A 71,130-nucleotide genomic window follows, 5' to 3' on the forward strand; every position below is an offset into this window, starting at 1 on the left:
TGTTTATTAGCTGGTTTTACTATAAGAAATGTAAATTTTATCATGGAATCAGAGGTCCCCTTTTTCACATGGCACCTCTGCCATTTAGTTTTAAAAGCCATTAAAAGTCAATGTGAGTGGCAAGAGGAAGCCATAAGACTACCATAAAAAGGCAATAATTTTGATCAGTATTATGCATATTCAAGTAAAATAAAGAAAAATGGCAAGTACAGCGCAGTTCAGGTTGCAGGCATAACTACAGAATAGTTTTTATAATGACAAGAAAATCAATTTGATCAGCATAGATGATACAAAAAGATAATATAAAAAGCAAAAGAGGACAGAGATAAACCCTCAAGATAAATACACCAGCAGTGCAATCCTATATATGCCTCCTCAGAAGTAAGTCCTGTGGGACGCCATCTTAAGTGGGCAAAAGACCGCAGCCAGAGCTGTAATTTGGTCTTTGTACACCAATCTAATTTAAATGGGTTTATCGTGCTGGAAACAGCTCTATCATCACTGAAGGATAAGGCAAATCCATCTACTAAGTGGCATGTTTTGTTTATTGTCAGTTGGCAAGAAGTCCATCATTTGTGTAAGCAGCAAAACAAAATCTGAGCATGAATGATTCCTATGCAAAACCACTGGAAGCAGCAGCCTCTACACAGTGACTGTTACACTCCTTAATCAAACATACAGAACGTGCTCCATGAAAACATTACTACCCAAAATACATGGATTAAATACTGGGGGAAAGTTTACATTTTTATTATAATTTATTTTATTTAACAATCTAAGAAGTTTGCAGCCATCAGTAATTCCAGTGCAATTTCAGGTGCAATTGGAAATTCAGGAATCTCTGTGGAGCTGTTTGTGTAGCGAACCTTGTAGGTAAAATACATGCACACTTTGGATAGGACATGGGAAGGAATCTCTCTAAAATTCACTTCATTTGTTTCATTTTCAGCAAACTGCCCTATGTACAAAAAAAGAGAAAAGACAGAAAATGAATGAATACAGAAATCCTCTAGTAAGTAAATAGTTAAACAGAACTATATACAGTGGTGCCCCGCATAGCGACGTTAATCCGTTCCGGATTAATCGTTGCTATGCAAAAACATCGCTAAATGGAACCGAAAAAGCCATAGGGACGCATTAAACTTTGTTTAACGCATTCCTATGGCTCCCAAACTCACCGTTGAGCGAAGTTCCTCCATAGCGCCGCCATTTTCGCGCCCTCGGTAAGCGAGGGCAGGGCATGAAAACACTTGCGGTGGCCATTTTAGGCACCCGGCGGCTATTTTGGAACCGCCAATCAGCTGTTTAAAAAACATCGCAATGCAAAGATCAGTAAGCGAAACGCTTACCGATCATCGCAATGCAATGTTTTACCCATTAAAACATCGCAATGCGACCGCATTAGCGATCTAAAAAATTAGATCGCTATGCGGATTCGTCGTTAAACAGTGCACTCGTTATGCAAGACATCACTGTATAGGGTTCAACAGAGTCCCTTGTTGCTTGAACCTGAGTACAGTATTCTGTATTGTCACTGCTACACATTAGAAATTCTGGTTAAGCACAATAGGAGTATTTTCTCATTTGTTAATATCCTTCCTTGAAATATTCTATTTTTACAATTATCTTGCCAAATAGGCTCTCATGATAGCTATTTAAAATAGTAACTTTACTATCAGAGTAAAATTGGGTTGAATTTTAAACATAAGGTAAAGGTTAATTTGACATGGTTCCTTGAGTGGTCATAAGACCAGACAGGTGGGATATAAATAAAATAAATAAAATAGAATAAATAAATAGTCCACTCGTGTCCAACTCTAGGGCCTGGTGCTGATCCCCGTCTCCAAGCCAGTCCGAAGACTTTTCCGTGGTCACATGACCAGCACAACTAGACATGGAACGCCGTTACCTTCCCACCGAGGTGGTATCTATTTATTTACTCGTATTTGCATGCTTTCAAACTGCTAGGTTGGCAGGAGTTGGGACAAGCAACGGGAGCTCACTCCGTCGCGTGGTTCAATCTTACGACTGCTGGTTTTCTGTTCCTGCAGCACAGAGGCTTCTGCGGTTTAACCCGCAGCACCACCACATCCCCACTAAACATAAGGTAGCTGTAAATACAAGCTAAAGTGTTAGTGTCATTTTCAGCTATAGTATATGTAGTTCATGTTTCAAACAATGACATTATTTTTCAAGGTGCCTATAGGAGATTTACATTGTTTTCCTTATATGGCAGCAATACACCTAGATCAGATTCTCAGGGGGCAAAAAGAAAGGGAAGCCTATGCATGTGTAATTGAATGGAACCAAATACCATATACTAATATATTAGTTTGGGAATCAAATTCACAAACACTGAATTCTTACCAAAATGATATCACAGATCTGTATCTTTATAAAGATATATTCTAGTTTGTAGCTATGCTAGCAGACAAACAGGATGTTTACATTCAAGATTCTCAAAGAAAACAGTCTGGAACCATTTCCATTAAGCTCTTTCTTGAAACAAGTTCTGCTTCGTCTAAAAGATATTTTATTAACTAGTTTGAATGTGGAATAAACATTGCAGCTGTTTTTTTTTTAGTTGAACATGCCATTATTGAAGAAAGTAAGGAGAGGCGGGAAAGCCACTCTGCGCCCACTCGGCTTTGGGCTTTCAGGCACTGGGCACTGGGGACAGGAGACAAGTGGCCAGTGGGTCCAGTTTTCTAAACCCTGAAAGCCCAAAGCCGACCGGGCGCAGAGCGGCTTTCCCACCTCCCCTCACTCGCAGCTCGGCTTTGTAAGCTGAAAACCGTTCTGCACCTGTTGTTGGCTTTGGGCTTTCAGGGCTTGTGTGTGTGTGGGGTGGGGGTGGGGGTGGGGTTCTTGGGCTGGGTACAGATTAATTGATTTTCAATGCATTCCTATGGGGAATGCATTTTCGACCTACGGACTCCGTTCCAATACGGATTAATTCCGTAGGTCGAGACCTCACTGTATTAGTTTAAAAGGTCATGTAATGTATACTTCTACATACTTCTTTCCTTGTATATCAGCCAGTATGAAGGATGCTATCCGATATGTATGCTTTTACACAACTTCCAAAGAATTCATTTTGTTCTTATGTATCTCCATGCACTCAATATCTTAGCTAGACAAGATGCTGGCCAAAATCTGGTTTGGTGTAGTATATCATTCTGGACTAGACCCACTGAATCAATGGGGAGTTGGTGAGTCAGCTCCTCCGTACATTCCCCTAATTCAAATGGCTCACTCTAGTTGCGACCTACTTTAGCATAGTAAATTGTAACAAGATTAGGCCTATTTGAATCAATAGAATTTACAGAGGCGTTGACTCACCAAAACCCCATTGATTCAATGCACCTACTATATTAAGTTATGGGGATTCAGCCACTGCATTTTTGATGAAAGGGGAAATGAAAAAATCTGCAAAGGCAGATTGTTCAATAAAGAAGCTAAAAAACAGATTTAGTACATCCTTATAGCACTCAGATTGCAAAGGCATAAGAAAGTAAGTTCAAAACAGATTAACATTTTTGCAATTGATTTATTGCACCTACCTGGACCACTCAACATTGCTTTTATTGTTCCTGATGTGAGCGCATGCTCTCGTTTAACGATGAACTCATGGCCATCAGAGGATATTAATTTCACATACATGGCATCAGGGCCTTCACACCCACCATATGTTTTCTCTTCTCCATCTACAATACACAATTGTTGTGCTCCTTCAATTTATGTGTATTAAAAATCTTAAGAACAAAAAAACCCAAAGTTTAACACTACAACAGTGAATCAAGAAATGGAAGACGGCTTTCAAAAAGAGGAAGTAGATCCTCAAGGAGCTCAGGGAAGTTGTTATCTCCAAACTGTTCAGAGACTTCAAACATCATATGAGTGCTAATCCAAATGGGAAACAAATGGGAAAATATTTCATTAACTTTCAGTTAGCCTCCCAGCATATGAATGTAAACATTCAGCACTAACAACCTCACTTAAAACAGTGCTCTTTTTTGTATATATATAAAGAAGACAAAAATATTGTAGTATCTTAGAGATTAACTGCTACATATTAATGTCAATTTTTGTGGACAGGTACACTTCCCCAGGCAACAGTATAACATTTCATGTGACAGTATAACAAATATGCACATGCAAAATATTTTATAGCTGACAGCCAGTTTTTGAGGAAGCAACAAATTAAACACATGTACAATTTCAGCAATTAATCAGTCAATGGGAAATAGGTTTTAATCTGTTTCCTCCCTAACTCTCAGTATCCTTTAAACAAATGTTCAAGAATATTTCTAGATGAGGGCTGCTTGAAACAGAGTGGGAGAACACCTCCCTCTGAAATATTAAAGTGAGGCACCTCTCCATCTGTAAGCTGTCCCACTTACAGAGTGTACATTTACTCTTATTCAAATTTTGATTTTATGCAAAAGGATTTCTAGCAAAATGCAGCATCCCAAACAGTGTGAGATTACAGGAGTACCATGTAGTTTTATAAAGCAAGAAAATTGAATTCTGAAAAATATTCTATGAAAAGCCATTACATGTATAACCATTATAGAAAATCTCCCCTTTAATTTCATAACCACTTTACTGAAAACTTCATCAAAATTAAAATCAGCCTTTGGGATATGCAGAGGATGCTCACAAACAAAAGGTACTTATGAAATGCTACTTTTAACAGTGCACTTACCCATTGTACCTTATCAACTGGTTTGTTCTTGGCTGCTATGTCTTTCTCAAAGATCTGAAAACAAAATGGAAAAGTACATATAAGTTCAAGTTCATTCTTGAAAGCAAAGTGCTGTTTGGTGACAACAAAAGGTCACCAACTGCTGCCTTTTCTTTAACTGCTACTGAAGTTAAATAAAAACCTAATGTAGCTGTGTTTACCATACCACATTACAAAGTCAAAGGCATATAGTATTTTCATTATTCACTTCTTTCTAGTCTGCAACCAAGGTTATAAAGGAAACTTTACTGCACAAGAAGCAAAAGATAGGACTATTTCTAGGTACTAAGTCCGTCTAGGGATTCTGTGGACCAGAAAAGCTAATAGCCTCCAACTACATTCTGATCCTACATCTAAGTGGATGAACCTATTTTTGAGGCCTCGGGTTTTGCCTAACATTGGTAATTTTGCCTTACTGGGAATAATTTTTCTTTGGATTCATCTGAAATAAGATTCTGTCCCAAATCCTCTTACATAGTTATACTGTGCAATGTGGACAGAAACATTTTGGGGGGCAAATTGCTTCAAATAAAGAAATCACCGTAGACAACTTCTATTACATACTGAGTCACATACCTCAGTGCACAACAGATGTCTATAGTGATTTTTGAGGCAATTTGCCTCCAGAATTAGATAGTCAGGACTGCACCTGAGTAAATATGCAAGGGAATGTTAGCATCTTACACAAAAATGGGTACATTAAAGTAGATTTTAAAGATCTGACCACTTTGCTAACCTCAAATCTAGATTAGCATGATGTGACATGTTTTATGAGGAGCTGTACTTCCAAACAGTTCAGAAATTTCAGATTGTTCAGCGTGAGGCTTTCTAGCAGTAAGCCAATGAAACCTGGAAACCTTCAAATAGTTCCAGACCAGAAACACCTCAAACTCCTCAAGGAGTGACTCCTTCTGCATATTTCCACTCATTCCTGTAAATCATATCGGAGCATATTAATTCCTAGTTTCATTTGTGCATCTTTTTTGTTCTTCACAGCTACACTGCAGAATCACTCTGCATTCCTATGAGCCTCATCTGAACAGATACTGTATATCATTTGTTACTGATATACAGAAACAATATTTTTGTTTCTTTTTCTTTTCTTTGCCAACATGATGAGACAGATTAACAGAGCTACTTCTTTGAGGATTGTATTGATCACAGTAATGGCAATCAATAGTTGCATGCTGTGCTTTGGTCCAATTAAGGGGGGGGGGAAGAGAACCCTATCAAATCTGAAAATAAATGCTGAGAAATAAAAAGGTTGTCAGGATGGCCCTGTGGCAAGGATTTGTGGAATTACATATAGTATTTGTAGAACTAGAAGGGAACTGTTGTGCTCAAGACCCGGGCCTTGCGCGGAAATTTCCTAACTTAAGGCAAGGAAGGGGTTTACTACCAGAACCCTTGCCCCAGGGCAGTAACGGCCGCGTATATGACCCATTAGAATGGATTGTGTCAGTGTACCCCCGGAATTTCCTTGGTGGCCGGAAGGTGATCAGACCAGGCCCCGAGTTCCAGCAGAAGCCTCTGGAGGGAGACTGGGCCCGCCACCCTTGTTGCGGGACTGTGTGTGCAGTAAGGAGCACCCCGCTACGGCCGATGACAGATCGGGAGCGCTTTGGCCCGGCCCCCTGGTAAACATCGATGGGAATGGAGAAACGCGGCGCCCCAAAAGATACCATTTGTTATTGGACGATGTTTTAAGGGATCCGTTTGATCCAGTTGAGTTAAATACTTATTCAAATAAACTTGTTGATTTTGAAGAAGATTTGCCTCCTCATCTCTTTCCCGCCTTTACTACTCAACCCCCCCGGCTGCCGTACCCACTTGTCACACCACCACAGCCAAGATCCCACTAGTCCTGTCAATGGTGCCTGGAGCTCCACTGTCTTCCTGCATGGCTGGATACTCCAGGCAGGAGGATGAGTCTCCCTGCACAACTGCTGAGTGGCCAGCCAAGCAGGAAGAGTGGAGCTCCGAGCACCATTAGCAAGACAAGTGAGACCTTAGCCACAGCAGGATTCGTGCAAATGTCCAGTCGGACCCTCATTAGGTCCAGTTGGGATGGAGATATTCATATTCATATACAAATTTCCCAATTTCTAATACTGACTCAATTTGCATTAGGGATATTGTTGTTGTTTTTTGCCATTGCATTACACTGTTGACTCATGTCTGGCTTGTGGTCTACTATGACTCCTAGATTTTTCAGTATACGCTAATTGAAAACCTGCTCTATCCTCCCAAATACAGAGCTTTACCATATTTCCCTCTTGAAATTCATTCTGTTTTGACTTTTTTCTCCAAACTATTAAGGTCATGTTGAATCTCCCTTCTGAAGTTATCACATACCCCTCTCAATTTAGTGTCATTTTAAAATTTGATTAACAGCTTTTCTACTTATTTATCACATGTCATTTCAAGAAAAAAAATAGCACTCTTTTACTAAGGAAGAGTTATTCCTGAATGTGCCAAATTGGCATCCAACATATCATAATGTATACCAAGCCTTCTTGAAACATATGAATGAAAGCTTTTCCATACTGCCTAACAACATAGCTCTGTGGTTTGGGTACCTGGTTGCACAGAATTTAAGCCCCCACTATGCCTCCTTGATGAGGATGGACTCAATGATTCACAGTATCCCTTCCAGCTCTGCAGTTCTAACATTATATTTGTATCTTCAGTCTACTAATATTCTTTCCAAATGTCGCTGCAAGTAGATCTAGTATCAGCTTTTCTGTTTAGCTATCAGAAGACTAGAGGATGCCAATAGTCTAGCAAAGTAGGTGCTGAAAGCTCTGAACATTATCTAGGAGAGGTTGTAGTCAATTAGCTTTGTTGACTGAGGGACATAGGGATCTGCAGCTGTTACCACAACAACTTTGTGCAGGGAAAGAGGATGTGTGTACTTTAAGTAGAGAACTGAAGCCAATTTCTGCTTCCAGTTCCCGAATCACAATGCTTACTTCCTCACTGGAAACAAAGGTGTTCTCTTCAAGAAGCCATTATGAATAAATTCTAATCAATGAAAAACATACCATTTAATTTTTTTATAATAAAGAATAACTGATATTCTTCCTTGCAAAAAGTACCACTTCAAATAAAGCTTAGAAAATAAGGAACTTGAATTTGATCATAGTTGCAATCCAGTGTTATCTGTGTGTCACTTCCAATTTTATGTCCAGGTTCAAAAGAATAAGCTGCTCCCACATCAAATTAATTCTTGTATTAGGTATTAACTCGATGTCCCCTGCAAGATGGTGATCTATGGATAAATAACTGTTCTCACTGGAAATTACTTTGCCTATAAATAACTGAAACTGGGCCAAGCCCAAACCTCAAAACATACTTTTACAAACTTTTAGGGTAATGAAACACACCTAAAAGTGCCCAAGCATTACTTTTTAAATTTATCCTGAACTGTGTGAAAAGACAACAAAAGCTACTTGTAAGGAAAACATATTTAATTATTTTAAAATATGTATGTACTTTTTCACATAAAGGGCTCTGTTAATTCCCAACACTGATTATAAAATGTGCTCCATTTTAAAATGATGATGAAAAAGTATTGAATTAAAAAAATAAATAGAAAAAGCCAATCAGAATCTACAAACCTAGTAAAAGTGAGCTCATACAGCACTAAGATCCTATCTTCATCAGCTTCTTGGAAGTTGACAGGGAATATATTTATTGGCATAAATCACAATATGAAATTGCTGCTAGATGAAAAGTTTGCTGTTTGTATGTACTGTCACACTGCAGTCAGGTGACTTGGTGTACAACAGCAAATGCAAATATGATTTCTTAACTAGCAATAATTTTCATTGATGGATATATGACAGCGTAATTATTCAATCAGATTCTGGCTGAAAGTTCACATGGCAGTGTAGCCGATTTACTCAGTGAGCAGGAGCATGAAGGAGCTTTTTCAAATATTGAAAAAAAGGTGTTCATTATTCTTTCTAGAAAAAGGTCAAAAATAGCTTAAAGCTTAACCAAAACAAGAATGCAAAAATATGCATTCAAGAGAAAGAAGTTATTTTCATATTACAATCTCAGTTCCCATACTTACTAATAACACTATTTAAAAGATAGCTTAGAAGTGGCTTTTTTCTAAATAGACCACATTTTGTTTTAGATATAACTTGTCCCACTTTTCTTTATTTTAAATACTATGATATGCATTATCTTCCAGCCCAGTTTCAAATGTATGATCTGTTATGGTATATTAAAGTTAAGATTTAAATTATTCACATTATACAGTAATCTATATGATCTTTAAAAAAAGTAGTATTAATGATTCACATAGCAATATCAAGTGCTGAAAATAAGGTTCCAGAATGCATCTACACATACAGTACAACTCAAGTATCCTTCCAGAAAAACCAAGGTCTTTACCAGTGATAAGCAGTGACTGGAAAAAAAGGGCTCACTTTTAAACAGCAAGGGGGGGGGGAATACCAGCTGAAGGTTAGTAAAAACAGTGCACTCACAGCACCTAAGATAGTCTTCATTCAGGAGGGTGAATTCTTTCTCCGGAAAAAAGAAAGTAAACAGCTAAGTGATTTACAGGTTTTGTTTATAATGAAAACATACACAGAGAGAAACCATATCGTAGGAAAAAAAAATGCTTTTCCTTTAAGTTAGGTTAATTCATGCAAAGCTGAAACCGAAGAAACCATGATACTGTATAGCTGAACACAGAGCACCACCTCTTCAGTGTAATAATAGGGTTTACAGAATACCTGATCACTGTCAAATAGCAGATGGTACATGTTGAGCTGTTAATGGACCAGTGCTCCAGTAGAAGCACTTATTCAGCTATGCCAGTGAAAATCCGCTAAAAGATCCTGCCCTTTTTGCATCAGGCCAAGCGATTACTTCTTGGTGTCTGCATCTTTAGAGGGGCGGTGACCCAAAGCAGGACTGTCGTCTTAACCTTATTTTTCTGTTGCTCATTCGTTTTAAGCACCAGTTGTTTTTTGTTGGACTGGGAGGAGATAACGGAAGGGTCTTGCTATGCTTGAACCTGCTACGATTATACAGTATTATAATGTTTTTAATTCGTTTATAACAGCCACTCAATTACAATAAAAAGGCACTCGGAAAGGCACCTCAAAAGACACCGTTTATGAGCTGAAAGACTGCCAAAGCTAGTCGTCTGAATTCCCATCTAAGGGGAACACAACGAAGCCAAGGCTTCCTACGCTCGTTTCTACAAAGCGGAGCAAACTCTTGCGTAAATCAGGAAAGGCCGCTCTCCCCCCCCCCCCCCGCGAATGGGGTTGGCAAGAGGCGTTGGTGGGCTTTAACGTTGCGGCAGAGAAAGAAAACCAGCCCTCGCACAGGGCTTTTGGCTGGCGGATGCCTCATCCCCATCTGCGGCCACCCCATAGCTTTCCATCCGACGGCGACCACAGCCTCCTGCCCAGGACCCCAAGCCCCCATGACGCTGAGAGGCCGTCCTTCGTGGCGTTCAAACCACGCAGGGCTAAAAAAAAAAAAAAAAGAGGAACGAGGGTCTTGCTCCCGAACTTACCCCTGGCCTGCCTGAGCCCGCGGGTGTCGACGGGCTACCTTCGCAGACCCCGCACGGTTTTATTCGGGACAACTGCTTGCTTCGAAATCACTTCCGGTAGGTCATAGAGCCGTTTCCTGTCTTCGAGGACAAACGTATGGGGAGAAAAACCATAGAGAGGGAGTAACACATGTTTTCTGCTCCGTTTCCTGTTCGTTGGGAAAACGAGCTGCTTTCCGGAAAACTGAAGCCGGATTCCAAGAGAGGAGCCGTTATAATTATATGGCAACATTTTGAAGTGTCCCTAATTTATACATTCAAAGGGCAACATCAGTATATTAGTTGTTAGTAAGCCCCGGACAACACTGGATTTCTTTGCAGTCGTGTTGTAAGTTAGGCTTTTCCCGCTTACAAAATATGAAGTAAACACTGGCAAAAGCGTCCACCACACGCAAGTCCTTTTCCTGCATATGCAATAAGACCAAACTTATATACCTCAATACCCTAGGCTGCCAGAAAGACAAAACAAGTGGGCCTTAGATCAAATCAAGCCGAAACTTTCTCTGGAGGGAAAAATAACAAAACTGAGGTTGCCCTACTTTGGGCACATCATAAGACGGCAATATTCAGTGGGGGGAAAAATAATGCTGCGAAAAGTTAAGGGCAGTAGGAAGAGAGGAAGACCAAATACGAGATGGGTTGAGTCCCTAAGGAAACACGACCTTGAGCTTGCAACAGCTGAGCAGGGTTGTTGAGGCAGGAAGTTTTGGAGACTGCCTGTTCATAAGGATGTCAAATTGGAAGTGACTTGATGGTATCTAGCAACAACGGCAGTTTCAAAGATCCACAGTACTTTACCCGCCCCCCGCCCCCGCATGGGGGGGGCGAGGAAAGGAAATGAGAAAATGGGCAGCAAAACTGACTAGTAGGCTGTAGAAGAGAATTGTCGATATAATAGGCTGCTGGAATTTTTCACATTTACGTGGATACGTAAAAACATGGAAGTTAAGAACCCTGTATTTAGGTGTAGTGATGGTTCGTCGCATTCTAGTCAAAAGATCCCCTCCGGGATTTCCTTATTCAGTTTCCATGCAAACAAAGAGTGGACGACTTTAGGCTTCGGGACATTCACGCCCGAACTGTAACGAGGACCTAGTAAACTGTATCTAACAGCACTACATAGGATGTTTAATACGTTTTCCCCCCACCTTTTCACTTGCCTTTTTTTTGTTGTTGTTTGTTTGACTGAGAAGCCCCAGCCAAGAGTCTGGTAACAGAAGCATGAAGTGGAACATAGTTCTTAGAACAAGAGTTCTCAAATCTGTTATCTTAAAAGGTCAGCGGAATTTTGGTTTTGTTACAAATGCGAAACAGAAGTTGCTTCCTAGAAGGGGCGAACTAAGAGAATTAATCTGATTGATGTTACAGTATTTCATCCCATCAAAGAAGGGATTCATTCTTCGATAATACTACGCTCTTTTGGCCCCAGGAGAACAAGGGTTAATATACACGGGCATATTAGTCTTTTGAAAATATGCATCTGGTTTGACAGTGGGTGATTTCATTACTGCTTCAGTTTCTTTCTTCTTTCAACACGGCTCTGAAACATTAGGTAAGATTAAGGGCAGTATGAAAAGCTTTACATTTAAATAATATGAAAAAGTTCCCGGAACCAAATAACTCGTGGTTTGCAGGAATCAGTCGGTTTGGTTACTCGCACGGACCTATCATCGCGAGACTTTAGGGCTTTGAAGGTGAAAGTTTGAATCTTTAGCTCGCGCCCGCCTGTCCTAACGGGATTTCCAGGGAGGCTCTTTGGAGCACAGACGGTTCCCTTTCAGCCCCACAGGCGGCTGCCTCATTTATTTATTTGTTTAATGTACACATTTAGAATCTTAGACCTGCAGAGCTGGAAGGGACCTTCTGTATTATCGGATCGTCTTTGTTTTGCTAAAGCTCGCACAGTTCAGTGGAGTAAGGAGCGAGAGAAGTAACCAGAGGCGTTGGTCTGTTTCTGCAAGCAGTGACAGAAAGCAACTTGTAGCCTTTGGGAAGAGTAACAGATCTACAGTTCGATCTTACGCATGTCCTTTTAGATGTAATGCCTATTGAGTTTAGTAGGATTTACTTCCAGGTAAGGTACAGCTAAATCTAGTTGTGACGTGAAAGGTGGCAAGGCTTTTTTTTGTTGCTAAGGAAGTAAACTGTGTTAACTGTTCTCTCTGGCTTTACTTACTCTGTGGACTCCTCAATATACATTGCTATTCTTATTAGACTGAGAACCTGATGCAACTGCTGTATTATTTTACTACTAAGTGTTGTTTGTTATCTCTATGCAAACTTTAAAATGATCAGTCTAGCAAATACAGATCTTGTTCCAGTGTTTCTGTGTTCCTTTTTTGCTTGAAAGTTTATGTGAAGTTAATCATTTTGTACTTTGTGACAGATCTTGCTGAAGCCTACTAGAAAAACATCCAAGATTGACTGCTCAACTTCAGTGTCATGGATTGTGGAACTCAGTTTATTGAAACTCTGAAGAGGGTAGGATATTCAAAGGCATATTTGCTGAATGGAGAAGACTTTGACTGGTTGTTTGAAACTTCAGAAGATAAATCATTTTTGGAGTGGTTTTGTACAAATGTGAATGAGCAGCATGTATTATCTGAAGATGAGCTGCAGTCATTCAATATTCTTCTGAAGACATCAAAGCCTGTCTTAGAAGAAGGGGCTGTAGATGAGGTTCTCAAGACTTGCAAGTCTCTGGAGTTGAACACCAATATTTGTGAAGAAAACGAAGAAGAAAAACTTAAAACTTTAGAAGATGAGCTTCAGGCCCTTCAGAAGATGAAGCAGTTAAAGATTTGTCGCCGCAACAAACTTCAAATGGTGGCCTCAGCGAATAGTCTGATATCCCTAAAGCTCAAAGAAGGAGCAGAGGAACCGCCTAAAAATCTGAAAGAGGGCCAGGGACTTTTCACTGCTATGAATACAAAGATGAACAATGAGCTGCAATCTCTTAATGAAGGAGTTGAGAAGCTGATCTCTTTCTTTAGGGCACCTGAACAACAAGAATCAGATCCACACTCTGTGCTGCTGGTCCAGCATGTTTTAGATAAATATTTGTGTCAAGAAGAACAGAGCACTGCTGCTCTTACTTCCTATACAAAAAAGCAGTTTTTCCAAGGTATAGCTGAATTGGTTGAAAGTTCCAAAGAAGAACATTTCCAGCTAGTAGATATGAAGAATTCTTCCATTAGTGAAGAGAGCAATGAGGCATGTGAAGAAAGGCTAGAGCTGACTAGGTTGCAGATGGCATACGTCTGTGCTCAGCACCAACTGATTCAACAGAAGGCCAAGAATCGAAGTATGAGAGAAGGTCTTCAGTGGGCAGAGGAAAATATTTCTTCTTTGAAGCAGGTAAAACTATTATTATCCCACACGCAGGCATTGTGCCATTTTGCAGATATAAAGAACCTACAGAGAGCAATCTGAATAGTTAAAAGTACATTGTTTGGTTGACCTACCATGACAAAGTTTTATGTAAGGAAGGAGACAATTTCTGATCACTCATTAGTCTGACACCCTTGGTTTTATGTAAGCTTCGATGTGGCAGAGAAGTGATAGGCCCCGATGAAGAGACATAATTTGTAATAGTTGTACAGATGTCCTAAGGGTCAATGCTTAGGTTTTCAAGACTTCTTGGTAAATCACCATTTATGTAACTTCTGTTCTATTCCTTTGGTACTTTAATAATCCTAAAACTGCTGAGCTGGAAGGGACCCCATGGATCATCAAATCCAGACCTTGTTAAGGAGGCCCAGTGGGGAACTGAACTCCCAATCTCTGGCTCTGCACCCAGAGATCTAAACCACAGAGCTTTAAGTCTGCGGCTGCAGAGCCAGACGCTGGGAGTTCAATTCCCCACTGGGCCTCCTTGACAGGGTCTGGACTTGATGATCCATAGGGTCTCTTCCAGCTCTAAAATTCATAGTGGTTTTAAACCATTCCTTGCAAACACTTTTGGTTTTCCTCATGCCATAGTATTTCCTAGATTTGGACAGCTTCTGTGGGTTTTTCCCCTGTTCTTACTCTATCTCAATTTAGAAGCAGATTATGAATCCTCTAAATAATATAACTATTTATGTCCTCCAGGCAACTTATTTTCAGGCAAAGGAAAACCTGGCAAAACAGTAACAGTTTCACATGCATTATCCTTCCTCTGCTGAAGTAATTAGGCCATGCTGTCTAACGTATGGTGATTTTTAATACAGTGGTGTCTTGCTTTACGATTGCCCCGCATTACGACGAAACCGTATTACGACGATCTTTTTGCAATTGCGATTGCAAAATGATGGTCTGAATGGGTTTTTTTTTCGCTTTGCAATGATTGGTTCTCTGCTTCGGGAACTGATTCTTCACAAAACGACGATTTTCCTCCAGCTGATCGGTGGTTTCATAATGACCGCCTGGTAAATAAAATGGCTCCTTGCTGTTTTCTGGGACGGATTCATCACTGCACAGGCACCGAAAATGGCTGCCCTATTCAGGATCTTCGCTGGACGGTGAGTTTCCAGCCCATTGGAACGTATTGAAGGGGTTTTAATATGTTTCAATGGGCTTTTTATTTTCGCATTACAACGTTTTCGTTCTACAACGATTTCGCTGGAACGAATTAACGTAATGCGAGGCACCACTGTATGCAGCAATTGTATAGTATGTAATGACTTAACCATAACTGGAAAAAGCTATTACTTGGACTACAATTCCCAAAACCTGTGAACTCACACAGCCATGGGTTATGGTGACTGGAGGATTTTGACAGTTGTAATCCAGAAACCCCACCTCATCTGTTCTTCAGATCTGGTTTTAGTATTATTTTATTGCTATTTTTATGTGCTTGTGGTATGTTTAAAAATTATATGTTGATTTCTGGAACAGCATCTTGGTGACTTTTGAACAATGGCATAAAACGATAACAGATGGATAAGAGCTGCAGCCATGTTGTATATACAAAGCATCTGAAGTTTTAAATGTTCAAACAAACTTAATGGATAGGCCTGTGACAACAAGAAGTTAGACACTATTAAGAATAAGTAAAGACACAGAGGGAGGTAGCTCTAAGCTTGTGCCTCCAGGTGATGAAACTCCAACTTTCTTCCTGTGCAGGCTTTCTTTGCTTCAGAATAGAGTTCTGGCAACCCCTTGTCAGAGGAGACTGGGCAGATCATACACCTCCTGCCCAAAGGTACAATTTCACTCTTAAATCCCCTTATGCTTTTTCTTCTCTTACCATACAGAGGGTGGATTGCTAACCTGGAAAGGAAAGTGATGATGATTTTCACTTAGGTCGTCACCTTCCAAAACTCTTTATCCCAAACACAGATTGGCCATTCTTGGACATTCATCCCCTCCACCCCCACCCCATGCAGGGCATTCTTAGACATTCATCTGACATCCATTCATATATGGAAGCATATCAGCATATCATTCAAGCTGGTAGAGCAGAGCAGTCTTTTGCGAAGCCAATTCTTACAAAAAGCTTGTTTATTAAAATTTATTTTTTCCAATCTAATACACAGGATCTATAGTAAAAAACCAAATCTGGGAGACCAAAACCCGCCCTTTGCTTGGCATCTTGCATTGCTTTAATTTTAATTGTTTTTTTTACCTTGCCAGACAAATCTCATAATTATCTTGTTAAGTTCTTGAAAAAAAAACTGTTTTAATATTATGGGAATTGTCTGAAATAAAAATAGAATTTTAGGTAGAACATTCATTTTAGCGGTTGCTATTCTTCCGATCAGCGATAGCTCTAATTTGTACCATCTCTCCAAGCTATTCTGTATCTCTTTCATCAACTTCATATAATTATCCTTAAATAATGTGCTCATTTATTGTGACTTGGATCCCTAAGTATCTAACTCTTTTTTCTTCTTGAAAATTAGTTTTTTCTATTAACTTATGTCGTTCTTGTTCTCTCATATTTTTGACCAGTATTTTTGTGTGGGTTTTTTTGGTTTATTTTTATTCCTGCCATATCACCAAAATTTTTCAACATCTCCTTCAGATCAATTTAGTCAATTGGATCTTCCAATATACAGTAATAACTAGATCATCTGCAAAAGCTTGGAGCTTATAGGTATGACCTCTTACTTTCAGTCCTTTTATTTCCTTTTTACCTCTAATTTGCTCAGTTAATATTTCTAGAGTAAGAATAAATAGTAGTGGAGAAAGAGGGCACCCCGTCTAGTACAGTGGTGCCTCGCTTAGCGAGTGCTCTGTTTAGCGATGAAATTGCATAGCAATGAACTTTTTGCGATTGCTTTGCGATGTTCCCTATGGGAGAATTTCGCTTTGTGATGATCGGTTCCCTGCACAGCTGATTGGCGGTTTCAAAATGGCCGCCGGGGAAAAAATGGCCGCCCCTGTTTTCTGGGACGGGTTCCTCACTTAAGAGGCACCAGAAATGGCCGCGCTATGGAGGATATTCGCTGAACGGTGAGTTTTGAGCCCATAGGAACACATTAATCACGTTTTTATGCGTTTCTGTGGGCTTTTTTATTGCGCCGTTTTCTAGTTGCCAACATGGTTGCATATATTTTATAGTCCATGTTCAGTAATGAGATTGGTCTGTAGTTTTGAATTTCTTTACCCACCGTGTTTTCCTTATGTATAAGAGAAATTATTGCTTCGGACCACGTTGGTGGCAGTTCTCCCTTTTCTACAAATTCCAAGAGTTTCTTATATGGTTTGAGCAATACATTTTCTAGTTCTTTATAATATTCCGCTAGCCAAACATCTGGACCTGGATCTTTCTTTCAGTTCTGTATTTGTTGAGTTTTGTTTCAACTGTAGTTCTTCTGAGGCTAGTCTATTTTCCAAAATCTTGTATTGTTTTGTGAGCAGAAGATCCGAAGTGTGCCGTCCTCAGTAGAACATCCTGTGGAAGAGAATGAAGGCTGTGTAGTGGTTGAGTTAATTAAGTTAGATGATTAGACCCTAGGGTGTGTTCCATAAGATGGACCTCTCCATAAGGCTCACCAAATTTTAGGAGAAGAAAGCAGATAATTTGTTTCCTGTGTTCTTCTCCTAAAAATTTGGTGCGTCTTATGGAAAGGTGTGTCTTATGGAGCGAAAAATACGGTAATAAAGGATGTCCAGTAGATGGCAGCAGGGGCACATGCACAGATGTACCCTGAATGAACCAAACTCTTTATACTGTATATTTTTTTTATTTACAGTTCTTCTTTTTTCCTTTCTCCCTGTATTTTCAGATCTTTCTCATATTTTTCTATAAAGTCTTCTGCTTTCATTGGTGATGTTATATTATATCTGTGTGTGTCAGTTCGAAAAAATAGACCTTCTGGTGTCAGCCATCTATATGAAATTCCATTTTGTTGCAGCAACAATGCAAGGGGGGGAATATTGCTTCCTTCTTTGCCTCATTTGCCAGGGAATTTGTTTTAAGACATTTATTTTCTTCTATTATCAACTGTTTATCTTATGTGGCTCTTAAAACCTTGTCTCTAAATAATTTCTTTGTAAATCTCACATGAATTTCTCTAGGTAGCTTATTCCTTCTGATGTATGCTGTGTTCACCCTGAAAGTTGTTTCCAAAAAGTGATGGAAGGGCTGCTTCCATCCCTATTTCTGCAGCCAAGGCTTTACTCATTAACATCTCTAAGTCCTCCCCTTTCTTTTCTGGCACATTTTGAAATCTGAGCATTTCCGATGCTCTCTCCATCTCTAGCATTATTAATCTGTCATCATTTTGTTTTTGATTATTCTGTATTGCCTCTAGGGTTTCTTCAGTTTGGTTCACTAGAGTATCTGTACCTCTCTCTTTTTCCTCAAGATCTTGTGTTTTTGATTTCACTTCAGTTTTGTCTTGTTTGGCTTCTGATAACTCAGTTTTCATCTCTTTCATCTGATCTGCTATTTGACTGAGACATTCATTTACTTGTTAAAATCATGTTTTTAGTAAATTTTGCATGGTATTTTGCCATTCTTTGTCTGGTTTTTGTGCCACTAGTTTTCCCAGACTTTGAGACTGGGCGGGAGAGGTTCCGGGCGTTTGGGGCTTTGGTTTTTTTGGAGGCCATTTCAGTCTTTTCCATAACAATATCTCAATATTCTTAGAGGTTGTGTGAATTTTACTATACCCTTTACCGAAAAAACAAACAAAAACCAAGGCTTAAATATACCACTTACTCGTTCAGAAATTTCCCCTATTTAACCCATAAACAAAACCCACAACCAACCACCTCTCCTAAGATCTTCTTCCAATCTTTACCCAGATATTTTAGTATATAAATCAGCCTTTAGCCCAGCAATTTAAAAAACAACCATATAACAAATGTTCCTTCTTCTCAAAAATCCTAGCAATGATGTTATATCTCTCAACCTCTGTTACTAGAGTCCCATGCAATTCAACGAAGAAAATCCAAGCTGACAACAATTACAGGATTTCAAACCTCAATATCTGTACAGTTCCAGCCTGAATGCGATTTTCCAGAGTCTCAAACAACGTTCCAGATGTCAAGATGAAGCTAGGAAAAATCTCTGGTTATCCCACCTCAGTATTTGTACAGTTCCAATCTCAGTACGATATTCCAAAGTCCCAAAGGCTTCCCACATATCAAATCCAATATAATATAGGAGGTGTATTGAGATTGTCACTCATCTTTCCTCCAGAAGGTGTCCTTATACTCCACTGTATGCTCCTTCCACCATAAATCCAACTGACAACTCCAGTCCTGGTTTTCCCAGTTCCACAATCCTCAGTGACTGTATCTTCCCAGTATCTTCTCACAGTATATAAAATAGCCCTTTACAGCCGTAGCCTCTGGGGGGGGGTGAGGTCTCCCACGGCTTCCCCACTCCCGAGATATTTATACAGTTCCCAAGCTTTGATAGCACTGTTGAGAAGTCTAGTAGCATAGCATTATTATTACTTTTTCAGTTTGTTTTTCTTACTGATAAGTTTTAAGTCCTGTCGTTATTTAATTCACGCTGGGATTTTTTCAGGATCAGATTTTTTCTTCTCTCACTCTCTCATTTTTCGCCTTGACCGGCCTACATTCTAAAGATAGTTTGCTTTTGAGGCAGCAGGCTGGTAAGCAAGCTCGCTGCTTCTCCCTTCCTTTCAGCCAAATATTTTCACTCTAGTTTCTCTTTCCATTATTAGGGCTATTAACAGGTCAAAGGCTTTAACTTACTTTATTGTTGTAAATTTTCAACGCTGTATTTGTTTGTTCTCCTCTCCTCCGGAGGGGGTGGGTTACTCATAGCTCACTGCCAAAGATGGCTCCTGCATCCAATCTGTGCTTGGGTGGTCTCTTCAGAGGGAAGAAATACCAGGTTGCTGCCCAGCTTCCTTTCCCTCTGTTGCTCACCAGCTTCAGGGAGACTTCTCCTAGCATGGGTAAAAGAATGGATAACCTTAGAAAATAATAGATTACTCAGTTTGGAAGGACATGATTTTGCAGTTCAGCTAACATGCTTTTCTATGGTACAAAAATGATAAAGAGCAGAAACAGTTCAACCTGCATATGATAAGAAGAGCTCTACTAGGGACTTGGAAAAAGATCATCCAACAGATCTACCAAAAAAGCACCAGTCTGGGTATCACCAATAGTGGCTTTTACACAACCTAATCTTATGACTAAAGCAAAACTTCTAAAATACTAAGATATATTTAAAAGGGATTGTGAGTTAGCACAAAAATGGTCTGAAGCTCTCCTCTGTCACCCTCATTAAGAGGTTTTTTAATTCCTCCTCACTTTCTGCTATCAGACCGTATCCTAAATTGTTAATTAAACATATTTTTTTCATCCAAAATAGGTTATTATGGGACTGTGGAATTTGTTAGTGGTATGATTACAGACTAAGTAGAAACAAATAATTTACAAATAAATCTGTTTATTTTTCAGACTCCTGGAAAAGAAAAATTTGAAGCTAGAATTTCTAGCCTGAATAATGATATCTCAAAAATAAAAAAACATTTGGCTCAGCTAAACCATGAAACCATACCTTTCCTGGCAAAGGAAGATGCAGAACTACTGAACATGCCTGTGGTCGGAGGTGATTTTGATCTACAGATTGCACGGCAGGAATACTACATAGCAAGACAGGATCACATTTGTAATCAGTTGATGAAACAGAAGGCATCATTTGAGCTTCTGCAACTGGCTTATGAAATTGAGTTGAGAAAACTTAGGGATAATAGCCGTTTGCTAGAAAATCTGATTCAGGATCTAAAACAGAGCAACATCACTTTTGCGGAAACCTTAGAAACAATGACTGAGCCATCTATATCTCATCATAAACTACCAAGAAGTACTATTGACTCAAAGGATAATGCCACACAAAGGTAAGCTGCTGATTGGCTGTCTGACAAAATTATTAATAAATAATTAATGCATTGAGTGCAAAGTCTGTCGTGGGAAAACTAACATCTCAAATCAAAATGTGGGAGTATGTTCCATTCCTTTTGATGGATCTTTCTTCTAGATAATTGCTCCGAATCAGCATTTGTATGGACTTGTGGTGGTACTTTTAATTCTTATATGAAAATGTTCCCTACCAAGCACTGTTTTAAATGGCTCCTTAGATGTATATCCACGTTATCAACATTTAAGGTCATTTAAGCTGACTGCCAAGTTAGTGCATGCTCTCCAGTTTATATATATGTATATATATATGTGTGTGTGTGTGTGTATAAACACACACATGGAGTGAAAGAAGGCAGGAGAGGAGATACAGTACATTATATTTTGAAGAATAATTTTTGTTCAATATGGCTTCCAAGTTTGGATGTTTTCAATCTGGGGTGAGGTCGGCAGGTGCGGGAATCTGATAGACAAGCAAGACCCGGTATGTGAATGGTGGAGTGCTCATTGCTCACCTCTGCTGCATACAAATACCTGTTGAAAACAGTAGATGGCCAAAATTCTCTTGAGTAAATAAGGTCCACAGAATGGTGATTATATTACTACATCAGGTAAATGAAGCCATCCCCTTTCTCTCCTATAGCTTCTCTAAATCAGTGGTTCTTAACGTGGGCGATAATGCCCCCCAGGGGGCGATTTCATTTTTCAGGGGGGTGGTAGAACGAAAAGGGGCGGCGTGGGGGCGCTGGAGCAGAAAGGGGGCGGTAGGGGGGTGCTGGAGCAAGCCAAACCTGTGAAGATGGCTGCAGCCTTTTTACAGTGAGCATGAATATATATTTTCCTCCAATTTTAATTTAGTTTCAGACTTTTTGTCTTGAAATTTTTAGTTCCTGCATTTGTTTTTATGCCCTTTTTATATTTCTTTTTGCGTCTTAAAATTCACTTGCAACTAAACAATTAAATGTTACTTTTGGGGCGGCATTTCATTTTCTTGGAATTTAATTTTGTTTTCAGGGGTCATTGGATTTAAGTGTCTTAATAAATAAATAAATAAAAGATATCATCACCACGGGGAGGGGGGGCGATGATAACTTCCTCAATGGCTCAAGGGGGCGTTTCTTTCAAAAAGGTTAAGAACCACTGCTCTAAATCACTGTTAATCCATTTCATCTGTGGGAATTGGAGGAAGGGAGGTAGAAGTCTTTGATTATCAAAATCTCAACCTGCTGGTAATGTAATCTCGCAGTGGTGATTTTCAGGAATCAAATACTTCCTCCTGCCATACCATAGCTCTCATCCATAGCTTCTATCCAATAAAATGGATTACTTATGCATCATATAAGCTGCAGGAAAGAAGGGGAATGTAACCGCGTGGAGGAGACTTAAAATGTTGAGGATTTGGGCCAACCCATATTCACTTACATCTTCTATGGAAGGGACTGATAATTCCTTAAAATGCAGCAGTTTGGGCTGAATTCTTTGGGGGATAAGCAGTATAATTTACTTGGTTTCTCTCTTATATAGAAGCTGACTGTAAACTAGGTAGGTGGATAATACTTATTAAATTCCTTGTTACTGGTGATTTAGGGTGTTTTAACATAATGAAATATCTTGATGAACATGTTCACACCTCACAAGATTCTTCACATCCAGAACAAGACCAAAAGAATAATAGTACTTTTATTTTTTTTAAAGTACACAGACCAGGGTAGCAATTACTGTAGTTTTACACAGTTTGTTTATGTAATAATCATTCCTGCAAATGTCAGAAGTCTCCACAAGATGAGCAGAAAAATCAGGTCAGAGAAATTTTGTGAATTCTCATGGAAATGAAAGTGACAAGCAGGGATTTACATTTCTATCCAGAACTGGCTTGTCTTGTCTTTTTGTCCAAGGTGAGACAGACAGTGAGTGGTGTGATGCTGTTGACAGCAATGCAATGGAAAATGGTACTTCTCATCCTGCCTTTTGTAGGTGGCAGGGAGCTTAGACCATTACTAGTTCCCTCGCAGCTTTCCGGAAGCTAATAAAAACATGGCTTTTTAGAAAAAGCTTTTTGGGTTCTCCTCCTCTTACAATTGTGCAAATTTACATGTGCCTTGATTCTGTTAAGTGACCATTATCGCCATCAGGGCTCTTTTTTCTGCCCAGAGTAGCAGCATGCAACTAGATGGCTGGTATAAACATTTAATAAATAAATAATAGTTTCTGTTTGTTTTGAATAACAAACCATCTTACACAAAGGAAATAAAAATGGTACATGTAACTTTTGTACCAGATTTAGCGTTGAATGCCAAAGCAACTATTACACTCCCATTACTGAAATGACAGTTTGTTTTCGCAAATAAGTTTTATTGAAGTAACTGACTGTTAAGATGCTTTATTGTTTTTCCAGACTGCTTTCAAAAGGTTATTTATACTTTGGCAAATCTTATTTCTAATGTGCATTTCTATTTCAAAGGTTGTATCAGCTTCTGGAAGGCCAAGATCCAAAAGAATTGTTCAGAACACATGATGGTCTTCAGCAGATGGCTGAAAAAGTGCATCTAGATACAACATCTGTGCTTGATCAGTTAGCAGTAACTAGTAAAGAACAAATTCTTCTTCTGTCAAAGATGGATGCTGATGTAATTTCCCTTCGTGATTGTATGTATTGTGGTGGAGAAAGTGTCCGCCTTAGCAATCAGGTGAGTGACTGTTTTAGGATTAGTTATGATTGTAGTTGAAAAAATCCTATTAGTTGTACTGTAGTTTTACAGTTTATTTACACAGTTGGCATGTATCTTTGTGGCCGATGATTGCAAGTTAAGAAGTTACTAGCATAGGCATTTTCTGAACCACAGATGCCTACATTAGCTTCTCAACCTGCAGCAATTCACTATTGAGATTTATGCCAAATATGTTACATTTGGCACCTACAGTGATACATTTTTGTAATATTGGACACTGGTGCTGCAGTTTATATACGTACTGTAAGCTTTGTTGAACTCAGCAGCATGGAGGACTTTTGCTGTACAAAAGCTATTCTTCACACCCTAGTTTCAATTTCGTGGCTGTAAAATGTACCTATCAGGAATCAACAGCACACCTCCATAAATGGAGTGCGCAGGAGCAAGTGCTTTTGGAACTGTGCTTTGTTTTTTGCTTGGCCAGAACATTCTGGTCCAAGACTGTCATTCTCCTGCCATCTTGTCTGTTTGAGCTGGTTTACTCACCAATTAAGTTCACATGTTTTCTCAGAACTAGAAGCAGCTGCTTGGGTTTGGAAGGAGCAGACTAGCTGGTTTCCCTATACTTCAACTTCGGAATTTTTTTCTATCCCAGCTGGACTGTCTCCCTCACTCAGGCAGCAAACTATGCAGCCAGTTCAAAGATTAAGTGCAATTTTGTTGTGGCTAAGGCAGAAAGGTGCTTTCCTTGGCTGCAGCTAGTACTGGCACACCACACACTCTGGAGCTGCCCAATACTGCCTTTACTTTGACAAGTGCCCCACGACATGTCTGCTGGCACTGATCAATCTGATGGCCAGAAGTTAGGCTTTGTAGCTGTTGTAATTTTGGAGAAGGCAGATGCAGAAAAAGTACCTTGCACTACTTTTGCCCTGTCAAAGCCTCAGTGGAACATAACCTCATGGGTTATTTTCATTACTAAAATGAATAGCAGAAGAGAACGTTTTATGGCAACCCAAATAATGGTTTGGCTACTGCCAAAATCAGCAGGTCTATGACCTAAAGCATATATTTAGGCTTCCTCACAATTCCAGTTTTCAGTCTCAAAGAACCAATTTCAAAATTGTTTGGCCACTATCTGGAGGAGATTGCCATTTTAAGTTCCATTATAATTTTCTAGATGTATGTTATATATAGATGTGCTAAATGCATTATGGTGTTTCTCCCATGTTTAGGAGCTGGCAGAGCAATTTGATCAGTTGGAATTCCAGTTGAATAAATTAAATCAGCTTATTATGGATTTTCTTGCTGATATAAAAACTAAGAAGAAGGTGCTGGAGAATAATAAATTACCACAGATGGAAAGAAAACTGTACACGTACTTTTTCAAAGATGAAGAGCATTTAAAGAATGTTGTGGAAAGATTGGAGCAACAAGTTAAGGTTCAAGCCATGTCTTGAATACAAGATTTTATACTTCGAAATTTTCTTTAAAATGTTAGAACTTTTGTATTGAACACTGAAATGTGCTGGATGAAGAACAGTGAGAAGGAGGGAAATCCACTGGTCAAGTGTTTACTTGAACAGTTACATATCCTGTGGTTCAGGGACAAAATAACATTTGGCAAATATTCTCATTGAAAATTTAAAGGACTAGGAAATCCCAACTTTGTACAGCGATTCTATATAGATCTGTTACTTTTTTGTTTATTGTATGATTTTGAAGGAGGAAGTTTGCCAGATTTTAGTTTACTCCGGAGGTGAAGCAAAATGAGTAGAATGCTTCATTCCCACAAGTTCTTCAGTTCGATTTCTCCTAGATCCGAAGACTAACAATTGCATCACCACAGCCTCTGTATCATTATAAAACTGACTGCATATTGCATGCACATAGATAACTTTCACCATGCCTATTTGTGCCTAATATTGGTACTAATATTAGTTTAGCTAATATAATCTGTTTTGGATTTTACTTCCCCAATGTTTTTTGAATGCTCCCCAGCAGCCATTCCTAACCTGGTGCTTTTCAGATGTATTGGAACAAAATTCCCACTTGGGTTGATGAAAGTTTTAATTAAACCCAGAGGTCACCAAGCTGGAGAAGGCTTCTGTACAGACTGTCTGCTGCAATACAGAAATATACAGTAACGCATGATTGACATTATAATCTTATACTTGCTTACCTAAAAGTAAGCCTTGCCAAACTTAATGGAACCTGCTTCTAAACAGACACATATAGGAGTAGGCTGTTAGTATTCTATCTTGTGCGTTACAGTGGTTCCTTGGTTTACGAACTTAATCTGTATTGGAACAGTGGACGCAAGTAAAAATGTTCGTAAGTCAAAGCACCATTTCCCATAGGAATGCATTGAAAACCGATTACTCCATATGGGCCGAAGAAAAAAATACAAAAAATTAAAATAAAAACATAAAAATAAAACACGCTGTGGTGGGAGAAGGCTGGGAAAGGTTTCGGATGGCTACGGGAGGTGGCGGTTTCAGCCCTGGTGGTCCCGCGGGGGGGAAGGCTGGGAAGAGTCTGGGAGGGCAAGGGGGGTGGCGGCAGGCCCGTGCAGAGGTGCAGAAAGGCCGAGTAGGTTCTGGGAGGGCAAGGGGGTGGTGATTTTGGCCACGGTAGGCCCACACAGGGATGGAGGAAGGCCCAAACCGCTGCCTGCTGTACCCCTCTGGGACCCTACCCGGTCTTTCAACCATTCTTGGACTAAGTATGTTATTAAGAACAGGAAAGCATGCATTTTTTTAATCCTGTACATATTATACTCATACAGAGTTCTGGGCTCTATTCTGTTTTATTCTCAGTTTGTGGCTTGAGAAAACGAGAACATTTAGATTTCATAGCTTAGAAAGAATATTAACCATTAGAAAAAATAATCAAGTTTAAGGATGTGTCACTGGAGATCAAAACTATCCATACTATTGTATTCCCAGTTACAATCAATGCACATGTGTGAAAGCTGGACAGCAAAGAGGCTGATAGGAAAAATCTTTTAAAATATGGTGCTGAAGGAGAGCTTTGCGGATACCCCGGACTGCTAGAAAAATAAGTAAGTGGGCCCTACAGAAAACCTCTGGAGGCAAAAATCACAAAACTGAAGCTTTCCTACTTTAGGCACATCATGAGAAGGCAAGATTCACTGGAAAAAACAATGCTGGGAAGGATAGAAGGGAGCAGGAAAAGAGGAGGGCCAAATACAAATTGATCAACTTTCTAAAGGATTTTATAAGAACTATTTGAGTTCCAAAGTTTGGGAACCAGTGCTTTTTGGGGCACTTCTTTTTGGAAAGACCCAGTGAAGCCTGCTGTGATTGTAGGTAAATTCAGGCATTTGTGAATTAATCCCATTTTAATGCTTTTATCCTTCCAGTCTTTTTGTGTTCAGAATATTATGTATGGTTCTGTCTTCCCATGAATGGCTTTATCTTCCATCTCCTGGACCACGAAGCAGCTTCCAATACCATCAACCATGGTGTCCTTCTGAGGCACCTTTCTGGGATAGGTCTTAGAGGTACTGTTTTACCGCGGTTCCGATCTATCCTCAATGGCCAAACTAAGAAGCGGGCATTGGGGGAATCCTGTTTGACACCTTGGCCATTGCCCTGTGATGTCCTTCAGGGTTCAGTTCTGCCTGTTATTCAACATCTATATGAAACCACAGGAAGAGGTTGTTCAGAGTTTTGGGGTTCAGTGTCCTTCAGCTCTCTCCTTCCCATCTGATTACAGGGATGCTGTTCTTTGCCTAGACCAGTACTTTTTGTCAGTAATAGATAGGGTGAGGGCTAACTAATTGAAACTTACATCTAGACAGGATAGAGGTGCTCCTGGTCAGTCACACGGCAAGTTAAGATAGGGATCCAGCCTGTACTGGGTGGGGTTACACTGCCCCTGAAACAATAAGGTCTGTAGCTTGGGTATACTGGATTCAACCCTGAGCTTTGGATGCATAGGTCTCAGTGGTGGCCAGGAATGCCTTTGCACAGTAAAAGCTGGCACACCAGCTGCACTCATTCATTGGATTACTACAAGATAGTCCAAGTGTTTGGAAACTTCAGCCAGAGATGTAAAGACACCCAAGTAAGCTTCATGGCTGACCAGACATTTGAATGTTTAGTCTATCTATTCCTGGTGAATTACACTTTTGCTGTGTCACTGGGGTTGTTTGCTGACTGACCACAATTCCATTTAGACCCCATTTCAACAGTTTGGAGAAAAAGTTTGCTTTGGCTCAGATCTTTAGACGCCACCAAATATAAAATTTAAAAATTATGTGTTGTTGATTCTGCATCCGGTGTGTTCTAGATACAAAGTACTCGGGGATGGTTTAATTGTCCCTCCTTGTGGTGCTCTGGACCATGCAACTTTCCTCGAGACCACATTGATGGCATGGTATCTAACCCTGTCATGTCCCACTTGATTTTCACTGGTACCTCTCCTGAGATGCACAGTACGGAACTGGGTCCAATCTTAATTCAGAAAAACCTGAAGCTTCATAGCTTCCCATCATCTCTGGGAAGTAAAAAAAATGCTTACATTTGCTTTACTGATATAACTTTTAGCCAAAAGTGGATTCACAGGAGCAGAGCTCCAAGTGAAAAGCTTTTCCTATCAAGGACTACATTGCTACTTGGGAAGCCTCTAAGGGCTGCATGGCATTGTTATCATAGACATACAAATATATTCCAGTGGTATTTTGCCTGCTCAGACCTAAGAAATGGCTCCTTTGTTAATTCTGAGCAGTGGAAAGCTTCCATGAAAGATTTTGTTTCGGGAGAGGGAAAGGATGGGCCAGAGTGGGAATGTCTAATGGTGGGACATCACCCATGTCTGTTTTATAATTTGATGACTTTCAAAGTAATGTTTGCTTATACACATCCCATGGATAAATTATGCATATGTAAGTGCTCTAGGAAACAAGACTGCAGTATATCAGAATATTGAGATACCCTGAAGCTTGACTTGGGGAAGGCAACAACGAAGGATTTGCTCACATTATCCACCATATGTTGGTGCACAGCCTAATGAGGAATCTTTTAGGTCGAAAGCTGCCTATTTGTTTAATATTTAGTGGTCCAATGAAGGCATCACCTGTCCTTGCCTTTGTAATGTGTAAGGACCACACAACTTTGTTTTTTCCTCCCCCAAATTTTTGTAGGTTTTTTTGTATGTACACCCTGCAGAGTTTTTTCTTTGTTCTTGTCAGAATCACTATAGTACAATTGGTGTATCAGATTATTTTCGCCCAATAATGGACAACACCATGCAATCTTCCATGGTGCAGAGTACCATGAGGGGTACAGAGTACACACCAACATAGTTGTGAAGGACTGTGTCTATGTGAACATCCCATTTAGGCTTACCTTGGTTTTGCCAACTCCAATCAGTAGCCTATGAAGTCATTTCCAAATAACTCAGTTCTCTGTATGCCTAGGGGTTAGATTTTCCTGAAATTTTAAGAGGTTTTCTACATTACTATCCTGGTATTCTCTGCTATTTCTTCAAGATTTACGATATTCTGGGGGGGGGGACTCCTTGATTTTAGTTTGAGAGGGGTGGTATGGTAGCTGAAGAATGTATGTAGAAAACCTCTTAAATTTTGATCTAGAATGTGAACATATTCAGGCAGCCCTGATCACCTGTTGGTTGATCCTTTCACTCCAGAAACACCAACATGAGGCTGTTCTTTGATAATGACCTGGAAGGGGTCATAAATAACAAAAAGGGCCCTTGTCAGGGCCAAAGCTAATCATAACTACTATTCACATAACAGGCTTATCAATACCAACTGCATCAGTTCTGCCAGACACATGACTGTGATATACTGTGTATTGCAGAGGTTTGCTGCTAGGTAAGTAATCTGTAAAATGTCAACAGGGCAGGAACATGATTCACTTCAAACATACCACAGATCTGCTAGATTTATATGATGATTTGGGATACAACTAAATGGATGTTATGTACATCCCACACACTATGGTTCTGAACAAGGGCGATTTCATGTGCCACCCCTTGTCTTCATGTGCTGTCCTTAAAAGAAAAGGGGGAGAAAGGATTTTGGATTTCAGTTCCAAAGGTCTAAAATGATTTTTGTTAGAAGAAGCATATACAGGCCACGCCCATTTGGCTCTTACAGTATCCTTAGTTGTCATAGAGCCCAAGAGTGCAATGCTGCTTGAAGTATTTTCTAGAAGTACAGGTGACGAATTGGCATTTCATCATCTCTTTCCAATTAAATTTTAGGCCACCTATGATAAATTCATCTGTGCTGCAAGGAAGGCTATGCTATGTCTCAGCAAAGGGATAGGCACCCTGTGGCCCTCCATTTTTTTAATTGCAGCCACCTCCATCTCTCACAGTATTAGCTATGCAAGTTTGGGCTGATCGGGATTATAAATCAACGCCATCTGGAAGCCCAGAATTTGTGCTCCAAACCCTTATGAGCAAACTCCTCTCAGGAAAACTGCTGTTTTATAATATTCACTAATATGTATCACTCTACTCCAAAGTAAGCCAGACCACCACAGTCACAATCATTTTGACATTCGTTCCCCTTATGCCTTGTAACACTTCATGTGTGAACTACACTACCTGTGGTGGAGAACAGCTAGTGTCCCAGCAGAAGGTACTCCTTCCGATTCAGTCCATCAGCTCTCATATATACTGCTATCTACCAAACTATAAATTCCTAACGCAATACTGCAGAAAACAAGCATTGCAGCTTTTACTCGCTTGGCAAATAAAGCTCTATTTGCAAACGACGTCGTTTATTTCCTATTGTCGCGGCGGCTTTGAACCCACTGTGGTAGAGAAGCAAAACCTAAACATAATACAGTACTTGACATATTGGGACTTGGGATTCTTATTGGGCTCTCTAGGGCGCTTAAATTTAGGCTCGTAGCCTGTGTAAGCTCTTTTGTTCCACGGTCGTCTGTAAAATAAAGGCTCAATAGTTTCTCGTGAATAAGCACGGGCTAGTGGTGTGTTTGTTTTGAGGAAGCACCGCCCACGGGAGCCCTTCGTAGCAGGGGAACAGAAACGACGCTCTAGCCGCCGCCCGTCCCGCTATAGCGGGGAAACTCCGCCGGAAGGGGAGGGAAGGGAGGAGGGGGCGGCGGCCCCGGCAAGGGAAGTCGGCTTTGCGCGGTCGTCCGTCTGTCCGTCCTAAGCAGGAGGGGGCGTCACACGGGAGACCGAGGGGCGCGAGCGATGTTGCAGCTGGCCGGGCTGGGCTCTCGTGCGCTCGGCTTAAGGCCGTGGCGTTGGGTCTCTGGAAGATGGCAGAGGCTCTCGGCAGCCCCCCCGGAGTCGAGCCAGCCTTCGGCGGCTTCCCGGCGCAGGCCCCGGCCGGCAGTCGCTTGGCGCGGGAGCGCTGGATCCCTTCCTTGGATGGTGGAGAACAAGCAGGTGCTGCGGCTTAGGGCGCGCTCCCTTCTCGCCCCCCCCCCGGGTGAATTACGGGAGAGCAGGAAGAACTGCCTAGACTTCTTAGTGGGGATTTCAGGAGTCATCTGTACCAAGTTCCATTGATTCAAATAGGCCTGTAATGCTAAAGCAAGTCACAACGAGAGTAGGCCTATTTGAATCAATGAAACTGAACGGAGGGGGTTGCCTCACCAAATCCCCATTGGTTCAGCGGGCCGGTTCTAGGAGAAAGTTTAATTAGTTGGAAATGTGCTGGAGGAGAGCTTTGTGGATATCTTGGAATGTTAGAAAAACCAAACAAATGGGTCCTAGATCAGATCAAGCCTGAACTACAATGAAAACAAAGGCTTCTCTGGAAAAGACAATAACGCTAGGAAAGGTGGAAGGCAGCAGGAAAAGAGGAAGACCAAACATGAGATACATTGACTCCCTAAACTTGCCTAAAGGATACCACAGGCTTGAGGGTGTAAAAGCTGAGCAGGGCTGGTGGGGACAGGAGAGCCACTCATTCATGGGGTCACCAGATGCTGGAGGTAACTTGATAACACATAATTCTAGTACAATTTACTATGTTAAGCAAGGAGGCTTTGGCCAGTATGTGATTTTGCATATGATCATAGGAGTGCTTGTTTGGTCATAGACGCTAGGACAGGGCTCCTTGCAGAATTGCAGACAAATGCGAGGGGGGGGGGAAATCTCTGCCACACAAATCAAAGAGCCAAAGCATGATAATGTACCATAAGAGCACACCCTCCAATAGCCCTCTTCCTAGTGGAAGGGAAAAATGAAGCAAAGAGCTGGTCTTAAGAGCCTTTAAAAAATGCCTGCCCTGGTTTACCCTTTTTGTGTTTTAGTGAGAACAGTTTTACTTGCTAATGTGTCCAGTACACATCAGTTAACCACTTCTCACCCAAACACAAAGCAATTGTCAGTGCTGTTTTTCAACAAGTGTGAATAGTAAAGTAGTCAGCAGAAGAGGGTTTTCTGTAGACCATCTTGACTGCTGCCATTGGTGTTATTAACATCCACGCTGCCCTTTGCTATGTAAAGCTTAGCATCCTTTTTTTTTTTTTTGCTGGCAAAGTGAGCATGATATTTTGCAGCAATATTGGGCTATTTCCTGACTTTTTGAATCGTGGGTACAGAAGCATAATATTCCACATTCATAAACTGGAGGTTTTTTTGAACAATTGATTTGTTGATTTGTTTCTTTGTTTCATTTCTATACTGCCCATCTGACCAAAGGCCACTCTGGGTGGTTTACAACGCAAAGAAAAGACAAAAATCATAACATAATAAACATGGTTAATAATTCAAAATTCAACATAAAGTAGAACAGTGAGTACACTGCAGAGAAAGATATAGTGGCTTGGTAGATTTCTGAGGGTGAACCAGTCCACAGACTGTGTTTTCTGTTAGGGTGCATAGTTTATTTTCGTTGTATTTTGGAAATTAATAATATCACATTATGTCAAAAAGGCAGTGTTGTCTTATGGTTAGTGTGTTTTACTGGGACTTGGTTCTGATCCTGGCTGAGTCATGAATCCCACTAGCCGACCATGGGCCAATAATCTACCCTCATCTTGACTTCCTCATTTTGTTGTGATGATAAAGTGGCAAAGAAGAAAGGTGTCTTTTCTGCCTTAAGGTCATTGGAACAAAAGTAGAATATGAACATAACCAACCTGTAAATGAAAAGCTCTAATGAATGCATTAATTGTCAATCACAACTACTGTGTAGTCTTGTCCTATTATTCATTTAAGTTCTCTGAATGGTGAGTGTGTCTGTATAAAACCCTACGAAACTATTGGTCATAATATTGGTATGTCTTTGCTGGCTGTGGTTTTTACTTCATAGATGCCATTTGGCCATGTGGAGTCACTTTGCTGTTTCAGCACATCATCCAGCCATAAAGATTCTGAATATGGAAGATTAATTTACCGTGGAAATTTAGCAAAGGCAGTAGCAGGTAGGCTGCTTGAATTATGCTTGTTAAAAATACTTTGGCTTTGAATAATTATATTTAACAAATGTCAAATGCCTAAAAATGGCATGGGATGTGGGTTTCTGTCTCAGTGGCTAGTATTTTTAAAGAACCCCAAAAGCCAAAATCAACAGATTTGGGGACATTTTTGTCCCAGTTTTGGTTTGGTGGTTTATTTTGTTTATAGAAACTAAAACTCTTTATGTGACAAACAGATCAAATCTGGAGACATTGTTTACTGCTGTGCAGTGGGCTTATTGCCTCTAAGCATTCTGTAACAAAATGTGACTATGGAAAATTAAAATGTCCCATCCTAGTGCAGGAGGGTTAAATACAGGAAAAGGTCTGTGTCAAATAGGCTATCTTCTGAACTCTCATATTATAGTCATATTCGTGTTTACCTTGTGTGCTCTGAAGCCTTAATGTTTTAAGAGGTTTTATCCATAGTAGGTTTCTTTATGTTTCCAGCTTAATGTTGCAGTCCTGTATAAACCTATTTAGAAATAATTCCCATTACCCAAAATCACACTAGTTTTTGTGCACATTGTAGCATAATCATGGAAGTTGTGGCAGCTGATTGAAACTAATTGGCATCCTTCTGGTTGTGTATCTGGTCACATTATGGTCACATTAATTAATTAGCCTCAGTTAACTGCTATGACTTCCATGATGGTGCTAATCTACATGGAAGAAAGAAATAGAATGTTGGCCACTGAATTTAATGGCACTTTCCCCTGATGTATGAGTATAGAATTGCAGCCTAATTGAAGGGCTTCTTGAATTAGAGCCTGAGCCAATCACACCTGGCAAAAGAACCTTAGTTATACCGATACAGTGGTTTTTAACATCATTTCATAATTTCCCAAGCACAAGATGCAAGGCAAACACTGATTCATTTTCCCTGACAGCTGTTTATTTCCAGTTCATTTTCCCCTCGGGCTCAGGTTTCCAGGTGCTGTTGCAACTTGATGTCTACTGTGCTTGTAACCTTTTTTTAAAAAAAACTATTTATCAACGAATCAGCATGTTTCTGTCTCCTGAGCAATATTGTTTCTGCTAGCAGTGCAAAGGGCTTTTGAATGGGGGCCGGAGCACATACATTTCCTGCTTGGCACTGTAAAGAAAGGGGCATATCCTCTCTTTTTTAAAGCTTGGAGCTCTCTATTGCACCACACATCAAATGTTCCTGAAAAGGAATCCCTTTCTTCGTATCAATGTATCAGTTAGGATATTTTAAAAAAATTAAAGTAAGGGGCAGCACTGCCCCAGAAAACCAGAGAGAAATTAAATTGAGTCCATGGTGTAGCCAGCAATAACATTTCAAATAGGAATAAATGAATCTATGGCAAAAAAAATTATGCTGGTACACTGGTGCCCCGTATAGCGACGTTAATCCGTTCCAGATTAACCATCGCTATGAGAAAACATCGCTATACGGATAGGAAAATGCCATTGGAATGCATTAAACATCGTTTAATGCGTTCCAATGGCTTCTACACTCACCGTAAAGCGATGTTTCCTCATAATGGCAGCCATTATGGGGCCGGCGCTAGGGCAGGAGGGCGGGGGAAGGCTCCCACGCCCTCCTCACCAGCTCACCCCTGCTTCTTCAGCCGGCTGACCGGCCGGCGATCGGCCAGGAGGGGAAAAGAAGCCTCCTTTCCCCTCCTGCCGAGCGCGCAGGGGCGTCTGTGCCGGCGATCGGCCAGGAGGGGAAAGGAAGGCTCCTTTCCCCTCCTGCCGAACGCCCTTCTGGCCGGCGAGCGCGATTGGCCAGGAGGGGAAAAGAAGCCTCCTTTCCCCTCCTGCCGAGCGCGCAGGGGCGTCTGTGCCGGCGATCGGCCAGGAGGGGAAAGGAAGGCTCCTTTCCCCTCCTGCCGAACGCCCTTCTGGCCGGCGATCGCGATCGTCCAGGAGGGGAAAAGAAGCCTCCTTTCCCCTCCTGCCGAGCGTGCAGGGGCTTCTCTGGCCGGTGATCGGCCAGGAGGAGAAAGGAAGGCTCCTTTCCCCTCCTGCCAAATGCCCGCCGACTTTTTCCCCCAGCTGACTGGCGGGAGATTCGGAAGAAGCCCCTCCAGTCAGCTGGGGGAAATGGAGCCTATGGGGAAAAATCGCTTTGCGATTTTTCCCCATAGGAAACAACATTATGCGATCGCAAAAGCGATCGCAAAATCTTCTTCGTTAAGTGAATTCCTCGTTAAACGGGGCACCCGTTAAGCGAGGCACCACTGTATATATTTCTGCTGGCATATATGCCACATGACCACGAAAATAAATGTATTGATACAACAGAAATTTGAAAACCATCAATATGACTAGGGTTTTTTTGGCAGGTGTGATTAGGCCCTCACTCAGACATACAGTGGGGTCTCGACTTACAAACTTAATCTGTATTGGAAGGTGGTTCGTAGGTCAAAAAGTTCGTACGTCGAATCTGCATTTCCCATAGGAATGCATTGAAAACCATTTAATCTGTATCTGCTCTTTTCCGTCCATAGAAACTAATGGGAAGCTGCTATTCTGCCTTCTGCCACTAGAGGGGGATATTTTTCTTTTTTTTCCCCTTAGGTTCAGGAAAGGAGGAGGAAGGAAGGGAACAGTTTGCAAAGCGCTTTAGAAATCTTTTTTTTTCAACGAAGCCAATTTTAAAGCATGTTTTAAAGCATGTTGTGCTGATTTTTTCAGCACAAGGACACACAGGCAGGCTTTTTAGGTGCTGAGCAAGCCTCCCCAAGCTTCTTCAGAGCCAGCCGATCAGCTGATAGGTGGGGAGAGGAGGGTGCAGGAGCGGGGGGGGGGAATCACAAAATGGCTGCCAGGCTGCCTTCTGGGTGTCGGCTTTTAGCTGTTTCCTGCTTTTTTCCCTGCTGTTTGGGGGCTACCAAGGCCTGGTAAGTGACTTTCTTTTATTTATTTTTAAGTTTCTGACACTTTTTTCCCCCTCCAGAAGCCTCTAAGGCAGTGGTGTCGAACTGTGGCCCTCCAGATGTTCTTGGACTTCAACTCCCAGAAGCCTTCACCACCACCTCTGCTGGCCAGGATTTCTGGGAGTTGAAGGCCAAGAACATCTGGAGGGCCACAGTTCGACACCACTGCTCTAAGGGGAGGGAGGGGGCACTTTTTTCCTGTTCGTAACTCGAGGGAAGTTCGTATGTTGAGTCCTTATTTCCCCTATAGGGCGGGTTCGTAAATTGAACTGTTTGCAAGTAGGGTCGTTCGTAAGTCGAGACCCCACTGTATGATAGCAATGTACATTGCGTTAAAAGACATTTCACCTTATATATTAATTTCTTTTTGTTTTTCAGGAGTGAAGTTCTTCTCTTATTCTACCAGCATGTTAAATATTGCTATAATGACCTACATCAGCCTTGGAACTGGATTTGATATTGACAGTCTTCCTTTGAAAATTGCCCTTTACAGTGGCATAGGATTCTTTACATTTGTAACACCAGTTATGCTGCATTTCTTTACTAAGGGATATGTCATCAGGTTATACCACAAGGCCGAAACAGACACTTATACAGCCTTTACTTATAATATTATTTTGGCAGAAAAGAAGACTGTCTTCCATCAGAAGGAAGTGAAGGTTCCAGATCTTAGCAAAATGTTCACCTCATTTTATGCTAACACGAAGTCGATGCTTGTTAATCCTATGGTTTTTGAATATCCACAAGACTATAATCATCTCATGGGTTATGACAGGCCATTCACATTTGACCAGGAATAACTGAAAGCATCCAGTGGAAACAAATAGATTCTAAAGTGCTATATTGGTGGTTTTATTCAATATATGTGCAGGTTATATACACATATTAATTATTCAGGATTCCACTATAAATTCTGGTTCAAAAGTCCTGTTGTATTTTACTTTCTTCATTCAATTTTTTCTTATTAACTGCTGTTTGTTTTTCTTATTAAATACTGATTACTATGACTAAAATTATTGGCAAAAGAGTAGACATGTAGATTTATCGGAGGCAATAGTCCTCTGTTGTTTAAAGGAATACCAAAGTGTCCCAAGAGTTCTTGATTAAAAATGAAGTTCAATACAAAAAGAATTTACATAAACATGGGGTGATGTTTAAGGTTTTCCAGGACTATAGTTAGTTTAAATATTGCTTTTAATCTCAAAGAGAGATTAAGGCCATTTAAACTGGGTATTTAGATCACATATGTTAAGAGGGCAGTTTTGAAAGCACATCGGACATGTGGGTGACACCTCTCCTAGCATCCCATTTATTTCTGTAGAACTTAAGTTGACCTCATTGTTGCTAGCCAGTAATGCTTCCCCCCCCCCTTTTTTTTTTGCCTGCCAAAACTGGTGTTCTGCTACTGCAGCACCTTGGTCCAAACTTTCTCCCCCACATTTTCTTTTCTTTTTTAAACTCTAGATGGGTTACTACTGAGCGATATCCTGTTGGATACTTGTGTGTGTGCAAGAGGAATCACAGAAGATGATTAACCATGTAGTTAAGTGACAAAGTGCCAGGCATATGCCAGGCATGTGATTAGGTATGTGACTGACATGGGAACAGCACTTGGTCAGTAGCCTTGGGAATGTCTGCAATTTGTCTTTTGTGTGATTGTTAATATCTAACAGGATTCTAGCCATTTTTTTAAAATCATTTTTTAAAAGAAATCATTGCTATGACCTAAATCTGGTTTCTGATACCAGCTGTAGTAGACCCATCAAATCAATTGCTGAGCACTTAAATAAATCCAGTGGATTTGCTGGATCTGTTTAGGACTAGCAGCTGGATACAGACTTTGGTATCTAACCATGCTCGGAGTCCCTTTTTCCCTGGGAGACTTGTGCTTCCTAATACAGGCTGGGTTGCAGTGTTGACAGACTCCTTGGGGTGTGAAGGTCTGCTCATATATCTAGCCTGAAATACGAAAGCCACCACTGAGTCAGACAGCTTTAAATTTATTTATTTATTTATTTGTTCCATGTTTACCCCACCCATCTAGATTCAGGAATCCACTTTGGGTGGCTTACAGAGTATAACGATAGATACAACATTAAAATAACTTTGATCAAAGAGCAAAAATCGATAAAGAAAACAGGATCCAAAATGGAAAAGAAGCTAAAGGGTGGGGGGGGGGAGTCCTGCCGGAAGAACCAAGTCTTCAAGTTGTTTTTAAAATTCCCAGTGAGGGTGCCAGTCGAGTCTTCGGTGGTAAGGTATTCCAAAGATGTTTTTAAAAGTATTAGACAAATCCAAGCAGAATGAGGCTACTAGCTCTGGTCCCAGTTTATCAGAATAGTGATTGCTAGGGAACTCCCCCATTAAGAGGGGAAATACTGTTACATTGCTGTCCTGTTTATGGCCTTCCCAGAGGCAACTCATTGGCCATTTTGTGAAGAGAATGCTGGCCTGGTTTGGCCTTTGGTCTGACCCAACATGAGCCATCATATTGTTGACAGTTATGAATGGGGCAGCAACATATTGACCAGAATCTTATTGGTGATGCTGTAAGGTTTATGTGAACTTGCTGCAGCTAATTGTGGCCAGTTGATGAGCAGCTCAGGTGCATCTTCCTTGTATGTCTGATCACATGACCAGTAGTAAAACAGATTTATTTATTTAAGATTTATTTACAGCAGATTTATTTTTATCTCGCCTTTCTCCTTAAAAGGACCCAAGGTGGCTTACATCATTAAAAGGCAATATTTAAAGCTAAAAACAGTAAGTGTAGGTTAAAAGTATCAAACAATAACACTCTAAGAAATGGTAAAAGCACATTCAAAGCTGTAGGGCACAACAATCCATCTGAAATCCTTGCTGGGGCATCCAGTCACTGGGGGAAAGCTTACCTGAAGAGAGAGGTCTTTGCCTGCTTGTGGAAGGATAGCAAAGATGGGACTAGCCTGGCCTCCTGTGGGAAGGAGTTCCAAAGTCTGGGAACAGCAGCAGAGAAAACCTCCCCACCAAACGTACCTGTGAAGGAGGTGGGACCAAGAGAAAGGCCTCTCCTGATGATGTTAATTCCTGAGCAGGCTTGTAATAAGACATGTGGTCCTTGAGATAGCTTGGACCCAAGCTTATTTTAAAGAGTTTTGTAGGGTAGAACCTACTTTGAATTGTGCTTGGAAATGGATCAGCAGCCAGTGGAGCTTCTGCAATGGGTTGTGTGATCCCTTGATCCCTAGTCAGCAATCTAGCTGCTGCCTTTTGGATGCACTGAAGTTTCTGAACACTATCCAGAAGCAGCCCTACATAGACACTACACCTGCTTAGTTAGATAGGAGGCCCCTAGAATTGGTTTCCATCTGTGCAAATAGCCTGAAGACTAACCTAGAGGTGCACTCACCGTCCTTTACAGATGAACAATAGAAACTATTTCCTTGAAGTGGGGAGTGAGTAGCTATACTACCAAAGGCCAAGGTGGACAAATATTTGGGACTGTCTAGCTACCTAATGCTCTGTTACTGCTCTTGGTTGCTTTAAATAAAAAGTTGCTGCGCCAACCGACTTCCGGATAAAGGACATCAACCAGAAAAGTGTGTACAAAATCTTTTACTTTCAGTTGGAGGTTGCCTAGTCAAGTTTTTAATCTGAATTTAAGTGCATGGGACTCGAGTCGTACCTGAAAAACTCTTAGTCCAAAGTGTTTAAAATAAAAATGTGTGCCCCAGCAGGGAGCCTGGTTGGTTCTGCTTATATGTATAAGCCACTAGAGGGACTCATTGTCTGATCCCTGGCATTGATGGTCCCTTAAACAGTGAAGCCCTTTCTGTGAAGTGTTTAATAAGCAACTGTAAGCAGACTCAGAGGTTAGAAAAGCTTATTTGGTCTACAGCCCCCAGAACTTTGCATCCAAGATAGCTAGAAAATATCCCCAAAGTAACTTTGTTAAGCTCACCAGGAAACCAGATAAATATGTCTAATAATTATGCAGTTGGACATAGTCATAATTATTTTACTGGTACTGGAATTGTAACAGATTTGCTACAGTTCAGAGCCTGAGAACATTGGTTGTGGATTGGTGCCATACTGGTGTAAACTATACAGTTCTGGGACGTGGTGGCGCTGTGGGTTAAAGCGCAGAAGCCTCTATGCTGCGAGGTCAGAAGACCAGCAGTCGTAAGATCTAATCCACACGATGGAGTGAGCTCCCATCATTTGTCCCAGCTCCTGCCAACCTAGCAGTTTGAAAGCATGCAAAATGCAAGTAGATACAGTGGTGCCTCGCTTAACGAGCGCTTCGGTTAACGACGAATCCGCATAGCGACGATTTGTTGCAATCGTTTTTGGGATCGCATCGCAATGTTTTAAATGGTAAAATATTGCTTTGTGATGATCAGTAAACTGTTTCGCTTACCGATTTTCCCATAGCAATGTTTTTAGAACAGCTGATCAGCAGAATGGCCACTGGGTAAATAAAATGGCCGCCCGCTGTGTTTTTGCCCGGATTCCTCACTTACCGGGCAGCGAAAATGATGGCCGTACGGAGGATTTTCGCATTAAGGTGAGTTTTTTGTCCATAGGAACGCATTAAACAGGTTTTAATGCATTCCTATGGGCTTTTTATTTCCACATAGCGACGAATCCGTATAGCGACGATTTTTGCTGCACAGATCTCATGTAGGAAAAAAATGCATTTCTTTTTATGCATACTATTTTAAAACTACCAACAGTATACTCCTGACTGGAAGTGTTTGTTGCTAAGTTAATTAACACAGTTTGGGTGCCATCTTTTGCTTCTTCCTTTGAAAATGCGTCCTAAATAAAGTTGAATAGCTTCTCTCTTATAATTCATTTGCTCTATCTGTGTGAAGCTTAGGAAAAAGTGACACAATTCTTCCCCGGGGGGAAAATACAGGAAAAGGTTTTTAAATGTCTCTATCACTGTCAGCTTAAAAAGAAGAAGTTGCAAAAACTAGAGAAGTCACGTGTCTGAGCGTAATTTTGTTATTCAAAACTGCAAGTAAAGTAATGTGGAAAAATACTCATCTCTTTGACTGTGGTTAAAATAGTTTGAAGCCGTGGAAATATGTTCCAGCTCATTGTTATGATTCTTTTTGTTTCTGGATTTACGGTAGCTCAAGAAAAGCAGTTGCTTTGCAGATCAGATGACCTGGACATTTTCTACTCCTCCTGTAGTAAGTAAACCATGAGGTTGCTGTCATTTCATAGTGTTTGCAGACCACTATTTCTTCTTAAAATATCTTACTGAGGATTGAGTCCCCTTTAATTCCTCTAATTCCGAGTTCTTTAATGGAGAGAAATTCTGAGTGTGTGTGTGTGTGTGGGGGGGGAGTTAGAGATCTATTTCAATAATTCCTGGTTTTTATCTTAATAAGAGAGATGGGGCAGGGGTTCTTTGTTGCATTATGTTTTGTTATATTGTGACATCTTTCACATTTGGCACAACAGAATATGCTTAGAGCTCTTGGTGCATCTCCAGTTTTCTTGACAGCTTGCAGATAGCATTTGGGGCATGTACCATTCAGACTGAAACTGTTCTTTTGGAGGTGGGGTGGGGAAGTAATGCTTTCTATCACATCATTTTCTCAGTAAAAATAGGTCCACTCTGAAAAATACTATTTGCCTCATTAAGATAAATATGCACCTATCTGCACTTTATCATGTCATGTCACAATTAGCAGGTTTAGAGACGTGATTTGCAACAGAAAACAGAGACTGATTGTCACATTTGCCTGCCCTGTGAGGATATTAACATGTCCAAGACACTTCGTCTAGTTAATCCTTTCATTGGTCTGTAACTTCCACATTTTATGGACCTCTGTCACGCCCTTTACCAGGAACATTTTTTCTCTTCTGCTTGCTTCGTTGTTTACTTAACATCCCATCCAGAGAATATTTAACTTAAATTCAAAGGAAAAACTTGCATAGCTTTGACTATTCGGACTTTTGTTGGCAAGGTGATATCTCTGCTTTATAAAACTGCTGTCGAGGTTTGTCATCACTTTCCTCCCAAGAAGCAGGCGTCTTTTAATTTCGTGGCTGCTATCTCCATCTGAAGTGATTATGGAGCCCAAGAAAATAAAATCTGCCACTGCGTCCATTTCTTCCCCTTCTATTTGCCAGGAAGTGATGGGACCAGTGGCCATGACCTTAGTTTTTTGATGTTGAGCTTCAGACCATTTTTTGCACTCTCCTCTTTCACCCTCATTACAAGGTTCCTTAATTCCTCTTCACTTTCTGCCATCAGAGTGGTATCATCAGCATATGGGAGGTTGTTGATATTTCTTCTAGCAATCTTAATTCCGGCTTGGGATTCCTCCAGTCTGGCCTTTCGCATGATGTATTCTGCATATAAGTGAAATAAGCCGGGGGACATTATACAGCCTTGTCATACTCCTTTCCCAATTTTATACCAATCAGTTGTTCCATATCCAGTTCTAACTGTTGCTTCCTGTCCCACATACAGATTTCTCAGGAGACAGATAAGGTGGTGAGGCACTCCCATTTCTTTAAGAACTTGCCATAGTTTATTGTGCTCCACATAGTCAAAAGCTTTTGCGTAGTCAATGAAGAGGAAATATATGTTTTTCTGGAACTCTCTGGCTTTCTCCATAAGCCAGTGCATGTTAGCAATTTGATCTCTAGTTCCTCTGCCCATTTAAAATCCAGTTTGTACTTCTGGGAGTTCTCAGTCCACACACTGCTGAAGCCTACCTTGTAGGATTTGGAGCATAACCTTGCTAGTATGTGAAATGAGTGCAATTGTATGGTAGTTGAAGCATTCTTTGGTACTGCCCTTCTTTGGGATTGGGATGTAGACTGATCTTTTCCAATCCTCTGGCCACTGCTGAGTTTTCCAAACTTGCTGGCATATTGAGTGCAGCACCTGAACAGTGTCATCTTTTAAGATTTTAGATAGTTCAACTGGAATGCCATCATCTCCACTGGCCTTGTTTTTAGCCATGCTTTGTAAGGCCCACGACTTCACTCTCCAGGATGTCTGCCTCAAGGTCAGCAACCACACTATCTGGGTTTTCAGGGACATTTATTTATTTATTATTTATTTATTTATTTAATTTATATGCCACCCACACTACCCAAAGGTCTCTGGGCGGCTTACAGCATTTAAAATACAATAAAGTTATGTAGCAATTAAAATACAATTAAAATATATATAAAATTGCCATCTGACCCACAGCTAATATTATTTCAGTTAAAAGCCTTCTGGAACAGGAAGGTTTTGACCTGGCGCCGAAATGTCATCAGTGTCGGCGCCAGACGAATCTCAGTCGGGAGGGCATTCCATAGTCTGGGGGCAGCTGCCGAAAAGGCCCTTTGTCTACAAGCCGTCCCTCTTACCTCCTTGAGGGACGGCTCTTTCAAAAGGGCCCCCTGGCTAGATCTTAACTGCCGGGTAGGCTCATATGGAAGGAGGCGGTCCTTCAGGTATCCAGGGCTCAAGACGTTTAGGGCTTTATATGTCAAAACAAGCACTTTGAATTGGGCCCGGGCAGCAACTGGTAGCCAATGTAACTTATACAGAATCGGCTTGATATGTTCCCTGGCGGCCACACCACTCACCAGCCGCGCCGCTCGATTCTGGACCAGATGCAGTCGCCGGACCGTCTTCAAAGGCAGCCCCACGTAAAGCGCATTGCAGTAATCTATACGGGATGTTACCAGTGTGTGTGTAACTGTCATGAGACTCCGCTCGTCCAGGTAGGGCCGTAGCTGGTATAGTTTCCGCAGCTGGAGGAAGGCGCCCCTGGCCACCAAGTCCACCTGGGCTTCCAGTGTTAGACTGGGGTCCAGGAGCACCCCCAAGCTGCGGACCCTGTCCCTTAGGGGGAGTGTAATCCCATTCAGGGCAGGGAGATGGCCCTCCAGCCTGTCTGGCGAAGCACCCACTAACAGCACTTCCGTCTTGTCTGGATTGAGTTTCAATTTATTGACCCTCATCCAGTCCATTATCAGGTCCAGACACGAGTTCAGCACAGAAACCGCCTCACCTGGATTGGTGGAAAACGAGAGGTAGAGCTAAGTGTCGTCAGCATATTGCTGACTCCTCAGCCCAAACCTCCTGATGACCTCTCCCAGCGGTTTCATGTAGATGTTAAACAGCATGGGGGACAGTATCGAGCCCTGAGGAACCCCATGACATGAATGCCATGGGGCAGAGCAACTGTCCCCCAGCACCACCCTCTGGACACGGTTAGCCAGGAAGGAGCGGAACCACCGTAAAACAGTGCCCCCAACTCCCAACCCAGCCAGCCTATCCAGAAGGACACCATGGTCGATGGTGTCGAAAGCCGCTGAGAGGTCCAGGAGTATCAACAGGGTCACACTCCCCCTGTCTCTCTCCCGGCAAAGGTCATCATACAGGGCGACCAAGGCAGTCTCTGTACCAAAACCCGGCCTGAAACCCGATTGAAATGGATCTAGAAAATCAGTTTCATCCAGCAGCGCCTGGAGTTGCCCAGCCACAACCCGCTCCAACACTTTGCCCAAATAAGGGAGGTTCGCTACTGGTCGGTAGTTAGCCACCAGCCTTGGGTCCAGGTTTGGCTTTTTAAGGAGTGGTCGAATTACCGCCTCTTTCAAGGTGGTAGGGACCACTCCCTCTCTCAAAGAGGCGTTCACAGCCTCCTGGACCCAGGTGCAAACCCCCCTGGCTGATCTTCTAATTAGCCAGGATGGGCAAGGGTCGAGCGGAGTTGTGGTAGAACGGACAGATCCAAGCACCCTGTCCACATCCTCAGGTCTCAACAATTGAAACTCATCCATTAATACCTGACCAAAGCACGGTGCGCTGGATACATCCTCTGACTCTGCAGTAACTGTGGAGTCCAACCCACTGCGAATCTGAGCGATTTTTTCCTCAAAATGGATGGCAAACTCATCACAACGAGCTGATGAGCAGTCCAGGACCTCCACCGGATTTCCCAGTTGAAGAAGATCCTGGACCACCCGAAACAGCTCGGCTGGACGACATTCTGAGGAAGCAATACGGCTGGAGAAATATTGCCGTTTCGCCAGCCGTATTGCCACGAAATAGGCCCGATAATGGGCTCTAAGTCGTGTTCGGTCGGACTCCCAGCGGGATTTCCTCCACCTGCGCTCCAGCCGTCTCCCCTCTCGCTTCATCGCCCGCAGTTCAGAAGTATACCAAGGGGCTGTCTGGGCTCGGCGAGCAGGGAGAGGGCGCTTAGGCGCAATCGTGTCAACAGCCCGGGTCATCTCCTTATTCCATAGGGTGACCTGAGCTTCGACAGGAGCGCCGACCATATCAGACGGATAATCCCCCAGAGCATTCAGAAATCCATCTGGATCCATTAGTCTCCGAGGGCGGATCATCTTAATAGATCCCCCACCCTTGCAGAGGGAAGAAGAAGCTAATAGACTAAACTTGACCAGGAAGTGGTCTGACCATGACAATGGGGTCACGACCAGCCCCTCCACATCCAAACCACCATCTTCCAGTCCCGTTGAGAAAACCAGGTCCAAGGTATGGCCCTTCTCATGCGTTGGGCCGATGACACATTGAGACAGCCCCATGGTTGTCATGGCGGCCATGAAGTCCTGAGCTGCCCCAGTCAAGGGAGCCTCGGCATGAATGTTGAGGTCCCCCAGCACCAACAGCCTGGGAGTCCTCAACACCAGGTCCGAGACTACCTCCGTCAGCTCAAGCAGGGAGACTGTTGGTACGCAGCAGGGTGGGCGGTACACCAACAGAATCCCTAACCTGTCTCGCGAGCCCAACACACAATACAGGCCCTCGAGCCCTCCTCTCAAAGAGATAGGAAGCCTGGTCAAGGAGATAGAACTCCTATAGACTATAGCAACTCCCCCTCCCCGACCCTCCGAGCGACACTGGTGCTGGACTGAGTACCCAGGAGGACACAGCTGGGAGAGGGGAACACCACCCTCCTCTCCCACCCAGGTCTCAGTAATGCATGCCAGGTCAGCCCCCTCATCCAGAATTACATCATGGATGAGGGCAGTTTTATTTTGTACTGACCTGGCGTTCATCAACAGCACCGTGTGGCCCAAGGGTTTGCTGATATGGTCGCCTGATACCATCTGGTTGGGGGTAGAACTAGAAGAGGGGATAGATGTAAGATATCTAACCTCTCTTCTCCTACGCGGGCATGTTCTACCCCCACCGCCATTCCTTCCCCTACCCAGCACCACCTCAATGGCTGCCCCCTCCAACACCCTCCCCCCTTCCTGTTCCATTAGATCCACTGTGGGTCTCTTCTTAATTGATGGCAATTAATAACAATTTAAAAACATTTAAAACATATATAAAATAAAACATTTCTAAAGCCCCTTCTCTCCCCCCCCCAAAGTTATGTGGCTCATGTTGAGATGAATGAGGCAGCCTGGAGCAGCAGGGCCTGGTTCTGCAGACACGGAGGGGGCTGAGCAGCTCTCTTGGGAAAGAGAGCTGGCATCCAGCAGGAGCCCAACCACAGTCCACTGCCTCTCACCAAGTGGCTGTGGCCGGCCGATGGTTCCTGGCTTCCTCTGCACGCTGGTCTGGTCAGGCCCCAAAGGCAGCTCCGGATAAAAGCTCTCTCCCTAGGCCAGGTGGCTGATGTTGAAGGGGAATGAGGCAGCCTGGAGCAGCAGGGCCTGGTTCTGCAGACACAGAGGGGGCTGAGCAGCTCTCTTGGGAAAGAGAGCTGACATCCAGCAGGAGCCCAACCACAGTCCACTGCCTCTCACCAAGTGGCTGTGGCCGGCCGATGGTTCCTGGCTTCCTCTGCACGCTGGTCTGGTCAGGCCCCAAAGGCAGCTCCGGATAAAAGCTCTCTCCCTAGGCCAGGTGGCTGATGTTGAAGGGGAATGAGGCAGCCTGGAGCAGCAGGGCCTGGTTCTGCAGACACAGAGGGGGCTGAGCAGCTCTCTTGGGAAAGAGAGCTGACATCCAGCAGGAGCCCAACCACAGTCCACTGCCTCTCACCAAGTGGCTGTGGCCGGCCGATGGTTCCTGGCTTCCTCTGCACGCTGGTCTGGTCAGGCCCCAAAGGCAGCTCCGGATAAAAGCTCTCTCCCTAGGCCAGGTGGCTGATGTTGAAGGGGAATGAGGCAGCCTGGAGCAGCAGGGCCTGGTTCTGCAGACACAGAGGGGGCTGAGCAGCTCTCTTGGGAAAGAGAGCTGACATCCAGCAGGAGCCCAACCACAGTCCACTGCCTCTCACCAAGTGGCTGTGGCCGGCCGATGGTTCCTGGCTTCCTCTGCACGCTGGTCTGGTCAGGCCCCAAAGGCAGCTCCGGATAAAAGCTCTCTCCCTAGGCCAGGTGGCTGATGTTGAAGGGGAATGAGGCAGCCTGGAGCAGCAGGGCCTGGTTCTGCAGACACGGAGGGGGCTGAGCAGCTCTCTTGGGAAAGAGAGCTGGCATCCAGCAGGAGCCCAACCACAGTCCACTGCCTCTCACCAAGTGGCTGTGGCCGGCCGATGGTTCCTGGCTTCCTCTGCACGCTGGTCTGGTCAGGCCCCAAAGGCAGCTCCGGATCCAAATCTTTCTGGTATAATTCCTCTGTGTGTTCTTGCCACCTGTTCTTGATGTCTTCTGCTTCTGTGAGGTCCCTCCCATTTTTGTCCTTTATCATTTCCATCTTTGCACAAAATGTTCCTTTAATATCTCTGATTTTCCTGAACAGATTTCTGGTTTTCCCTTTTCTATTATTTTCCTCTATTTCTTTCCATTGTTCATTTAAGAAGGCCCTCTCGTCTCTCCTTGCTATTCTTTGGAATTCTGCATTCAATTTTCTGTAACTTTATTTATTTATTTATTTATTTATTTATTTATTTATTTATTTATTTATTTATTTATTTATTTATTTATTTATTTATTTATTTATTTATTTATTTATACCCCGCCTATCTAGCCCACCGGACCACTCTAGGCGGCTTCCAAATATAAAATCAAATAATAAAACATAGACAAATACATAATAATCAAACAAGAACAGCAGTAAAAATAAAAAGGAAAAGTAAGAAAAAATCAAGAGTTGGCTGGAGGGAAGGCCTGAATAAACAGCCATGTTTTAAATTGGGTTTTAAAGGTGCCCAGCGTGGGGGCTGCGCGAATCGCCGGAGGGAGACTGTTTCCCTATCTCCCCTGCATTTTGCTTCCCTTCTCTTCTCTGCCATTTGTAAGGCCTCGTTGGACAGCCACTTTGCTTTCTTGCATTTCCTTTCCTTTGGGATGGTTTTTGTTGCTGCCTCCTGTACAATGTTATGAGCCTCCAACCATAGTTTTTCAGGCACTCTGTCCACCAAATCTAGTTCCTGAAATCTGTTCTTTACTTGCACTGTGTATTCATAAGGGATCTGGTTTAGATTATACCTGACTAGCCTGGTGGTTTTTCCTACTCTCTTCAGTTTAAGCTTGAATTTTGCTATAAGAAGCTGATGATCAGAGCCACAATCAGCTCCAGGTCTTGTTTTTGCTGACTGTATAGAGCTTCTCCATCTTTGGCTGCAGAGACTATAATCAATCTGATTATGGTATTGCCCATCTGGTGATTTCCACATGTAGAGTCACCTCTTGTGTTGTTGGAAAAGAGTGTTTGTGATGACCAGCTTGTTCTCTTGACAAAACTCTATTTGCCCTGCTTCGTTTTGAACTCCAAGGCCAAACGTACCTGTTGTTCCTTTTATTTCTTGACTCCCTACTTTAGAATTCCAATCCCCTAGAATGAGAAGAACATCTTTCTTTGCTGTCAGTTCTAGAAGGTGTTGTAAGTCTTCATAGAATTGGTCAATTTCAGTCTCCTCAACATTGGTGGTTGGTGCATAAACTTGGATTATTGTGATGTTGAAAGGTCTGCCTTGAATTTGTATTGAAATCATTCTATCATTTTTGAGATTATATCCCATTAAATGCCAACATGCTAATAAAGAAGGCACAGAAGAGGCTGTATTTCCTGAGAATGCTCGGGAAGTTAAATTTATCACAGCATTTACTTCTGTCCTACTATTGTAGCACCATTGAGAGTGTCCTAACCTATGGCATTCTGGCATGGTTTGGGAGTAGCTCTGTAGCGGGCAAAAAAGCTCTACAGAGAACCATTAAAATTGCCCAGAATATCATCGGGCTCCAGCTACCAACCCTGGATGACATCTTCACATCCCGCTGTCTGAGGAAGTCACACAGCATCCTGAGAGACTCTTCCCATCCTGCTTATAACTTTTTTGAACTGTTACCATCTGGCAGAAGATATAGAACAATTAAGACTCGGACCACACGTTTTCTAAATAGTTTTTATCCTAGAGCTATAATTGCAATTAATAATGAGCTTAAAGACCACCAGTAGTGAATAATTAGTTGGACTGTGTTACTTGGCCTGAGGTGTAGATGTTTGTATTTTTAGTGGGGGACTTCTAGTGGGTGGGGAGTGTTTGGGGAATGTTATGTGTGTGCATGTGTCTGGTCTCTGGGTGTCTGTGAATTTCGTTGTATGGGTATACTGTGTATATACTTACAATGACAATAAATTTTATTATTATTATTATTATTATTATTATTATTATTATTATTATTATTATTATTATTATTATTATTATTATTATTATTATTATTATTATTATTATTATTATTATTATTATTATTATTATTACAGCTTTTCCCACTGTTTTGTTGACTATGAGGGCTACTCCATTCCTTCTACGGGATTCTTGCCCACAGTAATAGATATGATAGTCATTTGAATTGAATTCACCCATTCCTGTCCATCTTAGTTCACTGATGCCCAGGATGTCAATCTTTATTCTTGCCATCTCCTGTTTGACCACCTCCAGCTTACCAAAGTTCATAGATCTTACATTGTAGGTTCCTATGCAATATTTTTCTTTGCAGCATCGGACTTTCCTTTCACTTTCACACTCATCCACAGCTGAGCATCCTTTTGGCTTTGGCCCAACCACTTCATTTGCTCTGGAGCTACTTGTACTTGTCCTCCGCTCTTCCTCCGTAGCATGTTGGATGCCTTCTGACCTGAGGGTCCCATCTTCCAGCATCATATCTTTTAGCCTTTTGTTTCTGTTCATGGGGTATTCTTGGCAAAGATACTGGAGTGGCTTGCCAATTCCTACTCCAGGTGGATTGCATTTAGTTGGAACTCTCCACTATGTCCTGTCCATCTTGGGTGTCCCTGCACGGCGTAGCCCATAGCTTCTCTGAGTTACTCAAGCCCCTTCGTCACAGCAAGGCAGCAATCCAGCAATCCATGAAGGAGAAGGTTACTGAAGTGGGTTTTTTTAAAAAAATCTGAATTATTATTGCAGTTGAACAGATACTGTCATAAATCAGTGAGTGAAGCAGAAACGGATGTATTTTCTATCTACAGTGAGTCATATTATGTTCCAGGTTGTAATTGGAAAGACCTAGATTCAAGTCTAAGCTGGCAGTGCAGTTATATGTGACTCTATCCTTGTGTGTTTGAAATAAGCATCACATAAACACCAGCATAATTAAAGTTTTCATTGCATTTTACTCCACATCAATACAATACTTTCTTATGAAGTAAGTCATTGAGGTGCCAACTGAGTAGGAAAAAAGCAAAAAGGAATACTCTAGTTTGGGGGGACTTGAAGCTAATTCTCCTCTATAGGTCCCTGAACTTTTCTCCACTGCATAGCTAGAGGTTTTTAAGCCCCCACAAATTCCATACTTTGCCAGAAGAATATAGGACAGTAGTGGTCAAAATATGGTTTTTAAGGCACCAGTGTTAAGTCACCCTTATCACCCTTCCCATTTTGTTTTCAACAAAAAAGTCTCTATAATCACTTCTGGCTTTGAGAAAAATATGCACCCGTCCACATTTAAAACAAGATGGGGAAGGCAATGTGGTAAAATTGCTCTTCTTCCCCCAAAAGGATACAAGGGGCTTTTGAAAGTTGCAATGTGTGTGGAAGTATGTGTGCCCCCTGGATCACTGGAAGTTGTCCACCCCTGGCATGGGAGAAGGGAGTGAACATCAAATTTTTACCATGGAGCTTTTCGGAACTACTGTATAGCAGGATATCGAAGAAGAATGTGTGGGAAATTGCCAACTGCAGTAGAAACTGAAAATACCCCATTTCTGGGGAACTCTGCAGCCACCACAGACTCCACAGAAGCCACAGGTACAACTGGAACAGCATCTGCCTTAAAGCAGAAAACAATGACAGAGTAAATGTTTTGTTATGGCAACCCAATCAACGAGTGACAGATAAACCTGTGATTAGAAAAGCAGCTTAATTAAAACTGGCCATTCTGACTCAAGGCTTTGTTGGGGGTTATCATTTTAAAAAATTAAGTATTCCAGCCTCTGCTTGTGGATAAAACAATATCCTACTGGCCAACTATTGTGGCCTGACAAGGGTTTCACAACTCCCCAAAGCTCCCCAACCTTTCCCGCAAGAAGAAAAGGAACTTTTAAAAAGAGAACAAAATCAGCCATTTCTGTTCCTATTGCAGCCCATGGCAGAATCTCCTGATAATGCCCATCTCTGCTTTCAGGCTGGGAAGGGTGAAACTGCAGGAGCAGTCTGGAGACAGCTGTATGAAGACAACTCCTGTCAGTGGGGGCAACCTGTTCACTGGCAGCCATCTTTTCTGTTCCTGCAAATTTGATCAATAAATTAATAAAAATTGGGAGCGGGCTTCCACAGCAGTAGAGCTCTTTTGGCCAGGGATCCTTTTAAGTCACCTCCCTCCCAGTCTTTAGGCATGAGATGAAGATATTTCAACTCTATATATTTAATTTGCTTATATGCCTCCTTAGAAGAATTTATAAAGGTAGGATATAATTTAGTAAATAAATGGAACATGCACTGACACCCTTTTATGGGATTCCATAATCACTGTGTTTAAATATGACACATACCGTATATGTATATGAGCAGAATTCTGTACAAAAGTTTCATGTACATACTGAGTGGACAATGGACATATTCCAAACTATTAGTCATGTTAATTTCAAAGATAAAATGAATTAGATTTCCCTTTCCTTAGCGGACACAATCAAATCATCATTAAAACAACAACACCCAACACAAGTTTTATGACATTATTTATTTGTTTGTATTGTCACACAGGTCCTGGAACCAGTACGTTCTTTTTTACAGTAAAGCCATGTTCATTAAAGGTTTCTGTATGGATGGGTTTTATGTTCTGGATTCCAAGTAAGTTGTTTTTATATTTCAAATAACATCACTGTTTTACTTTGTTGCAAGCAGATATCTTTCAGTTTGAACATTTTATACATCCCTGGGTTGCATGATATCAGATGATGTCTTTGAGTTAGTGGAATGTGCATCCAATTGTGGAAGGGGAACCACCTAATTGTGGCCACTCACCCAACCCATGTCCTATAGCACTTCATGCTATATCCATAGGTCAACATGCAAGAAGCAAATCCTGTTGTGTAGCATAGTGTTTTGCACTAGAGTAGACCCACTGAGTCAGTGGAGACTTGGTAAGTCAACTCCTCCATAAATTCTAGCCAATGTTCCCTCTAATTTTTTATAGTGCTGCGCAGGGCTCTGGTGGCAACCAGGCATAAATGGGCAGCAATGTCGATATGGCTGTGTGAGATTGATGCAGCACTGCATGTGTGCAACTTAGATGGAATGCTGATTCTAGCTGAAACTTACTATGCTAATGTAAATCAAGAACAGTAACCCTTTTTGAATCACTGTAATGTTGACTCACAAAATCCCTGCTGGTTCAATAGGCCTACTCCTATGGGCACTTTAGTATGCTAAGATTTCAGCCCATATAGTGTTAGAGCTCAGACAGAAGAAAAAGGCTTTCGTAATTATGGCCAGAAAGCAGTTAGTTGTTGAAAATCAGTTCATAAACAAAGGCACTTTATCCCCATGGATACATGTGTGCCTAAACTTTGTACAAAACACACAGTCAACACATGGAGAGCCAGTTTGCATGATGTTCCCTTTTCTAGGCATTGATTTACCCTAAAGGTAAAAGGTAACGGTTCCCCATGACAATTTGTCCAGTTGTGTCCGACTCTAGAGGGCGGTGGTCATCTCCATTTCCAACCCATAGAGCTAGCGTTTGTCCGAGGACAATCTTCCGTGGTCACGTGGCCAGCGCGACTAGACACGGAATGTCGTTACCTTCCCACTGTAGTGGTACCTATTTTTCTACTTGCATTTTGCATGCTTTCAAACCGCTAGGTTGGCAGGAGCTGGGACCAGCAATGGGAGCTCACTCTGTCGTGTGGATTTGATCTTACGACTCCAGGTCTTCTGACCTTGCAGTATAGAGGCTTCTGCAGTTTAACCCGCAGTGCCACCACATTTCCCTACATTTCACATAATATGAAGAATGTTCAAGGTTGCATTGTCTTATTTTTTCTTGAGAAGCACTCTTAAATACTGAATGTTAGTGTGTACCATGCTAACCAGAAGGCTATTTGCTGGATCTGTCATGTTTGTCAAATTTCAAAAAGCTAGTTATTAAATGAAAATTAATAATTACAATTAAATAAAAACAGCACAATCCTGTATCTTAACTGAGAAGTAAGTTTCAGTGAGTTCAGTGGCGGTTATTCCCAAATAAATGTGTATAGGCCTGCAACTTAATTATATTCATCCTGTATTTGCTACTGGAAAGGGAATTTAGAAAATAATTGCCTTATGGAAAATTAAGGTTTTATAATAAACATTCTAAACTGCTTTAGCACTCTTTGTCTGCATTCATAGTCCTAAATAATTTTGTGGGTATACAGAGGCTGAGACATGAGGCTGAACAACCATTTTAGTTCCCTAATTTCATGTGAAGTAAAATAACTGACCGATAACAAGGGTTCATTGAAAGTATAATAATGTGTACTTTGATTTAGCAAAAAAATTAATCTTAATTCCTCTAGCTGTGTTGGTACCTTTCATAAATGATTTTACAAATGTGTTTTTAGTTCATACATTATTTAGCCAAGGATATAGATTTCAGATAAAATGTATTGTCAAAATTCCTATGAACTTGAATAAGCTTAGAAACCATATTAGATCACATCATAAGGAAGGGCAAGTGTGCTATATTAGTTATTGCTGGACTGAAACTTTGGAGATGCTGTTGAGCCCAGTGAGTAATGAGTCATGGAACACATTAGGTGACCTATGGCCAGTCAGTCTCTTTCAGCCTTACACAGTAATTATAGTAAGGATAAAATGGAGGGTGGGCTGTGGAGAGGCTTCCATGCCATCTTGAGCCTATGTTGCAGTGTCACGTGTTGCTTCCTGTGGTTTTGTTTTTATAGAGTTTGATATAACCATTTTGACTTCATATACAAGCTTGTGGTATGGAGGTGTAAATTCTCTAAAATGGAAGTCTGTTATCTGCAAAGGTGTGGATGATGGATATTCATTTTGTGGAGCTCTGAAGGGAGGTAAGTACAGTTTATAGAGTCCTCTGCTGACCTGCTTACAATAGCTACACTAATACGCTTTGTAATCCTGCTGTTGTAAACCTTTAAGGTGCCACAAAATGTTCAGTAGAACAGTATACAGTATGTGCAGGTTTTTATCATGCCACAAAACTTTAATCTTGGTTTGGATCAGGTAATTCCATTTCTCTTCTAAAGTAATTGTATGAAATCTGGTAAAACCCACAAAATGAGTTTCTTCTTTATTTGCTACATTAGTAAGTTGCTACTACTAATAAGATTCTTGACCTATGACTTTCAAACTTTACAGAAGCATAGGGGACTTTTAAGGATTTGTCTCTGGTTCTAAGAAATAAATGGTAACTAAGTGGGAACAAACTGGAGCATATATATTATTTCAAGATTGCAGATGGTGAAGACAATATCTGATCTTTCTCCCTGACTTCAATTATGGATCCAAGCCTAATAGGATTAAATTATGGTTCTGGTGATGATGCTGTTGGACCAAAGGAGCCGAGCAAGAACAGTCCTATGTTAACAAATAGTACATTCTACAGTATTGTGCAATGCCACACTTTAGATGTAAGTGGGATGCCATTCGTACCAAAGTTCATGAGCGTCATGCCTTTTAGATATGGGTAGGGTCCTTCAATAACTAACCACATGAGCGACTGCTTTCTGTAACAAACCAATCAAGCTGTATCATTCTTATACAGTCAAACAATGAGATGGAGACTGATGTCTGGGCAAACTATAGAAGTTGGTGATCCTTGGACTGGCCCTAACATTGGACAGAATGAGGCAGCTACCTCAAGTGATCAGATCCTGGGGAGAAAGAGTATACTAGAAGAGCATGTGCCATGTGGCCTACAGGAGAATTGGATAACATTGGACAACCATAATCATGGTTGAAGTGTGATTTATCTATCATTCTACTTTCTGTACTTGAAATGGAATATGATGCCATCTTGTCCATCTAAGGTAGCAAATTGGTTTGGGCTGCTTGACAGCATTGCACATGGGCACCTCCAAATTTTTACCAGATTTTACCAGTATCATTTTGAAAATTGAATGTTCCAAATAGTAACCAGCTATATGTGAATCATTTGCCACAGCAGTCAAACTCCACATGGTGGAATTTAAGATGCCATACAATGACAGTTTGACCACATAGTTTTACTGTTGACCTTACATGAAATTATAGTAGAGTATAAGCTGTAATTCTTGTTTATCATATTTCATGTAGGTATACATCTGATACACACCATTTCTCCTTTACATCTCTCCTATCTTTTCCTTTCAGTTTGTTCTGTTTCTGTATTTAAATTTTCTTAAGACCTGCCCAAAAGAGTGACATTTTGAGATGCACAAAAATCATGATATGATATTCATTTTACCGTGGTCAAGCTCCTGATAATTGTTCCTTTTCTACAGAGACAATCAATACAACTGTAAGAATCAGTGGTGCTCAGCCAACATATGACCAGGTACCTTGCACATCTGAATCCTCAGAAATAAAAATATTGTGTTACAAATTTTAGCAAAATTACTAATATTAATATATATGTTTTTTAAAATATAAGAGCCATCTAGAATTAGGCTCAGAGTGTGCTTACACTGCAGTCTATCCTCCAGTTTGTGCTGGAGTTGGGGTGGTTGATTCTGATGTATTTTTTCTGTTTATTCCATGATGTACAGTTAATTATGAATAAGACCAGACTTTTTTCATGGGCATTTGTTGCTTTATATTCATTTGGCAGTGTGTAGTGTTTTTTGTTTGTTTTGTTTTGTTTTTGGTGGTAGAGATTCCTTTCTTTTTCAGTGCCTGGCATGATATGATCCACATTATCAGTCCAAAAGAGCAATTGCACTAGTGTCCTAGGGTGATGTCGACAATGGACTATTCCTTTTTTAAAAAAATGACACTCACTTGAAAGGGAGGTTCCTGTTGTATTATACAATGAGAACACTCCCCTCAAGTGAGTGCCTTTTGATTCTCCTTGAACTATTTTATTTTATTATGCTTTTCCAATGTTGTGCTATCTCAGAGAAACATTGCAGATACCCACATTGTTTTATCAGTTCCATGCTATAATATGTGCCATATTTTTCTCTTTTTAAAAAGAGGTACTGAAGAGGTAAAGGTAAAGGTTTCCCTTGACATTTAGTCCAGTCGTGTCCGACTCTAGGGCGCAGTGCTCATCCTCCGTTTCCAAGCCGTAGAGCCAGCGTTTTGTCTGTAGAGAGTTTCCGTGGTCACATGGCCAGCCCGACTAGACACGGAACGCTGTTACTTTCCCACCGAGGTGGTACCTATTTATCTACTTGCATTTGCATGCTTTCGAGCTGCTAGGTTGGCACGAAGAGAATGGTATTAATAAAAGAGGAGAGTGTGCAACCTATTCTGATGGGAACTGTAGCGAGTTGAAGTGTGATGTGAACTCTTGCCCTGAAAATTGCTAAGTATAATTAAGCATTCTGTGTGATTGACAACAGTGATTTAACTGTCACAGGAAACTTTGAATCAACCTGGGACAGCCTCTCTCTCTAGTTGCACACATTCAGGGTTACAGTCGTAATACATTGCATGCACTGCTAGGTAGAGGGCCCATGCACAAATAGACAGTGGCATCTACTGATTCTGTTTTCACCACCATTGTTGTCTGCACTGGAATGAGAGGTTGGTGAACCAGCAGGTTATAGGCATGAAGAAGAGGCAGAATACATCCAGGGCATTTCTGTCAGTGGGGCCCTTTCTGAAGTAGGAAGCATTAGAGATGTCAGATCTCTCCAGGCATTAACACAAACCCTTAAAAAGTGGTCAGGATCAAGCCTTTTAAATGGGAAGCAAATTAATCAACACATCTCAGAATATTTGGACAGAATTCATGAGAGCCAAAGCAGTCAGGCAAAATGGCAAGTGTCATCTCAAGCAACAGTTCTAACAAAAGCAACAGAAAGCAAAGAACCAGCTTGCGGGTGGCAATATCAGCAAAAGGGCTGAAAACTATTTTGTCTCTGGGTGGTCCATGAATAGGTGTGATACTTTCTTCTCTTAGCAGGTGAGATCACTGGCATTACCTAGAAAATAGGGCAGGCTACCTTTTGCCCATACCAGCCTTGAGTGAATGGCAGAAGGCACTCAACTCTTGTCAGATTTAGGCCTCCAGCCCCTCCTACTCCTGGAAACCTTGCTGCAGTTTCTGGGAGTAGGAGTAGGCAGAACCACTTTGGGGCATGCTCTGATATAGGCCCATACTGAAGGGGAGGACCCTAAAATTCTGGAACAACTCTTAAAAGCTGTAATCAGCAAATAATAGATAGTTGTCAAAACATTTTTAACACTGACTCACCATACCATATTCCCCTAAAAATTAATTAGAGGTGAATTAAGCATGTACTTCTAAACTAGTTCTTAGCTCTGATGACTCAAATTGGGGGTGGAGGACTTATCTAGTATGAAATCTTTGCTGAAGAATACACAATAGAAATACTGTGCACGACTAAGATATAACTCTTCTTTCCTTTCCTTTCCTTTTTGTTACAGGGAGAGTACACTTTTGTTTTTAAGGCATTCTCTGGTTATTATAAGGACCTGGCGCTCTGTATGAATTACACATTTATCATTAAGGAGAAACTTTATGGATGAAGAGATTGCTCTGAACCACCTCCCCACTGATTTGTGGTGAAATTAAACCATTTAATGGAAATCATCAGCTGCCTTGTGCATGGTTTTCTGAAAATATCTAGGAATGATATGAAAGGCTCTTTGTATCCCTGCTGTTGTCCCATCAGCATGAGCAGCTGATTTGGGTGCCCTTAGCATGGCTTGTGGACTGGGACGGGGCCACCTCCCCAACAAACATCAGGGAGAGGTAGACCTCCTGCCTCAGTCATGAGCTGCCCTTAGCTGCAATACTTTAGAACTGCTTCATTTAAAACAGGCCCTCAGCACCTTTAAGAGCTGCAACACATGCTGAAATTTCTTCTTCCATACAAACATTAAAGGTAGAGTTCTGTCTTCCATTTCATGTGGCCATCATAATCTGAAGTCAAAAGTCCTATCCTCCTTGCATTTGTCCAATTTTCATTTAAAGCCATCCAATCTGGTGGCCATTGCTACACCTGATAAACATATTCCATAGTTTAACTATGTGACCTGTGAATAAATGCTTCCCTTTTATCTATCCTTGGGAAAGAACCTGTGCTTCCCATGTGAAATCATGGATCTCTCATATCTAACAACAGCCAACTGGCTTGTTTCAGACACTAATTATTTGCAATGCAGGATGAGTGCCAATGAGCGAAAGAGTGACCCTAAGCCAAGTACTCTTGACAAACAACAACAGTTATTGAGAGCTTGGAAAAGTTACTTGTCTCAAACAATTAAACAATACACTTGTTTGATGCAAAGTTGCGAAAAAGAAAAAAGAAGCGTGTGACAGTAGCTGTGCATGTGGAAAATGGCGACATCACACTCTGTTCTGCTTACTGCTTTCCATGAAAATGAAAACGCAAAGGCTGGTGCTTAGTTTCACTCATCAATGCTTCATTTGTCATACTTTGGAAGAAGAAGAACAAAAGCACATTGTCTCAAAGTACAAGAATTTATTGGTGTTCTCAATGCATCATTTGACATAACGGTACTGACTGTTAACTATAGATGTTCCTCTTTTAATGCTGTTATGTCAGAGCCAGGTGGTTTCCACTAAAAGATTGGTTAAGCAACGTTGCAGTTATTTGATGAGAAAACATTTTGTGATGCCTTCAAGACATGCACATACACAAGAGACACAAAGCAGGGGGAACTAGTGAACTAAGACGGGATAGTTCTTGTCTGTAATCTGGGAGAGTTCCCCCTTGCCCAGTTAAAGGCTACTTAAAATAGAGTCTGAGAGAGACAATGGGAACAAAAGCCATGAAACCTTTTGGCTTAAATCCAGTAACAGAAAGTTACCCTGCATAAGTCTGATGGTGTCATCAGCTGCAACTGTATTTTGGTAATTATTTTTTTCCTCCTCCCCCCTCCACCACCTCAAAGGTTCCTAGGCTTTCTTAGGATCCCTTTGGTCTTGGTGAAACAGCAGGACAGGAGGGAGACATCTTAAATGCCTGGAAATTGCTACCACCAACCATGGACATTTTGGACTTTTAATATCCTCCTGTCCCTAAAGGTCTATCATATCTCAAAGCAATGATCAAATGTCTGCAAATAAAATCCAGTAACTGTAATTGGTCATAGTGGCAACTGTAATCCTACTGATTTAACTTGATGATAAGTTCTAGTGCATTGATTTCAAACTTGAATTTTCTTTTGATAATTCTTTTTAATTTTCAGTAAATAAAAATAACTATGACCTGAACACCAAAAGCAGAATGTCTCCTACTGATTTCTAAACATAGCCATTTTAGATCTCAGATGTTTTCTGCTCCTATTGCCCCATTAGAGGTGTGTGAATTTGTGTGTGTGTCATACAGGATGATTACTTTGTTAAGACAACAGATTGCAAATGATGGCACTTATTTATTCAATATCTTTTCTACTATCTTTTGAAAAAATGTTACCAGGCTGTGTTGTTGTTTAGTCGTTACGTCATGTCCAACTCTTCGTGACCCCATGGACCAGAGCACGCCAAGCCCTCCTGTCTTCCACTGCCCCCCGGAGTAGCTTTGATGACACTGTCCAACCATCTCATCCTCTGTTGTCCCCTTCTCCTCTTGGTTTCACACTTTCCCAACATCAGGGTCTTTTCCAAGGAGTCTTCTCTTCTCATGAGATGGCCAAAGTATTGGAGCCTCAGTTTCAGGATCTGTCCTTCCAGTGAGCATTCAGGGTTGATTTCTTTCAAAACGGACACGTTTGTTCTCTTTGAAGTCCAGGGGATTCTCAAGAGTCTCCTCCAGCGCCACAACTCAAAAGCATCAGTTCTTATCAGGATGTGTTCCAAACTATAAATGGAATAAACCGTAGTGTTCTACAGATAAAATGTAATCACAAAACTAGCATGATATATAGGTGTGACATGTTTCACTGATTAATGTTTTTATTTTTATTTTTATTTCTTGCTGCTGTTTTACAAACTCACAAGCAAAACTGCTCCCATTCTGGATTTTGATTCAGGCCATAAGCATGCACTTTGCTCTGTAGCCACTAGTTGTGACATGTTTCACTGATTGAAGTTTGTTTATTGTTTGCTTGCTGCTATTTTACAAACTTGGAAGCACATGGGATCAATTTTATAAAATTAACCTAGGGGAAAAATTACCATGGTTAAACTCTAATATACAACAAAATAATCTGTGGATCTCAATAAATTTTATATCCATGCCAAATCTATTGTTTTCTCAGATTGTGTAGCTTTATTTGTTTTTTGTCAATATGAAATGAGGGCAAAGGGGAAGAGAATAGATTCCCTTCCTCCATGGTGAGTGAACAGGGGGGGATTCATAGGGCCAAATTGTCTGAATTACCCAATGAACAATTAGAAAGTTATAAAATGTTATATCTCCAGAGATGCATTTGTTCAAAGCATTCCTCTGAGTAATCAGTTTGCAAATGAAATCTGTTCCCTATCTCTCTATGACAAATCACTAAACTAAAGCAAACTAATCAGTAGCTGTTGGAGCTGTGGAAACCTTTCCTGCTAGAATACTCAAACAATTTTACATCTTAGGGAAGCTGTGCTTCTAATTGGAAAGCTGGCATCTCACATAATCTGACCCATAGTGTTGTATTAGTGATCAAGGCAAATGAACAATCTACTACCATAGGTTTGGGCCATAGTTGCTCAATCTAAGAATAAATGTATCTTATGAAAGTATAGATGAAGGGCTTAAAATACCAATTCCTTAGCTTACATTGTCACCATTGTACATACAGTCATGGCCAAAAATATTGGCACCCTTGCAATTCTGTTAGAAAATGCAACCCTTCTCTCAGAAAATTGTTGCAGTTGCAAATGTTTTGGTACTCACATATTCATTTCTTTGGTTTGTGTTGGAACAACACACACACACATACACAAACAAAAATACAGAAGAAAAGTCAAATTGGATACAATCCCACACAGAAACCCAAAAATGCACTGGTCAAAATTATTGGCACGCTGTCTAAATTGTAAGAAATAATTCCTTTCAAAGCATGTGATGCTCCTTTAATTTGTATTTAGACACACCTGTCACAAGTAAGAGGTGTGGTCAATATAGTAATCACACTTGCAACCAGTTAAGATGGAGAAAAGCTGACTCAACCTTTGTGTTGTGTGTGACACTGAGCATGGAGAAAAGAATGAAGTGTAAAGAGTTGTCTGTGGATTTGAGAGAAAAAAATGTGGAAAAACATTGACAATCTCAAGGCTACAAGTCCAGAGATTCTAATGTTCCTGTGTCCACTGTGCTCAATATCATCAAGATTGTGCTGTGTTGTCCACTGTGCGCAATATCATGTGTTTACAGCCCATTCCACTATAGCTAACTTCCTTGGATGTGGACGGAAGAGCAAAATTACTGAAAAATTACAACGAAGAGTTGTTTGAATGGTGGATACAGAACCCAGATTAACTTCCAAATGAATTCAAGATGATCTGCAGACACAGGGTACAACAGTGTCAGCTTGCACTATCCGTCACCATCTGAATGAAAAGGGATGTTATGGTAGGAGACCCAGGAGGACACCACTGTTTACACAAAGGCATAAAAAAGTAAGACTGAAGTATGACAAAACTTATGTGACAAAACCACAATCCTTCTGGGAGAATGTACTGTGGACAGATGAGACAAATGTAGAACGCTTTGGTCAAGGACATCATGGCACTGTTTACAGAAAAAGAAATGAGGCATTCAAAGAAACCACAGTCCCTACAGTCAAACATGGTGGCGTTTCCAAGATGTTTTGGGTTGCTTTGCTGCTTCTGGCACTGGATGCCTTGACTGTGTGAACAGTATAATGAAATCTGATGATTACTAAAGAATTTTGGGACACAGCGTAGTGGCCAATGTCATAAAGCTGCGTCTCCACTAGAGGTCATGGGTCTTCCAGCAGAACAATGACCTGAAACACACTTCAAACAGCACTCAGAAATTGTTACAAAGTGCTGTAGAGTTCTGAAATGGCCAGCAATGAGTCTAGATCTGAATCCCAGAGAACACCTGTGGACAGATCTCAAAACAGCAGTTGGGAGAAGTCATCCTTCAAATCTGAAGGCCCTGGAGCAGTTTGCCGAAGAAGAGTGGTCCAAAATTCCAGTAGAGTGGTGTAAGAAAGTCATTCCTGATTACAGGAAGCAATTGATTTCAGTTATTTTTTTTCCAAAGGGGGTGCTACCAAATATTAAGTGTGCCAATAATTTTGGTGAGTGCATTTCTGTGTGGGATTGTATCAGATTTGACTTTTCTTCTCTGTTTGTGTTGTTCCAACGCAAACCAAAGAAATGAACATGTGAGTGCTAAAACATTTGCAGCTGCAACAATTTTTCTGAGAGAAGGGTTGCATTTTCTGACAGAATTGCAAGGGTACCAATATTTTTGGCCATGACTGTATACAGGTGCATCTTCATTTAAATTCATTCAAAAGCACAGATCTACTTCTCAAGGCCGAATTCATAAAAGGATAGAAAAATAGATGGAGTTGGACCCTGACTGCTCATGGTGGCTAGGGGATTCTGGGAGCTGTACTACCTCAAAGTAACCTTCCTAAACTTTATTTCCTACAAATTACTCACCTGTATTGACAGAAAATTTGCACTGTTATCATTTTTGTAGAGGTAACTGAAACATCAGTCAGTCACCTGCATTAGACTGCATTCTGTCAAAGGCAAAAGCAAACTGCAGCTGCCAGTTTCACCTACACAAGCTGTTCCTTGCAGTCTTGTGTCACTGCAACATTCTGTGAATGGTTATGTGACAGCTGACTATATATTTGGTGCTTTTCACTTTCTGTGTAAAAATACTTCTTGCACAATTGTGGGTCGTGTGAGGTGATGGTACTCCACATTTGGAAGTTGCAAGTATAAGTAACCAGGATCTGGCAACTTGAATCCTGCAGAACTTATAAGAAAATTCCTTGTGGCCATGTGGCACTTTGGCAGACCCATCTTATTAACCAGGAGCTCCTCTGCTCCAATTTATTTCTCTTCTCCAGAACACACATGCCAGAGCTGCTAAAAGAAATAAGGGAGCTTCACCAAAGGAAATGGATTGGTGATTCTATAGTTTATCAGTGTGTGACTGGAATCCAATACACTGTAGTTCTCCTGACCAAATGGGTAGTGATTAAAATATATAAAGTCTTCTTCTTGCTTCTGAAGGCTTGAGCATAGAATGTTTGATTGCCAAGCATCCAGTTTCTTACAATTCACATTTCTTCTAACCTTTCCTTGCTCTTTCTCAATGCTTTCCTTTTCCTTTATATGACACCAATCAACTCCTCTCTCTCTCTCTCTCTCTTTCAATCCTCCACACAGCAACAATCTCTCACTTTTCTCTGACAGTCAGCCATTCCACTCTTTGATCATCTCCCACAGCATTCTGAGAGCTATAATAGTTTGAGCTTGAGAAGAGGGTGGACACCAATGCTGTCTGTCACACTCTTGTAGTATGCTTGGACAAGAGACGCCTGCAGATACATGAATATAACCACAAAAGACATAGGCAGAACTTGTAAAAGTTATTTTTGGACCACAACTTCCAAACAAACAAACAAACAAACAAAAACAAAAAACTTCAGTCAACTAGCAGATTCTGGGCATCATAGTCACCCAAAGGTAACATTTCCAAGCTCTGGGGACAAGGTAGCCAATGCTGAAATTGTCTCCTCTAAAGGTAAAGGTAAAGGTTCCCCTTGACAATTTTTGTCCAGTCGTGTTCGACTCTAGGGGGCGGTGCTCATCCCCGTTTCCAAGCTATAGAGCCAGCATTTTTGTCCGAAGACAATCTTCCGTGCTCACATGACCAGTGTGACTTAGACATGGAACACTGTTACCTTCCCACTGAGGTGGTCCCTATTTATCTACTTGCGTTTGCATGCTTTCGAACTGCTAGGTTGGCGGGAGCTGGGACAAGCGACGGGTGCTCACTCCATCGTGTGGATTCGATCTTACGACTGCTTGGTCTTCTGACCCTGCAGCACAGGCTTTTGCGGTTTACCCTGCAGTGCCACCACGTCCTCCCAACCACATTTCATTTGTAGGGAAGAAAAAACTTCTGTATGGCTGAGACTTGGAAACACTGTTGACTTCTGGACACATCTCAACATCACAGAAGCCTTCAATGCAGATCTGTTTGTTTATGGATTCGGCAATAAAATGTAGCTTTATGGGACTAAAACATCTCATCCTTGTGCATGAAGACTAACTTAAAACATAGAAGAGAGGCTAGATAAAGCATTGCTTCTTCTACTTGAACTTCCACTTGAAGGACCCCCTTGTAAATTGCACCATGTGGTTGAATTGGTAGGTGAGCCATTCATAGTGCTCTGTGTGGTTAGAACGGGAAGTGTCTCCTTCTCTCCTAACTACTTCCCTTATAAGAAGAAACAATAAAATCTAGAACAAAGCAAACAGGAAGAATAAAGAGGTCCACTCCTTTCAGACAGACATCCGTTTAGCTACTGAAGGAGAAACACAAACATTGCAATGAAAATGGGGACAGGCACAACATTTTTCTTTCATTGTTCCTGTCATTTAGTTATGCCAATCCTTCACTTCCAGAAGCACTGTGCTGTAAACTTGCTGATTGTGCAACACTTTAATAAAAATAAAGAAAGGTTTAGTAACAGTGTTTTTGTTGAGCTGTATCTTCATTTTTACAGTCTGAAGGAGACTAAAGCTACAACTACACTCACAAGCCAAATTGCTCCAATTTGATTTGCTGCAATCTGACACACAGCCTGACTGAATTAATCAGTGACCATACAGGCACTGTGGATTGATTCAGGAGTTGATGAGATGTGATTCACATTTCAGCTTGCAGCCCTTCCTTCTTTCCTTCCTTCCTCTGTTCCTGCCTTTGCTGATAATGTTATGGTTTGTTGTCTAGCCTCTTGGCTTTGAAAGGGGTTGTGCAATGTTCCAGAAAAGGTGGCCGCATTCCAAAGTTCTTCTTGACATGTACAGAAATACAACACATCATAGGAATGTTTATTTCATCTAGGTTGTCTCTGTTTGTAATTTAACTTCTCCCCCCATCCCAAGGTGATCTAGCACTAAACTAGTATATCACTACTGGTGATAAGGTGATATAGCGCTAATCTCATATATGTAAAAACATTTTAAAACATAGAGAATGATAAGGGGAAAGAATGTAGAGGGTGCTCTCACAGTTCTGACCATTCCGCCCCAACTGCTTATGTCACAGAAACACCACCCACAAACACACCCTTGTCTGTAGAAGAACAAACCAGCTGAACACATGGGAAAAAGTCCATTTGGACCATTCCTGCCTGAAATAAGTAGAAGCTCTCAATGACAGAAGGAAAAAATATCTGCAACAGGAGCAAAAAGGGCAGGGCTAGTTTGAATCAGCCTTTGCATTGTGTGATCAGTAAAATATAATTTGAATTCATCCATTTCATAAGTGGAGCAAATCCCATGATATTTGAGGATGTAGTCACAGCCTTGTAAATGTCTTACATTTGTACCTCACAAGAAGAAACTCCTAGTTCATGAGCCACCCCTGAATTTTTTTTGGTCAGCACCCAAGGCTGATTGGTATTATATTCCATTTATGTTAAGTTTGAGGTGGTGCTTTCTCTGAAAAACATAAAACACCAATTTGGATGTCAATTCCCTCTAGAGCTTTTATCCCTGGACAACCTTCATAAAAAGTGGATGGGGGAAGTTTGTCTTAAAATCTGGAGCGACCACCACCACCTCTCCCTTTATCATCCATCCAAGATGATGGGAAGAATTCTGCTGTTGATTTGCCTCATTTGCTGGAACTGAGAAGTACAATAAACAAATCAAAAAGTCAAAAATATTCCAATTTTATTGGCTTAACTCTCCTTCCCTTAACCAGGAAACTCTCTGGCATGTGAAACAATCAGAGGGCAATGATTAGGCTGGACTGTTTCAAAGAAGGAACCAACATTTATTACATCTTGGGGGAGGGGGAAGAGCAGAACACAAAAGTTTACTCTATGAGTAGATGAAAAGTTAAAATGCAGTCAGATGGCTGCAAAGGCACATACCTCAAAGGCACAAACCTGCATGGTTTTTCAGTCAGTTGTCCAAGTTGTTCTGCTCTCTATTCTTTACCTTTCTGGTGAACTTAGACCGGATGGCACAGCCCTTTGAACACATGAAAATTTTAAATAGAGGACTGTCTTCTGATAATCTTTCAAATACAGTGGGGTCTTGACTTGAGAACTTAATCCGTATTGGAAGGCGGTTCTCAAGTCAAAAAGTCTGTAAGTCAAGTCTCCATTGACCTACAGTGCATTGAAAACCGATTAATCCCGTAACAGGCCGTTTTTGTTCCATTTTGGTTTTTTTCTGGTCTGTAAGTCAAATCTAAGTCTGCAAGTCAAACCTAAATTTTGCGGCCAGAGAAGTCTGTAACTCAAAAAGTCTGTAAGTCAAGCCGTCTGTAAGTCAACAGTCCGCTGTAGAACACTGTTCTCCTTAGGACACCCTGCAATCAAATCCTTAGGCATCCCCCAAATTGTCTCAGTGTACATTATGTAGGACTATCCAAAGGGAAGCTTCTGCCAGCATTTGGAAGGTCTGAGCAGGATCTTTGAGAGGGCCACTAATTCAAAGGATCACCATCAGGCAGAAGGGACTTGATGGCACATAAAATCCTCGACAAGCTAAAACGTAACTCACCCTAATACCAACTTTGTTTTGCCAATAAACATGGAACAGAATGATCACAATACAAAACTATTCCTCAGTAACCAGTGAACTTGGACATTATTCCAACTACCCTCCCCTTCCAATGAACCTCTCTGCAGCATCACAAATCTGCTCCAGAGGATTTCCCAGCTTTCTGGAGCCTCTTAAGGCTACATGGGGTGGTTGCAGGAGGGAGAAGGATGAAAGATTCTGTTGAGAACAGTGGGATCTGACAGAAGTATTCCATAAGATCCTGCCGCCAAACTATAACTTACATATACTTATTGGCCACCCAGTACAATTGAGACTGGTGGTATTTATGTCTGAGTAAAGATCTGGGCTAGACATCTTCTTTAATTCTAGAAAATTATGCATGCACATGGCTAGCATCCAGAAATAGTGAAGTTATTCTGTCTTGCTGCATTGGTTTGGGCCATGCTCAAGACTGACTGCTTTATTTCAACAGGACACATTGAGATTGCATACTAACACAGTGAGGACAAAGTGTAGTCATTAAAGTGCCAGACAGTACACTTTCTGTATGTGTTGATCAAACACTCTGAACTTTCCATCAGCTACCAAGAGGAAGAGTGAATGATGAATTTCCTGTTTAATTAAAGCCAGCCATTCCCAAGGAAGTTCATCCTCCCTGTTTCCTCCTAAGATTCCTTCTCATAATCTCTTTCTTTGTATTGTTTTGAAGAGAAGGGAGATGTAGCCAGTTGCTGCGCTAAGCAATTTGTTCAATTCTGGAATAAACCCTTAGTGTTTTTTTTTTCCTTTCCTTCCCTCCCCCCACTTCCTTTTCAATCAGTTTCACCATGCTAGATGGAAACTTCTATCATATGAATCCACAGGTATTAATGCAAAGTTTGCAAATAATATTTCTTGGGTAGGACCCAGAAAATACCTGTCTTTGCACAGATGTTTATTCATAAAGAAGGCAAAAGTGCATGCCAATCAGGTGAAGGAAAAGGTCATTGGAATCTCCACAGATAATACTTTAACAAAAAAAGAACAGAACCTAATGATAGTCTTTGAGGAAGAATACATGCATTTGTATTATACAAGCATTGACACTATATAACACAATTGTTGTTGTTTAGTTGCTTAGTCGTGTCTGACTCTTCGTGAACCCACGGACCAGAGCATGCCAGGCCCTCCTGTCTTCCACTGCCTCCCTGAGTTGGGTTAAATTCATGTTGGTCGCTTCGATGACACTGTCCAACCATCTCATCTTCTGTCGTCCCCTTCTCCTCCTGCCTTCACACTTTCCCAACATCAGGGTCTTTTCCAGGGAGTCTTCTCATGAGATGGCCAAAGTATTGGAGCCTCAGCTTCAGGATCTGTCCTTCCAGTGAGCACTCAGGGTTGATTTCCTCTAGAATGGATAGGTTTTCCTTGCAGTCCAGGGGACTCTCAAAAGCCTCCTCCAACACCACAATTCAAAAGCATCAATTCTTCGGTGGTCAGCTTTCTTTATGGTCCAGCTCTCACTGCCATACATCACTACAGGGAAAACCATAGCTTGGACTATTTTGACTTTTGTTGGGAAGGTGATGTCTCTGCTTTTTAAGATGCTATCGAGGTTTGTCATCACTTTCCTCCCAGGAAGCAGGCATCTTTTAATTTCGTGGCTGCTGTCACCCTCTGCAGTGATCATGGAGCCCAAGAAAGTGAAATCTGTCACTGCCTCCATATCTTCCCCTTCTATTTGCCAGGAGGTAATGGGGCCAGTGGCCATGATCTTAGTTTTTTTGATGTTGAGTTTCAGACCGTTTTTTGCACTCTCCTCTTTCACCCTCCTTACAAGGTTCCTTAATTCCTCCTCACTTTCTGCCATCAGAGTGGTATCATCTACATATCGGAGGTTGTTGATATTTCTTCCGGCAGTCTTAATTCCGGTTTGGGATTACATAAGGGCTTTTAGATCCAGGCTTTTTGCAAATCTAGAATTACAATAGGTCCAGACAAGGACTGGTTCTTTGATCTTTTGTGAAGAATCCCTTAGGAACTTCCTTCCTTTCTTCAGGCTGAGGGTGGTATAATTTGGTGGAACTGGAGGGAAATGGAAGAAAAGACTTCTTCCTTTTTTTTTTCCTTTCCGAAGCAACAAAGCTGCAAGGTTGCAACCTGGGGATTTAGTCTGTCCCTTTAAAATAGGGGCATGCAAGTATTTTGGTTTGTAATTAACTTACAAATTGAACGATTTAGGATGAAGGACTGATCCATTGTGCTTCTGCCCTTTGTAAGGTCTGCTTTCACTTTCCCTCTATTTAGAATTTATACCATAAAACAAGGCTATAAACATTTAAATTGTATCATCACTGTTATTCTCATGTCCAAATGCCACACATGAACAAAACTAAAATTCAGATTTGCTTGCAGGCTTCCAATCTAATGCTATTTTTCCTTCATGCACAGCAAGTAAAATGTGCCAAAGAATATTAGAAATGTGTGTGCAACACGGTGCCGTATATAAGCATGAAAATGTCAAATGTCCGGTTGATAATCCTCTCTACGGTTTGTTCCAGGAGAGGAAATAATAATTTAGTGAAAAAGGAAATGAGCAACATCTGCTGTCTTGGAGGCATCAGGTCAAGCTTACTATCAAGGAAAGCACTGATCATAGTTAAGATGTAAAATGAGATAGACAATAGGCTTTATTTATTTAGCCTGCTCTCCTATACCCACTTGCCTAGTAGTAAGCCCCGCTTAATACAATGGGGTTTATTTTTAAGTAGCTACAGGTCTGAATCTTATTCACCAGCCCAGCACAAGTTCAAGAGAACTTTCTTTCTGCTACCCAAGCCCTTGTTTTATCACCTGAAGAGGAGGCGGCCTACCCACTTCAAAGCAGATTTGGAGGGCTGCATGGAGGCTGCACTGGGCACCGCCCGCCCTCCCAATTTCATGGAGAGAAGCATTTCCATCACCCACCTGATTTCAGCTATTATCAATTATCAAACTGAAACATTTCCTGGATGCTTGAATCTACACAGTAAGCCAGCAATGAGCTGAAAAAAGAAGTACCGGTAATTTGTCAACAGTGGGGGGGGGGGGAGACAATGGCTGAAATCCTGTTGCCTAGCGTCATAACACTAATAACACTGAAATACATGTGAAAATGTAAGCATTACTTACCATTGATTTCAATAAGAATGGAATGTGCCAAATTTAGTTTGGATCCAACCACATAGCTTTGTCACCCATCAGAACAACAAGAAACAGAAGGCCGAATTGAAAACTGAGTAATATGGGGTTGGAGATGGTGCTACTATCCCAGAACTTCGAAGCAATGATTTACAAACAAGTAGCAGTTACATGTAAGTAATTAATTTTGAGGTAATGAGAGGGTAATATAAGAATAATATTTCAAAAATAAAATAATAAGCAGGATTTAATTTACTTTACCAGTGTAATGAGTAATGCTTTCTAGTTCTGGCTCACTGTTTTAGGTTTCTGGCTGTAGAGCCGGAGGTTAGGAGTTTGATTCTCCAGTGTGTCTCCAGGGAGAAGAGCCAGCCTGTGTGGCCTTAGGCAAGCTGCACAGTCCAAGGATGCCCCCAGAACAATGAAATGATAAATCATTTCTTTTCCATCACCTGGAAAACTCTGAAAAGGGTCACCATAAGTCAGAAAAGACTTGATGGTGCACAATTTCTACTTACTTTAAATATTTTAAGTGGGCTTTTTAAGGCATTTTAGAGGCATTTTAAGAGGAATTTTTCAATTTCTGTGCCATTCTGTTATCAGTCCTATTTATTTTAAGTAACACAAAGTAATGAAAAATAACAAGTAGCATATCCAGTTAAGTGACAAGTTACTTCTTCAGCACTGCAGTGAGGAATGACAACAGTGAACACTGTAGTGAGTAATAGCAATGAATTACATTTAGAAATTAACTTTCCTAGTTCTGCTACTACCCAGAGTTTAAATCTTGCATGTTCTAGCAAGTAAGTCAAATGGTAGGTCTCAACTGAATTTTTCATAAATCAGTTAATGCTGCAACTTAACATCTATTTTTAATATAGCTGCATTAATAAAATAAAGCATGATGCATTTCAAGATTAGAGAATGTTGGCTTATGAATACTGGCTTATAAAACATCTTTTAAATACACTGCACATAATCACTTGTGATCCTGCTTTGGATTTTGGCTCAGGCAAGATGCTTAACTTATTAACAGGAACCACTTTAAGATTTTCCTGCT

At 41.3% G+C, this 71,130-nt stretch overlaps 4 protein-coding genes across 5 annotated transcripts; 3 read left to right on the forward strand and 1 right to left on the reverse strand.

Annotated features, from left to right (window-relative positions):
* Positions 1-217: 217 nt before the first annotated feature.
* On the reverse strand, positions 218-10,449 carry ELOC (elongin C). Its single transcript, XM_020812906.3, has 4 exons — positions 10,293-10,449; positions 4,709-4,762; positions 3,564-3,707; positions 218-958 (listed from the first exon to the last, which is right to left on the reverse strand). Exons 2-4 carry the CDS (start codon positions 4,710-4,712, stop codon positions 768-770), a joined length of 339 nt encoding a protein of 112 aa, XP_020668565.1. The 5' UTR covers positions 4,713-4,762; positions 10,293-10,449; the 3' UTR covers positions 218-767.
* Positions 10,450-11,997: 1,548 nt separating this feature from the next.
* On the forward strand, positions 11,998-25,428 carry HAUS3 (HAUS augmin like complex subunit 3). Its single transcript, XM_020812919.3, has 5 exons — positions 11,998-12,405; positions 12,718-13,688; positions 20,205-20,644; positions 23,125-23,350; positions 24,568-25,428. The coding sequence occupies exons 2-5, from the start codon at positions 12,774-12,776 to the stop codon at positions 24,790-24,792; spliced, it is 1,806 nt and encodes a 601-aa protein (XP_020668578.3). The 5' UTR covers positions 11,998-12,405; positions 12,718-12,773; the 3' UTR covers positions 24,793-25,428.
* A 5,009-nt stretch (positions 25,429-30,437) lies between these two features.
* Positions 30,438-36,694, forward strand: TMEM70 (transmembrane protein 70). The gene is made up of 3 exons (XM_020812932.3): positions 30,438-30,751; positions 32,628-32,739; positions 36,060-36,694. Exons 1-3 carry the CDS (start codon positions 30,554-30,556, stop codon positions 36,479-36,481), a joined length of 732 nt encoding a protein of 243 aa, XP_020668591.2. The 5' UTR covers positions 30,438-30,553; the 3' UTR covers positions 36,482-36,694.
* A 3,951-nt stretch (positions 36,695-40,645) lies between these two features.
* Positions 40,646-57,800, forward strand: LY96 (lymphocyte antigen 96). 2 transcript variants are annotated; one of them, XM_072999047.2, is made up of 5 exons: positions 40,646-40,861; positions 51,779-51,865; positions 53,962-54,090; positions 55,522-55,574; positions 57,635-57,800. In XM_072999047.2, exons 1-5 carry the CDS (start codon positions 40,753-40,755, stop codon positions 57,734-57,736), a joined length of 480 nt encoding a protein of 159 aa, XP_072855148.2. In that variant the 5' UTR covers positions 40,646-40,752; the 3' UTR covers positions 57,737-57,800. The 2 variants fall into 2 exon arrangements, with proteins under 2 accessions (XP_072855148.2, XP_078249975.1); XM_078393849.1 differs by lacking the exon at positions 40,646-40,861 and adding an exon at positions 50,643-50,824.
* The last annotated feature ends 13,330 nt before the right edge of the window (positions 57,801-71,130 follow it).

This window comes from Pogona vitticeps, chromosome 4 (genome assembly GCF_051106095.1).
Source record: "Pogona vitticeps strain Pit_001003342236 chromosome 4, PviZW2.1, whole genome shotgun sequence".
NCBI lineage: Eukaryota > Metazoa > Chordata > Lepidosauria > Squamata > Agamidae > Pogona > Pogona vitticeps.

What these genes read in the sequence shown, in the direction of transcription:
- ELOC (XM_020812906.3), bottom strand. An exon ending in AGCAATGTTGAGTGGTCCAG is followed by an intron (nt 959 to 3,563) that starts GTAGGTGCAATA and finishes TTTTGTACATAG; the next exon opens with GGCAGTTTGCTGAAAATGAA.
- HAUS3 (XM_020812919.3), top strand. Translation starts at nt 12,774, where the DNA reads ATGGATTGTGGAACTCAGTTTATTGAAACTCTGAAGAGGGTAGGATAT. An exon ending in ATATTTCTTCTTTGAAGCAG is followed by an intron (nt 13,689 to 20,204) that starts GTAAAACTATTA and finishes TTTATTTTTCAG; the next exon opens with ACTCCTGGAAAAGAAAAATT. An exon ending in AAGGATAATGCCACACAAAG is followed by an intron (nt 20,645 to 23,124) that starts GTAAGCTGCTGA and finishes TCTATTTCAAAG; the next exon opens with GTTGTATCAGCTTCTGGAAG.
- LY96 (XM_072999047.2), top strand. Translation starts at nt 40,753, where the DNA reads ATGTTCCAGCTCATTGTTATGATTCTTTTTGTTTCTGGATTTACGGTA. An exon ending in TTGTGGAGCTCTGAAGGGAG is followed by an intron (nt 54,091 to 55,521) that starts GTAAGTACAGTT and finishes CCTTTTCTACAG; the next exon opens with AGACAATCAATACAACTGTA. An exon ending in CTCAGCCAACATATGACCAG is followed by an intron (nt 55,575 to 57,634) that starts GTACCTTGCACA and finishes TTTTTGTTACAG; the next exon opens with GGAGAGTACACTTTTGTTTT.
- TMEM70 (XM_020812932.3), top strand. Translation starts at nt 30,554, where the DNA reads ATGTTGCAGCTGGCCGGGCTGGGCTCTCGTGCGCTCGGCTTAAGGCCG. An exon ending in GGATGGTGGAGAACAAGCAG is followed by an intron (nt 30,752 to 32,627) that starts GTGCTGCGGCTT and finishes TTTACTTCATAG; the next exon opens with ATGCCATTTGGCCATGTGGA. An exon ending in TTTAGCAAAGGCAGTAGCAG is followed by an intron (nt 32,740 to 36,059) that starts GTAGGCTGCTTG and finishes TTTGTTTTTCAG; the next exon opens with GAGTGAAGTTCTTCTCTTAT.